Below are 60,948 nucleotides of genomic sequence, written 5' to 3'. Positions count from 1 at the left end.
ACAGACAAAAATCTTTTTTATGGTCTACAACCATGTTTTTGAGTTTCCAGTTGCAGCCCCTCTGTGGGTCAGGATGGTTAGCTGCATGGCTGCACCCTCGCTTCATGGAAGGAGGGCAGAGGTGCATGGAAGGGAGCAAGCAGCTGTGCCCCCGGGGCTCACACTACCACAGGAGCCAGCGAGCATGACGGTGTGATGCTTGCATTCCTGGAAGACACGCACAGGTTGAGCCAGGTGATTGCTCACTGTGGGCGTGTCCTGCTTGTTCTGACTCAGGCCCTCCTCACAGCTTCCACAGCTCCCACTCATCTCCCACATCTGCTGCTCTCAGTTTCAGCATCCTGCAGAGCCTCCAGCGTGCTGGCAGTTCCCCACCCCCGGCCCTTGCCTCCACATGGCTCGCCCTTCCCTGGATCTTCTCAAGACAGCTCCTTCTCAGCTCCAGCAGGACCTCTGCAGAGAGGCCCTCCCTGGGCAGCCCATCTGAAGCAGATTCCCTGTGCCTCCCTGCTTGTCTGGTTGGAATGTTCACAAAGACAAAGGCCGTGCTGTGCTCCCTGCTCTTGGGCCGGGCCCAGGCTGGGCTGGCATGCCGTGGGCCTCCACAAAGAGCTGTCCTAGCACTTAGCACCACTGGGACTTCTCCAGTCTCTGCATGGAGCCCCTGTATATCCCACACTGGAATACAAGCTCCCAGAAGGTAGGTCCCGCCTCTGTGTGAACGCTGTGTCCCCAGAACAGTACCAGGCACACGGTAGGTACTCAATGAATGCCTGTTGGGTGAATAAGTGTATGAACTGCATCTGTAGCCAGGAACAGGGGGATGTCAGGGAAGAGCACTCCCAGGAAGGTGCGTGCTCTCAGCTCTGGGCTGGGGGCTGGAATCCAGGAGCAGGTATGGATGGGGACAGCTGAGGGTCCCTGGGTCTCAGGCTTGCAGGCTCCTTGCCAGCCCTCTGCTCTGGTGTGCCTGGCCCGGCTCCTCAGTCTCCCCAGGCAGCCCTGACAGCTTTCAGGGTCCACCAAGGCCTCACCTGACAACTGTGGCTCGGCTGCCCCCGAAGCAGAAAGTATAGACGCTGTGAGAGCCTGGCCCTGCCTCTACACCCCTGTGGCTATGTCACTGAAGTCCCTCTGTGCTCTTGGCTTCTCTCAGCTTCTTCCCTAGAACTCAAGCAGCAAAGCCTCCTGTGAGGACTGAAGGAGACAGTGGCTTTGATATCACGGATAATGAATTGTCTCCAGGTATGGGGAGAGCAGGTACTGACCTGGCTCTTGGGGAGGCATACAGCCCCTCATCCCGTGGTGGCTCCTCCATTACTAGCGACAACAGTGGTGCCTGGAATCCCAGCCATAGGACCTCCGCACCTGGTATGTTCTCCTGGGTCCTCCTGTAAACAGCAAAGGTCTCCAAGCAGGCCTGTGCAGAGAGGCTCAGCCTTGGGCAGCGGATGGTCTTTCTCTTCTTGCAGGTGGGGACAGTGTAAAGGTCTCACACATTGTGGGGAAGGTACTGAGGGAGGACGGGCAACTGGGGCTGGCCTGATCATGGCTTTAGACACATCTGAGATCTGACCTCGGCACAGGCCCATCAAAATAAATTAAAGCTGCATGAAAGAGGCTGATGATAGCATTAAACCGTGACAGTCCCAGAAGTCATGTGAACATGACTGTGTGACATAAGTGAAAATATGACTAGATACACAATCTTGAAGCAGACAGGTGTTCTAAATAGAACATCAAAGGCAGAATCCGTAACTATATTTGGAAATACAACAAATTCTGCAACTCCAAAACAATGGCTGGCTACAGATCCAGGCAGAGTGTGAGGGTCCTTCCCATGCAAGCAGATTGTGCACCTCAGCAAGGAAATGGGCAAGACTCCTCTAGGAAGCACAGGCCTGAACAAGCCCTGTAAAAGGAAAGCCCGTCAGCCTGTCCAATATTTCAATAGTATGAACTAACCTTCAACTTCATCAGTTATCAAAGAGATGCAAATGAATCAATGACACATTTTTACCTGTCATACTGACAAAAATTGACAGAAAAATGTGTCAGTTTTTACAAAGCGAGGCCACGCAGTGGTGACAATGACCATGAGGACAGGGAACTACTGATGCAGGGGTCTGCATGAATGTAAGGTTTAAAGGGCAACAGGGTCACAAATATCACCCCTAGAACATGTGATGCTCAAATCCCACTTTCAAATTATCTTTAAGAGATAGTAGGATCAATACACAAAGACATATGCCCTGGGCCAATTGTTGCAGCTTTGCATATGAGAGTAAAAAATTGGAAATAATATACATATTCTTCAAGCACAGATTGGCTAAATCAATTATGAAGCATCTACCTCTAAGGATCACTAGGCAACCTTTGAAAGTGATTGATATTAATGTATCATTATTGCCACAGAAAAAGTATAGAAATGATATAACAATATTTTGTTCTGTTTTTTTAAGGTCCTGGAAGCAACCCAAGTGTCCTTCAATGAGTGACTGGATAAACAAAATGTGGTCTGTCCATACAGAGGCATATGATTCAGCTTTAACAAGGAAAGAAATTCTGACACATGCTACAACATGAGTGAACCTTGTGAACATTACGCTAAGTGAAATTAACCAGATACAAAAGGACAAATACTACATGATTCCCCTTATATGAGGTATCTAGAGCAGTCAAATTCATAGAGACAGAAAGTACAATGGTAGTTGCCAGTGGCTGGGGGAGGGGGAATGGGGACTGGTTTAATGGGGACAGAGTTTCAGTTTTGCAAGATGAAAAGGTTCTGGAGATTGGTTGTGCAACAATGTGAATATAATTAGCCCTACTGTACACTTAGAAATGGTTAAGATGGTAAATTTTTTAATGTATCTTTAACCATAATCTTTTTTTTTTTTGAGATGGAGTCTCGCTCTGTCGCCCAGGCTGGAGTGCAGTGGTGCGATCTCGGCTCACCACAAGTTCCGCCTCCCAGGTTCGCGCCATTCTCCTGCCTCAGCCTCCCCAGTAGCTGGGACTACAGGCCCCCATCACCATGCCTGGCTAATTTTTTGTATTTTTTTTTTAGTAGAGATGGGGTTTCACTGTGTTAGCCAGGATGGTCTCAATCTCCCGACCTTGTGATCCTCCCGCCTCAGCCTCCCAAAGTGCTGGGATTACAGGTGTGAGCCACCACACCAGGCCTTTAACTATAATTTTTTTAAAAGCCTCCAAAGCAGTATGTATAATGTGTTCCCATTTTTGTAATATAGCAAGAAAATATTAATAATAATGTGGTTATCAATAATTGTTTCCTTCTTATACTTCTCTATATATTCTGATAGTTTGGTCAGTGAGAAAAGTTATAGAAAAACTACTGCAAAATAATATACTAATTTGCACAATCAAAACAAACATAAAGCAAACCGTATTTTTTTCTGGTTATAAAAGTAATACATGTTCATTGTAAAAAATCTGAAAAAGTAAAATATGTAATGCTAAAAAGAAAGAGCACTTGTCATACCTCTATTCAACATAAATATTTGAAAAATCATTAACTTAAATATTTCTATATTGATTTCTTTCTAATTTTTTCTATGAATACATTTTCCTTGCATAATCATATTTAGAATAATTCCTATACAGAGTTTTAACTTTAATCAAGTAGTCTTAAAAACCTGATTTAAATAGATAAATGATGTTCCACTGCATGCATGGGAGATAGTTTATGACCAGTTTTCCTTTTGTTGGTCACTAACCAGTTTCCATTTTTTCTCAACGGCAAGTCATGTTGGAAAGGACAGGTTTGTGCATAAATCTGACTGCAAATCTGAATTTCTTTGAATCAGTTTCTGAACATAGACTTATTGGCTCAGGGTTCTAGTGCAAGGTTGTTTTCTGGAAATGTACCTATTTCTTTCCAACAGTGTTATAACTCTAGAATATCCCTATCAATTGGATGAAAATAATATCTTGTTTGCATTTGTGTTTCTTTGATCAATAGTGAGGTTGAACATTTCCCAGTGCAAGGCCTGGCTGTTGGCACGCTCTGTCTTCACTCTACTCAGGCTGGTGTTGTCCTGACTATGTGGAAGTGCCTGGAATCGGGCTGGGTGTGTGGTGCCATCTTATTGCCCTCTGAGGCCCCTCCTTGTGTGTGAAGCTTCCCCTTTATGTGCTGAGCCATGACCCCTTGGTTCCTTTTGGGCAGCTTGGAGCAGAGTGACAGCCGGTGACCCCAGTCTGCTGGGCTTATGGGACAGGCACCTTGGGGAAAAGGGATGGGAACTTCAAGCCCAAGGTTGGCCTGAAAAACATGTGTTAAACTTTGAGGACTTTAACCAGGCAGGAGTGACTCATTAACTCCCTGTCACCCATCAATGCCCGCCAGCCAGATTCAGCTGGGGAGGGCAGGCTGGGGCTGGGAAGGGGATTTGGACCTGTCTTCCCTTCTGAATGGGAACTCAATTCCTTCCCAGTGGACACTGAGGCTTTGGCTGTGGAATATTCTCTTATGATTTCCATCTGTCGTTTTTATTGGGCTCCTTGGGTGTGTCCATTCTGCTCTTCAGTCTTTGGATTGAGTTTGCATGGATACCATCAAGCATTACATTTCCAGGAATCATCTCTCGTTTCTGAGCGCTCCTTTTTCATGGCGGCTGGTTCTTGTTTTACGGGTTCACTATGCCCCTGGCAATAGCAATAGGCCTACCTCGCGGGAGATTATGTGTTAGGTGAGGTGGAATTTGTAGAGCACTCAGAACAGTGCCCGGCATTCAGCAGTTGCTCAAATGTTAGCTCTGAGCCACATGCCTGGGATACAGGAAGCACTCAGTAAAGTTACCTATTGTATTATCTGGTGGTCCACAGATGTTTTTCCAAGAAAACTTGGAAGTTCCAGGGCTATGTCAATGGCCTGCCCCCTTCCTCATGCCACAGCCCAGGAAGCCCTTGCAGCCCAGACCATCTGTCCTTCCCCCAGGCATTGTCCCATCTGCCCCCAAAGAGTTGTAAGTAATAGTCCTCCACTCAAGACCCCCAGGGGCTGTTTTGGCTGAACTCTTGGTGCAGAGGAGAAAGCAGAGACCAGTGGAGGGTGGTGACTTGCTCAGATCTCTGCAGCCAGTTAGAGAAGGGCTTCACCTGCCAGTCTCCAGGCTCCCAATCTGCTGGCAGAGAGATCACACCCTGGGCTGATGATGACTCCTTCTGCCAGATTCCCTTATAGAGCAGATCTGTGCCTTCCCGCCCTCCTTCCTCTCCCCAGGGGCTGGAACCCGTGTGTGTGTGTGTGTGTGTGTGTGTGTGTGTGCGCGCGCGCGCGCGCGTGGTTGAGTCATCTTGGGCCACGCAAGTGAGGACTGTGACTGAGCAATGGCAGAGTCACAAGGTGGGAGAAGTCTGGGCCCCCACACTGGGTCACCATCCCCATTCCTGACACTCAGCAGGTGGGAGGCCAGAGGCAGAGAGACAGTCTCCTGTTGAAGACACTGCTCTTTTGTGTGTCTGTGCCAGCGTGGGGACTGTGTCCTGGCTCCTGGCAGTGGCTGGCTTATACCCACCTAGCCACTGGTCACTGTTGGGACCTCCAGGACCCTGACCCTACATTCCTCACTCCCAAGGCAGGGGGCAGCAGGCTCCTACAGTCATGCAGGTACAAGGACAGTAAGGACCGTGTGGCAGCCAACGTGGGTACAGGTGAGTGCCAGGCAACACTGCCCTCCGTGTGCCTCAGCTGTGTCCTACCCCGGCTCTTCCTGCAGGCTCCCACTTCCCACCTTGTAAGGGGTCCCTCTCTACATCCTCCCCCTTCTTGGGGTCTCAAAGCCTTCTCTATAGAGGAGGTAGCAGATTCTCCCAAATTCCCACTACCTCATCGTTTTCCGGATTGGGAGTAGTTTTTGCTACAACAAACAACAGGGCCAGGCTGGTCAGCACTAACAGTGCCGGCGGAGCTTTAGGCCGCCCTGCAAAGCCCAGCACCTCATTCACACCAGCCTGCGTGGGGGTGTCCTGGACCCTGCCATGGGCTCAGTCACAGCTCAGGGAAACTGGGACACGGCCTACACGGTTCTGAGAGGCAAGTGTTTGGCGAACCCTGGGACTTTGCTGGTCTCTGAGCAGCATGTCCTCATCTACAGAGCAGGGAGCAGACCACAGCCTCTTATCGCATCCTGATGGCTCAGGAGGCCTCTGCAAAGGTCTTTGTTAGCTGTGAAGTGCACTGTGCATGCTGCCACTAACCAAAGAGCTGGAGGAGCCTCCAAGGAAGGTTGCCCCAGACAGGGTGATTTGCGGTGAGGATGGGACAATTAAAGGTAGAGGTAAAGACGTGAGGCCAAGGCTTTGGGAAGCTCTGCCAGACCGAAGCCCCTCCCCAGGCCGAGGGTGTCAGTGGTGGAAGGAATTCCTAGGCCACTTACCACCATCTCCATCCTAAGCTGGCTCCACCAGAGTGGTCTGGACGCTGCCTCTTTCCCAAATCTCTGCCTCTTTTGGAAGACCAGCCTGAATCACAGCCCCAGACTTTGAGTCCCTCCCACAGGGACCCACTCCTCCACTGCCTGGGATCCTCCTCAGAGGCCCGTCCCTGAACCAGCGTGGTTGCAAGTGAGGAAACCTGGGTGTGAATTCTGTTCTGCTGAGGACCCAGCATTGCTTTGGGTGAGCTGCTTCGCCTTCTGCTTCCTCCTCTGCAGGCAGAGAGGTGGGGTGGGCTGCATGCTCACCAGTTTCCCCCTGCGCCCATCGGGTAACAATGACAACACTCTGGTTTTGTGCTGGGAACTTCCCTTCCTACTCTCTGTTCATGAGATTTGGCAAGGTCAACTCTTCTTCCTTTCCAGGGGTGGCCCAGGCCTGGCTGTCAGTGGCCCACCTGCCCCTGGCTACAGCAAGTGGGTCAGAGATGGGCATGTGACACCAGCAGGACCAACCAGCAGCTGGCCAGGGCCCCTGCTGGGCCCATCAGCATCAAGCAGTGCAGCCTGGAGCTGCTGAGACAGGCCCATGTGGAGGGAAGTGAGACCAAGAAGCCGAGGAGCAGGGTCCCCCTGGCGTCAGCTAGGCCTGGAGCCCACAGAGGCTCTACTTATTCCAGCCTACCAACTCCATTTCCCCTTGGACAAATGTGGGTTGGACTGGTTTCAGCTGAAGTGTGCTTAAGCTCGGGATGGTTGTCTCTGAGCCTTGGAATAGGAGCTGCAGCGAACAGAATTCTTGAAGGAGCAGGAGGGAGACTCAGGCCAGAATGAGGGAGGCTGGCCAGCAGCTAGGAGGTGCCCAAGAGCGGCACGCCCAAACACACATCTGCTGTGCACTTGCTCTGGACTGGACACTCAGACAGCGTGTCTGTGCTGGGGGCCTGGCCTTGTGCTGGTGGCATGGGGTCTGCAGATGATGCAGGCCTGGTTCCCACTGCCGTGGTGCTCATAGTCTAGGGGAGGGAGAAGCATGTGCCCAGCACACTTCCTGGCTCACTCAGAGCTCAGTGGAGTCCTGGGAATGGAGGGCCCTGCAGCAGGGCGCTGCTTGGGAGGCCCACTAGAACTTACAGGTGGCCAAGGTGCGGAGCAACTGGGCCACAGGACTCTGAGGAAGCTCCACTGGACCTGTGGACAACAGCGATCGAGTGGATGAAGCGCCAGTGAGGTGGCCTCAGAACACGGGGGACTGGGAAATGAGAATGGAAGAAAAAAGAACAACAACAAAAAAAGTAATAGAAAAAATTTTCAGAGCTAAATAAAAGCATGAAGTCTTCTTCACATGCTGAGCAAATAGAAGAAGAATGAATAAATGAAGGCAATGCCAGGTAAGTCACCATAAAATTTCAGATAATCAAGGATAAAGACAAGATCCCAAAAGCTTCTTAGAGAAAAAAACCAGGTAGCCTCTGTCTTAGTCCACTGAGGCTGCGATAACAAAAATACCGTAAACTGGATAGTTTATAAACAACAGACATGTATTTCTGTCAGTTCTGGAATCCAGGAAGTCCAAGTTCAAGAAGCAGGCAGATTCAGCCTAGTGAGGGCCCACCCTTGAGCTCATAGATGATGCCTGCCATAGATGGATGTGTGACCCTCCCAAGCTCATGTGGAAATGGGGAGGTGGGGCCTGGTGGGACGTGTCTGGGTCAAGGAGGTAGATTCCTCATGAATAGATTAGTGCCCTCCTGAGAGAAAGGGGGTGAATCCTCACACTGTGAGCTCCCTAGAGACCTGGTTGCTAAAAAGAGCCTGGCACCTCCTGCCAACCTCACTTTCTCGCTCACTGTGTGACCTCTGCACATACTGATTCCCCTTCACCTCCACCATAAGTGGAAGCTTTCTGAGCCCTCACCAGGAGCAAATGCTGGTGCCATGTTTCCTATATAGTCTGTAGAACTGTGGGCCAAATACACCTCTTTTCTTTATCATTTACCGAGTCTCCTTCCGGTATTCCTTTATAGCAATGCAAATGGACTAAGACAGCGTCTTCTTGCTGCGTCCTCACATGGTGGAAGGGAGGAGGGGTTCTCTGGGGCCTCCTTTATCAGGGCATGAATCTGCTCAGGAGGGCTCTACCATGTGACCTCATCACCTCCTAAAGGTCCTACCTTCTAATACCATCACCTTGGGAGTTAGGATTTCAACATGTGAGTTTTGGGGGGACAGAAATATTCAGACCATAGCACCTACAAAGGAATAAAATTCCAGTTGGTATCAAACATCTCATAGCAACACTGGATGCCAGATGACAGTGAAGCAATACCTTTAAGTTCTGAGCAGAAATCATTTTGAATCTAGAATTCCATAGCTATCAATAAAGTGTGACAGCAAATTAAAGATGTTTTTAGACATGGAAAGTCTCAGAAAGGTTATCTTCCAAGCACCTTTACTGAAAAAAATTACCTGATGATGTACCCCAAATAAAATAGGAAACAAACCCAATCATAATCATAATCAATTATAACCATAAAAATAGTGGTATTGTGAAAAGAAATCTGAGGGTTGCTTTTCAAAGGGTTTAGAAAACACCAGTCCAAATTAGAAAAGAAATGTGATTTGCATCTTGAAGTATGACAAAGAGACTGAATAGCAACAATGCTAATGCATGCTGGTCCAGCCCCAGCAGGGCACATGGACACTGCCACAGGGTGATCAAGGGGCCTTGAATGCAGGAGAGATTTACAGACACATGGGCAGAGTGAGGGGCTAAGGGACTTAAGGGTTTGGGGAAGGGTTACCTAAACCTGAAGAGATCTCTAGGAAAGGCTGCCTGATAGAGCCATGGCCATGAGTAGAGGGACACAGCCAGTAATGGTGACACATGGGGAGCCAGCCAGGGGAACCTCACATCCTGCCCATACTCCAGTAGCTTGCCAGTGCCTCCCACGGGACAAACTCATTCAGACACCAAAGGCACCTGTTCACAGTCTATGCAGCTGTGCCTCTGGGGGCACAGACACTATTTGGCATGCAAGGTAGGGCCATACACTTCTTGTACAGATACAAAAGACACAGACTTATTGATTGATTGATTGATTGATTGAGACAGGGTCTTGCTCTGTTGCCTAGGCCAGAGTGCAGTGGTGCAATCTTGGCTCACTGCAGCCTCTACCTCCTGGACTCAAGAGATTTTTCCCACCTCAGCCTCCCAAGTAGCTGGGACTACAGGCACACACCACCATGCCTGGCTAATTTTTGTATATTTGTAGAGACAGGCAAAACTGCCGTGTTGCCTAGGCTGGTCTGGAACTCCTGGACTCAAGCAATCCGCCTCCCAAAGTGCTGGGATTATAGGCGTGAGTCACTGCACCCGGCCCAGGAACATTATTTAGAACAACAACAACAACAAACAGAAATGGTAGGTGGCACTGGGGCTGGGTAGAATTTTACTTTTCATTTCATGCCTTTCTGTAGCGCTTGAACTTTAAAAACGTGTACAGGAGTTATTTTTAAAAGAATTACTCAAATGAATGGCCTGAACACCAGTCTGGGAGACTTGAAATTGAACCACAGGGGACAGAGAATCCCATGGCTTTCATCCTATTGACAAGGTGGCCACTGTTTCCCTGGCTTCTAGCCTTTCCCGGGCTTGGTACACCCTTCCATGAGAGAACCTGGAGTGGCGGCCACTCCCACTCCCTAGAGCTAACCTGCTCTGCTCTGTGGTCTCTTCCCGCTCCTCGGTGCTGATCCTTGCTGCTCCTAGTGCGTCCCCCCAGGGTGGGGTCCATAGCCCCCTTCACACTCGTCCTTATCACCTGCGCCACCGTCATCCTGCTGGGTCCCCTGCACTGCACTGGAGTCTCAGGAGGCCCTGGCAGTGTGAGCGGCATCTCAAGTCCACAGCAATGCTCAGCACTGGCAGGATGGCTGTCCAGGAGCAGTGAATACATATCAGAAGGAATGGTAACAGCCTCTTCTGAATCTCTGTACTTTCCAATGCCTTTTCCCATCTCTTACTTTGGTTATCTTCAAACAATCTTTTGAGGTAAATAGGATAGGGGTCTGAGCACCCATTTTATAGATGAGGAAACTGAGGCTCTGAGAGACAAACTGATTTGCCCAAGGCCACTCAGCAGTGAGGGACTCTGCAGAAGAACCAGATTCCAGGCTGCCACGCACGTACAGCCCCACTAGGCTGGAGTTCAGGCTGCCTGCCTGCCTGGAAATCTGTCAGGTGTCAGAGAGACCACAGCCCATGGCAGAGACAGGGATGAAGGGAAGCTGTGGAGCCCTTTGACCCCAGCACCACACTGATGTGTTCATGGACCAGGGGAAGCTGGAGCTTTCACCCCATCTCAGCCCCTGCTGCTCCTGGATCCTCTGGGCAGGGGTATCCCTGGGACTTTGCCAATGCTCAGAGCTGGGGGCAGAGGCTCTCAGGACTCAGCCCTTCTCTGTGTCCTCTTGGACTGCCAGGTCCCCAGGTCCCTGGGCTGATGTTCCTCAGAGCTAGGTGTGCTCAGGGCTAGGGGGTTGGGGGTGGGGACAACACTGGTCATGAGACAGGGGTGGTCCCTCATCAGAGTTGCCTGGTGTCAGGACAGACCTCACCTCTTGTCTACATAGCAGCAGGGGTCTGCTTGGTAGGGAAAGGGTCCAGCCCAGCCTGAGGAACCTCCTGCAGCATGTTTTTCCTGGCCCCTGGGTACCAGCAGCCCTTCTGCCTGCCTATTCCCTAGTCTCCAGCTCGAAACCACTTCCTGAGCCCAGAATGGATAGGGTCTCTTCGGCACCCCAGCCCTTAGAGGAAGAGGTGGTGAGAAGGTAAGGGGCTCTGGCCAGAGACCCTTGAAACATGGCTGGGGACAGGGGAGCTGAGAGTAGGAGGAATTGTTGCTTCCCACCTGAGAAGGGTGAGGAGAAGTCAGTTACTGTGGGAGGTCACAGGGCTTGATGGCCACAGTGGGCCCTTTGTGCACAGACCATTGAGTCACTGAATGGAGCCCTCAAAATGCTTCCTGGCAGAGGGCAGGCTGGGCCCAGACCCCCGGGCAGGCATGAGCTAGTGGGGAGGCTGGAGGTCTCAGGTATGTGTGTGGGACAGGGAATGAGGACAAGATTGACCCCATATCCACTGGCAGCTTTACTGGGGCAAGAAGAAAATCTCATTTCCTCAACATGTTTTGTAAGTGTCCTAGGTTCTGGAGATACAGGATTGAATAAAAAAAAAAAGTCCATGCTCTTAAGGAGCTTGTCAGCTGGTGGGAGAGACAGGCAAGAAGCCAATCAATAAATAATATAAAAATCAGGATCATGAAACAAAATAAACAGAGGCCAGGAAACTGAGGGCAGAAGATGAGCTGTTTTACATGGGATGGGTGAGGAAGGTGTCTGGGGTAAGGTGGCATCTGAGCAGAGACCTGAGTACACGATGGAGCAATCCATGCAGCTGTTTAGGGGGAAACAAGATATAATAGAAGAACATTTCCCTGAACTGTAGATAGACTTGAGTTTCCAGATTAAAAGGATACACCAAGCATAGAGTAGTAATAATGAAAACAGAAGGAGGCCAGAGTCAGACATATCCTGGTAAAATGTGTGAAATTCAAGCATGGAGCAAAGATCACACCAAAAAGGCACCAGGCCCAGATGGTTTTATAGGCAAGGTCATACAATATTTAACCAATATAATTTATATCCTTCCAAGGCCCTTTTGTATACTTGATTATGTAGAAGTAGGGAAGGAATTGCTTCGGAGGAAAAGAAACTTAGAGGTTTTCACTGCTATAAAGAGAAATCTTTACTTTTTTTGTCATCTGTTTTAAAGAGCACCACCTGGTTTTGTTCTCTCCTTTCTGCCAAGGAATCTCAATGATAGATTCTCCCCACTATATCGAGGGAGCTTTTCTCCTTAGATATGGTTTGGGGTAAATGCTGTATCTAGCTGTAGGGCATTAAAAATTGTGGTGAAAACTTGGGCTTTACTTACTCTGAGTGAGTTGGGAGCTGCTGGAAGCTTCTGAACCCAGAAGGTACCTGATCTGACTCAGGTTTTAACAGGACCATCTTGGCTGTTCTCCAGTTTCTAGCCAGTGGGGCCTCCTCCCTGTGTGCTGAAGCTGCTAAGGATGTGTCTTTGCTTCCAAGCTTTTTCTGACCTTTCACTGCAGCTTTCACCAAAGAGACAGGAGGCACTAGGCTGAAAGTATGTGAGGAGTGAAGACCGAGGGCGGGCAGGGCAGATGGAGAAGTGCTGTGGCCATGCCTGATCCCAACCTGCACTGAGACAAAATGAGGAATACAGGTCTCTATCTCTTCTCTTATGAAAATGGGCAAATTCCACTGTTCTGCCCAGGCTAGCCAGGGCTGCTGTAATGCCAGAGTGGTCATTCCAACTTGTGTGTACTAGAAAGCCTCTCACCATCCTCAACACAAATGTCCTTAAAGCCCTCGGGCCGCGCATTGGTTTGGCTCCTAGTGGCAGCAGCAGCTGAATCCCTGTCACTGACCTGGTGCACAGAGTGTCCCCAGATCCCTAGTCAAGCAAGCCCAGACCCATAGCATTTCAGAGAGCCTGGAAAGGGTCTGGTTAAAAATTCCTGTTCTAGCAATGTCTTCCAGAAGAAGCAGGAGAAAATGCTCCCCACCTCCCAGTGCCAGGAGGGGAGAGGAAGGAAGCTCAGAAGGACAGCTCTGCACAGGTGGCCTGGGGGTGTCTGCAAGATGACCTGACTCTACCTCTCTACCTGCTCCTTCCCAGCTGTGTGGCTGGGGAGGGCTGGTGTCTTCTCTGAGTCGGTTTCTTCATCTGTAAAGTGCTTGGCTGAGGATCCAGCTGGAGTGTGGATTAAAGGGCACAGCAGGGTGTCTAGCACCGTCAGCCCACATGTTTCTCTTGGGCAAGCCACTCCGAGCCTTACTCTTCCTATCTGTAAGCGGGAACCCAAATGCGAGCCAGGATTGCTGCGGACTAAAGCAGTCTGTGAACGCTTTTGTAGACTAGGAAGCATTATTTGATCTTCAGAAAGGTGCCCCAGAGACAAGGTGTCATTGGCTTCAGGTGGGGGTCAGCAAACCTCAGTTAGTCCTGGAGGGCAGGGTGGCAGCGCAGAGAGCGCGCACTTTCCTGAGGGTAACTGATTGCCCTGCTAAAAGCCCAATACCGTATTTCTCCAAAAATACGTTCTTCTAGGCAAGTCTCCTACTTCATCTGACACTCAGCGGGGGACAGAGCTGCTTGTACCTCGCTGCGGATGAAGGTGGGGGCGTGGGGCAGACCAGGTCAGACAGGCTCCCCAGTGCTTCCCCTCAATCGCGCAGACTGCACTTTGGGGCGATCTCAGAGCTTTTCTTAAATCGTGGGGCCCGTCTCAGGTTCTCACCTGGGGACCGAGCTTTAGAAATCGACCCTCGTGGACGCCGCGAGACAGCGGCGAGGGATGGGAAGCAAGGAGGTGGCTGCCGGCCGGGGACCAGGCAGCGTGTTTGGGGGCGTGCGCGTCTGGCAGCTCTGGGAGCCTGGAGCATCCGCCTCGCAAGTCCGGGCGCCGCGAGGGCGGGGAGGGGCGGGGCCATGGCGGGGCGGGGAGGGGCGGGGCCATGGCGGGGCGGGGCGTGTGACGCACGGCGCGGGCCAATGGGGCGCGCGCCCAGGGCCGAGCCTCCTGCGAGCCTTCGCGGCGCCCGCTGCGTCACGTGAGCGGCTGGGAGTGAGCGCCCAGTGAGCTGCGGGCGGGCTAGTGCTCCGCCGCAGCAACCCGCGGGCCGGCGGGCGAGCGAGCCAGCGCAGGACCCGCGGCTCGGCCCCCGGCCGCGGTCGGACGGAGAGCCGAGCCGCCGCCCCCAGCCCAGCCCGCCCGGCCGCAGGACCGCCGGGGCCTGGCCGCCGGTCGGGCGTGCGCCAAGTTCAGGTGGGAGAGGCGCGGCGGGGCCGGCCGGCCGCGTGGACGCGGCCCCGGGTGATCTGAGGGCTGGCCGGCCTCGGGGCGCGTGGCCGTGCGCCCGCGCAGCTCTCGGAGGCACGGCGCGAGTGCCAGAGGAATGTCGGAGGAGCGGGTGGGCCCCCGCGGAGGTGGGCAGGGGTTGGACTAGCCTGAGGGAGGTGACCCCCCCCCCGCCCCAGTCGCCCACCAGCACTTTGCTGAGGCCCGCGCCGCCGCCTCGGTGCCTGGCCGGGCGATTCCATGGCGCGCCTTGCGGGCCGGCCCTCCCATATGGTGGGCACCGGCGCGGCCTGGTGAGAGGAGGGGACGAGCGGACGCGCTGGCCAGCCCACGGTTGGGGGGCGGAGGGGCTGGAGACCGAGGGGTTACTGTCGGTCACCGCAGCAGTGTCGGGGGCAAGGGGGGGCGCGGGACGAAGGCATGGTGCCCAGCGGGCAGCGGTCCAGGATTCTAGAAGGGGTCTGAGCCGGCTCTCTTCATTTCCCACGCACGTTTTCCCGCACCCGCCGGCACCCACGGCGGCTCCACGCGCGAGCACTTCGCGGACAGCCTCCCGTACAGCCACAGCGGCTGCCGCGCACCACGCCCCGCACACGCAGTCACACGACAGGAACTCACACCCCTTCACGCACACCCGCACCGTTCACGCGTCTCACTCCACGCTGAGTGCCCGTCGCCTCAGACCGAACATTGCCAAAGCCATGGCCTGGCTGAGGGATGGCGGTGGCGGGGCAGAGAGGCCGTCCTCGTCCCATATGGTGGTCCGGTTCACTCTTCCCTCCCTGCCTTGGTGTTACTCATGGAGCCCCCTCTCACGGAGGGCACAGAGGGGCTGTTTTCTCCCACGGCCCTCGGAGGTGACAAAATCACCAAATGTCTGAGCGCCTCAAATCTCCTTCCCCCTCCCCCCCCAGGACCAGGTGGCCCTTGGGGAGACCCTGCCGCCCTACAGGTGTGAGGACGCCCGGACTCTGCGACTTTGGGGCCTGCGGGCGGCTCAGGGACCGGGACTCTTATTTTGAAGGACAGCCCCCTTCGCCACCCCCGTGATTTGCACGCTGACCCAATGGCAAGCCCTTGGCCGGCTCTGGGCTTGTTATCAATTACATGTTGTTCCTGCAGCCGCTGTGTCCCCGGGAGGATAAACAGCAGGCCTGGCCCGGCCAGGGGAGGGGGCGGAGTCCGGCGGCCAGCCGGGGACTGTGCCCGGAACAGCGTGTCCCCTCCCCCTGCACGCAGCCCGCGCCTCTGGCCGCCCCACGTGCTGCTGTGTTTTAGGGGCCGAGCCAGCTCCAGCCCTAGAGTGTCCTCTCTTTAATGCCGGTGCCCTGGGCCATCCCAGAGCCCTTTCTGGGTTCTCAGTGCCTGTGTACCTCCCCCTTGAGACGTTCAGCCCAGCATTAAGACTCTTGCCTGACCTGGGCCACCCACTCCTAGTCTCCGCCCCCACTTCCCCCGCACCTTACATTCACTCATTCAGCAAATTTTGCTGGGTCCTATTTTAGACTCTGGGATGCAGCATTGGAGTGAACAGTCAGGACAGCTGATATTCTGATGGGAAGGTAGACAGAGAGCAAAGTTCACAAACACATTACCAAGATAGTTTCCCACAGTGGAACCTGCAGGGAAGAGCATAATATAGGGTGATGTAACAGGGTGGGCCTGGAGGCCTCCACAGGGGTGACTTCTGAGCCGAGATCTAACTAAGCAGCTCCCACCTGCAGTGGTGGGGGAAGAGCCAGGGCAGTGGCCCCCGGCTGAGGCTGAAGTGAGGTGAGCATACCTGGACTAGGAGAGAGGCAGTTGGTGGTGAGGTCTGCAGAGAGTCCCAAGGGCCCAGGTACTGGGCTGCTGCGAGGAGATAGGGCCACCTGTCCTTGGGAAGCCATTGGAGCGTGTTTCCTTCCAGCCCCCCTACTGTACTTTTTAGATCACTTTATCTGTCAATATCTGTTTATATCTTTAAAAAGCAAGGCCTCCTTTAACCACAATATGATCATCACAGTTAAAAATATTAACAGTAATTAATATCATGGGATGGCCAGGTAGTGATCACGTTTCAGGGGAGGGCTCTAAGGCCTGCTCTGGGTCCCAGGGGGGCCGCTGATTCCTTAACATCGCAGTAGAAGGGCAGAGGCCGCACATTTGCCATGCCTGCAGGCTGACACCAATGGCTGGCACTGGCTGAGTGCTGCCAGTGTGCCAGACTGTGAGGGGAGTTCTCACAACACCTGAGGAACCAGGCACTGTTGGAAGCACCTCCATCTCACAGACTGAGACAGACACAGAAAGCCTGTGCACCTGCCCGAGGTCACCCGGCAGACAAGTTGCAGACTCAGGAATGGAGCCCATGCTTGGAGGGTGGGAAAGGGTTGGGGGAGGCCCAGGGTGGAGTGTGGGCTCTGCTCAGCCTTGTGCCCTTCACAGTGTCTGGCACTTTCATTCCTTCCCAGCACCTGATTTAGTGAATAGGTGCATTTTAAAACACATTCCAGGTTTAAATCCTTAGCTGAGTGTTTAAACCAAAAAGCCAAATGTCTTCCTAGTAAAACTGGCCTGAGGTACAGACCTTGCCTTAGTTTCCTGGAGTTCCATGAAGCTTCCTGGATAAGTTGGGAACTGAGGTCAAAGGTTCTGGGGTCCCTGAGCGGGAAGAGACTTAGAGATCTTTGAAGCATGGAACAGATGAGGAAACTGAGGTTTGGGAGGGGAAGCAAGGACTTGCTCAAGGTCGTAGCTGATGATGGTATTGGCCATTGGGCAGTGCGGAGTGCCAGGTCCTGAAGGGGTCCTGGAGACAGAGGGGCTGGGTGTAGAGGTGATGCTGGGCAGCAGAGAACCTCTGACTTTGGTGCAGAGCGTTCCCCTTCCCCAAGCTTGATAAACACCCAGCCCACCCTGGTCACTGAGCAGGGACAAAGGTTCACAGAGGTGGCCCTGTCACAGCTGGACACTGTTGACTCTCCTTGGACACCAGACCTAGCATATTCTTTGGCTTCAGAGAATGCAGCTTTCCCTTCTCTCTGTCAAGGTTCTCTGAGCCCCTCCTGGGCACCAGGGGCCAGTCCAGGCATTGGGGACACAGCAGAGACATGGAGTGCACTGTCTCAGGGGAAGACAGGCATTAGCTGAGCTTCCCAAGGTGGTGAGTGTCCCAGATGGAGAGAGCAGTGGCAGACAGTGCAGGGGACTCCACTTCCTTATTGGCCAGGATGGGCTGGGGGGCGGTGGTTATCTCCTTTCCCACTAGATGGGTGTGAAGTCCAAGGCAGTTATGCACATGCAGGTGCTCTGGGACCCCAGTGGTTGGCTTCCACGCCATGGATTATCACCATAGGGGCAGGGCCTTGGCCACCAGGATGCTAAAGTGTCAGGGTGCAGGTGAGAGGGTTGTGTTCAAGCCTGTGCCACTCACAGGGCAGTCAAGGCTCAGCGGGGTTTGAGGACTGGAGAGTGGAGGAGGTTTTCCCCTTTAGATGGGGAAACAGCTGTGCGGGCAGGCACTTCTTGGTCTTTGACTGTTTTGCCTGTGTGCTACACTTGCCCAGTTAAAATGCAGGCGGCCTAGTTAAATTTGAATCTCAGGTGAAATTATTTTTAAATATAAGTGTGTCCTATCCAATATTGGGAACATACTTAAAAGTAGTTTATTTTTTAAATCTGAAATTCGAATTTAACTGTTGGCTTGTATTTTTATTTGCGTAATCTGGCAACCCTCTGGAAGCCTCAGCAACATGAGGGTCAGAGGGCAAATGGCTGTTCTACCCCCATTCTGTGACTCAACTGGCGTGACGCTGAGGTCAGGAGTCCTCAGATGTCCAGTGACTCCTATGATGTTGACGGTAGGCTGATTCGGGGTTTTGGCCCTCCCGGGGTCCAGAGAGCCTCCTTGCGTATGCCCTTCTGTCATACTCACCCATACTCAGTTGTTCACAGACACATGTGCTATTTTCCAGGATTATTCTGGAAAATCTGTTTGAAACCAGAAGTGCCCCTGGTTGTGCAATGGGCTTGGAGAGGTCTCTTTTGCAAACAGGTGGTGCAATTTCAGAAAACACTCTTGCAGGCACAGCTCTCCTGGGGGATGGAAGCAGGATCCAGGCATTTGGCAATGGGAGACTGTGGGCAGGCAGCTGAGGGTGGGGTCAGAGGCCCGAGAGGTGGCAGGTGAGCACTGTCCTTCTGACCAGGCCTCCTGTGTTCCTTCCCTGCAGCTGCCACCGGCACGGCCAGGCCAGCATGGTGGACCACTTACTTCCAGTGGACGAGAACTTCTCGTCACCAAAATGCCCAGTTGGGTATCTGGGTGATAGGCTGGTTGGCCGGCGGGCATACCACATGCTGCCCTCACCCGTCTCTGAAGATGACAGCGATGCCTCCAGCCCCTGCTCCTGTTCCAGTCCCGACTCTCAAGCCCTCTGCTCCTGCTATGGTGGAGGCCCGGGCACCGAGAGCCAGGACAGCATCTTGGACTTCTTACTGTCCCAGGCCACGCTGGGCAGTGGCGGGAGCAGTGGCAGTAGCATTGGGGCCAGCAGTGGCTCCATGGCCTGGGGGCCCTGGCGAAGGGGAGTGACCCCTGTGAAGGGGGAGCATTTCTGCTTCCCCGAGTTTCCTTTGGGTGACCCTGATGACGTCCCACGGCCCTTCCAGCCTACCCTGGAGGAGATTGAAGAGTTTCTGGAGGAGAACATGGAGCCGGGAGTCAAGGAGGTCCCCGAGGGCAACAGCAAGGACTTGGATGCCTGCAGCCAGCTCTCAGCTGGGCCACACAAGAGCCACCTCCATCCTGGGTCCAGCGGGAGAGAGCGCTGTTCTCCTCCACCAGGTGGTGCCAGTGCAGGAGGTGTCCAGGGCCCAGGTGGGGGCCCCACGCCCGATGGCCCCATCCCAGTGCTGCTGCAGATCCAGCCCGTGCCTGTGAAGCAGGAATCGGGCACGGGGCCTGCCTCCCCTGGGCAAGCCCCGGAGAATGTCAAGGTTGCCCAGCTCCTGGTCAACATCCAGGGGCAGACCTTCGCGCTCGTGCCCCAGGTGGTGCCCTCCTCCAACTTGAACCTGCCCTCCAAGTTTGTGCGCATTGCCCCAGTGCCCATCGCCGCCAAACCTGTTGGATCAGGACCCCTGGGGCCTGGCTCTGCTGGTCTCCTCATGGGCCAGAAGTTCCCCAAGAACCCAGCCGCAGAACTCATCAAAATGCACAAATGTACTTTCCCTGGCTGCAGCAAGATGTACACCAAAAGCAGCCACCTCAAGGCCCACCTGCGCCGGCACACGGGTGAGAAGCCCTTCGCCTGCACCTGGCCAGGCTGCGGCTGGAGGTCAGTATAGTGGGTGACAGGCCTGGGCGGTGAGCACCGACACTCATGTCTGCTTACTTGGGTGTGCAGCAGGGCAATTTTCCACCATTAACAGAAGGCGGATGAGGAAGGGGAGGGAGGGGCAGGCGAGTGCAGGCCCAGAGCTGGCACAGTTGCCTGGAGGCTTCCTTGGTCCTTCTGGTTCCTGAAGCCAGAAGCCAACTGGTCTCTAGTGTCCTGATGGCCAGGTAAGGCTTTGCTGGCCTGTGCTGCCTGCTGGGTCTCCCCATCCAGTCTCACAAGGGTGGGGATTGAGGGGCTGGCGAGGAAGGATGAGTGTGGTCTAGGGGCCAGGCAGCAGCTCCCTTTGGGCCCACAGCCCCACAGGGTAAGTACCACCATCCCAACTTACATTATAGGACACCAGGGCTCCGACTGGCCAGGTGCTTGCCCAAGGTCACTCTGCTTTGTGAATGGAATTTGAACCCGGGGGTCGGATTTGAGAGGTCACATCCTGAAAATGCTGCTTCCTCAACCAGTGGGACTAGCTTCATTCACCGACGTCTCTAGACATGTGGGCTGGGCCTAGCCTGTGCTTCCTCTCTGGGGACATGAAAGCGTGTTTGGGAGGCTGCAAAGGCCAACCGAGAGGGAGGCTAGGCCAGCTGGCAGTGCTGTCACAGGTGGCAGAACCCAGGCTGTCTGATCTGCATGGCAGTGGGGAAATCAGGCCTCAAATGATAACTGGCAGTGTCCCAACCATGGTTACCCAGCACCCTTCCCTGAGCACTGGGTGCTGCTCAACCTCCTTGGGAGGGGTGTCCACCTTTTCCTGAAATGTAGGCTGCTTGCCAAGAGCTCATGTGCTCCGAGGTGCCAGAGCCAGCCCTCTGCATTTCCAGATGCTCATCCCAAAGGAATCTCTGTCCTGCCTTGGGGGCGCTGTATGCTGTTGGCATATTCCCCATCTTTGCTGCTGTGGCTGCTGCTGTGTGTGTGTGATGGGGCATGCTCATCTCTGTACGTGGGGATGTATACAGGCCTGGGCCTCGCCAGCGCGTTTGTGGCTGTGTGTATGTATGTCCACATGTGTATGCATCTTGCTTTCTTTGTGTCTGTGCCGTGTGACCATATGTGTTTGCACACATACACGTCTTAGGTGTTTGTGCACCATGTGTGACTGCCTGTGTGTGTGTGTTATGTGTGGGTGCAGCACCCAGGGAACAGTTTGCAGCTTTTGTTTTCTTGACCATACTCTGGTTCTGAGAGCTCTTGAGAGTTATCTGGGGCAGAGGTCCTGGCCAGTGAGGCTGAGGGAGCTGTGAGTGGAATGTATGTTGTGGCACTGGTGCTGCCTTTCCATTGAGTGCCAATCTGGCCAGAGAAGGAACTTTTCCTGAAGAGTGTCTAGGTTTATGGAGTCCCCTCCTGAGTGAGGACCTCACTCTGTCCTGTCTCCCACCCCATTCAGACAGACTGGAGAGGCTTCTGCGAGAGCCCACCCTGGGGCCTCACAAGGTCTCCAACCTGGAGTCACCACCTCTCTGAGCTTTGTACCTAGGCCTGCCAAGTGGGTGCAGGGCTGACAGGCTACTTGTGAGAGGACACAGCAGCAGTTACACTGTGTGGGAGGTCAGAGGAGCTGAGAGAAGGGCCAGGAGCACTCTTGATTGAAGATTGAAGCAGGAAACTTGTGCAGAGAAGGCGAGGGCATGGGAGTGTGGGGGCAGTGGTCTTGAGCCTACACCTGGGTCAGCACCAACTTGCCATGTGCGTTTGGGGTGGTCCCCCTCCAAACCTCAGTTTCCTGTCTGCAGAGTGGAGGGCTAGCCCTTTGCAGCCCACGGCAGGCATGCAGGGCTCTGCAGCGGCCTTCTTGTTGTCTGTACATCACAAGGATACAAACTCATACGAGGCAGTTTCTGAGGAGGAACCCTGAAGGTATTCTCTCCAGCCCCCAAGAGGGCGGTGCCTATTGTGGAGGTGCCCCCTACTCCCAGGGGCCCTGCATGCACTCTCCTCTTGGTGGGGGCAGGCAGGGGCTGCAGAGAGGCAGGGAAGCCTCCCGCCAAGCACCAGTCCGGACTCCCTAGTCGGGCTCAGCTTTCAGCGCCGTCTCCTGGCCATAGTTGACCATTGGCAAGTGGCTCCTCTAGTGGTGGTGAGGCTGGGTAGGGTCGTGGGGAGGGCAGGTGTGGTCCTCATCTGAGACCAGCCTTCTTCCTGGGTATCTTAGAGCCAGAGAGCTGATAGGCCCCTCAGCCCAGAGTGTATCTTGGTGAGGCAGATCTTAGTTCTCTATACAGTGGCCTCAGGAGGTAATGAGGTACATGAGAGAGTGGGGACTTGTGGAGGGGATTCAGCTCTGACACATCTGAGCCCTGGCACTGGTCGTGCTGCCCAGGACCCACTTGGCAGAAGAAGGCGTGATGGTTGCCTGGCCCAGTGAGATCACAGTGGCACTGCCCCCAGGAGCTGTCCCTGCTGCCAGCCATGCCCTGGGCTTCCTGAGGGTTCCTCCAGCTTCCCCCAGGGTGCCCTGGAGTAGGTCTGGCCTCAGGGGGTAACTCGTGGCAGAGGCGCTGTTCAGCTGGGAGCTGAGGGCACCGGCCTCTAGGGACAGCTGCTTTTCTGAGGATGCGGGGAGTCCTCAGTTGGCTTTTAGGGATCTTGCCTTAGTTTCCTGGAGCTCCATGAAGCTTGGGATCTGCCCTGTCTGCTTGTGTCTCTTAATATGGTGATAGTCTTCAACTGAGAGGGAGCCCCTGCAGCTCCTTGCAGCAGTCAGGAGGAAGGATGGACCCCGCTTTGGGATAGCTGGGTCTGGACAGGACTGGAGGAGTAACGATGATGATGGTGAGATGGCATATTTACTGACCACTCACTGTATGCTGGGCACTAGTCTTAAGTTTCTCAGAGCTGGAATCCCTTCTATCCACTATTGTAACTTGCATACTTCCTGCCATGGGGAGCTCATTACCTTCTGAGGCCTTTAAGTGTACTTTGCTATGCTTCGGTTTCTATTCAAGCTTCTCATTCTGGCCCATAGACCCACACAATGTGCTCGCCTGTCTCTTCCCCTTACTGAGTAGGATCCAGCCACGCTGGCCTCCCCACTGTTGCTCAGGCTCCTGCTCCCACGTGGGCATCAGCCCTCTCTGTGCCCTCTCGAATGACCCCTGCCCTTGAGGCTGTAGCGACAGCTTAAGGTTTTCGCATTATCTCATCAGGTCCTTGTAACTGTCTGGTAAAGTGTAGGTCCCAATCTTCATTTCACAGAGAGGGAAACTGAGGCACAGACTGCTAACATCACATGCCTGCTGGGACATAGCTAGTGAGCGTGAATGTGGGTTGCATGCCTAAGCCCAGGCAGAGCCCTGCTCTGGCCGCCCAGCAGTCCCAGCTGGTATCAGAATCGCCGTGTGTGCCTCCACTCTCGTACCAAGAGGTTGGCCCAAAAGGCATTATGCTTCTGGGCTATGGGAAAAGAGCTAACAACCACAAAACCACAATCTAGATAATAACCAGGGCCTCTAATGCATACCTGGCATTGCTCTGAGCAAAATTCACACATATTAATTTATGTAATTCTCAAAATTAGTAGGCATCAGCATATTGTCCCTGTTTCACAGAGGAGATAATTAAAGCACAGAAGAGTTAGGTAAATTCTCCAGTCAGACAGCCAGTAAGCCACAGAGCCAGGAGTTAACTGAGGCTGTCTGCCCAGACTCAGAGACCTCCCTCTGCACCCCTGTGTTGGGTGCTAACTCTGGTATTGGGGACCTCCACCTCCATCTGCAGCTTAGCCTGGTCTTTGGGGTGGCAGCTCTGCACATTCACCTACTCCCCGTGTGGGAGCTCTCCACTCCCAGGCCTCGTCTCTTCTTCCTAGTGGCCCTGATGAATGGGATGCTCTTCCTGCCCCAGGCTGGCTCTGGCCTAGTACTGTGTCCTGTGCTTGGAGAACAAGCGAGGGCCCCTCAGCCCCCTTGTCCCTCTGTGTAATGGACGGTGCCCTCCCTCCACTGCTGAGGTCGGCACCTGCCCAGGTACTCAGCCTCCACTTCCTTCTGCTTTTGGTCCTGAAAGTATTCCCTGTCCCTTCTCTGGTGACATGATTTTGGCACCCTCAACAGGGCTGAGAGCAGGCTTTCCCTGTTCTGATCCAGCCGTCTGGGAAGTACTGCTTGCCTGCCTTCCTAGAAGTTTCCTTGCCTCACTCTCAGACATAGGCATCCTTTGTTCCTTGCAGCAGAACGTCCTGTTCCAGAATGGCCAAGCCATTCCATCCAGAAAGAATCCCTTCTGCTGCAGTGAATATGAATATGAATAACTGTCATCATCCTGCAGGGTGGGTACCTTTGTCATCCACAGTGGATGTGGGGTGGGGGGACAGAGAAGGGGAGTTGTAGGCTCCTCTTGAGCATCAGAGCCAAGAGGTGGTAGGCACAGGATTCAAACCTAGGGGTCTGGCTCCCAGCCTGCTTTCATGACCCCTGTGTGATGAGGCTTTTTCTGACCTCCTTCCCTCTGTAGGCAGAGGCCCCCAGTATGGTTGGGCAGGTTTTGAACTGCACAACTCTAGGGAGCACCATTCCCATTGCAGTTTCTGAGACTGGACCATTTGTGGTGGTGTCTTTCTGGCAGATGAGGGTTAGTGTCTCAAGGAAGGGAAGCCTTCACATAGAAGTGCTGTATGCACCAGTCCTGACATTATAGCTGCTCTAGAGAGACACTGGACTCCTGTTTACCCTCTGCCCTACAGCTCAGTGCAAATCATGGTGCTGCCCTGTCTGCAACAGGACCTCACCAGAAGCCAGGCCCAATACTCAACTCCATGCAGGTGGTAAGAGCTCGTGGTTCTTGAATAATTGCCACGTGCTAAGCAGGTCTCTAAACTGTTACTGGTTGCCTTGTACAAACCTCACAGTCCTCAGGAATAGGTATTTTGTTCTCTCTGTGTCCGGGTAGAGAAACTGAGGCTCAGGGAGCTTGGTCACTTTGCTAGGTTGCCTGGTTGGTAAGTGGCAGAGCTTACTGCCTACAAGGGCTGCATCTTACCCACCGGGTTCCCATGTCCCCCACTGTAGTCCCCAGGGCTCTCTGTTGGCTTCTGTTTGGGAGAATGTGGCATGCAGGGGTGAGGCAGGGGTCTTCTGAGGACTTGGTTCCCAGGGAAGGTCCTCTCAGGTGCCAGGACCCTGTGGCAGCAGGGAGGGAGTTCAGGTGAGGACAGCATGTTGTCCACTGCCTGTCCTTCCCAGGGTGTCACCATGACCAGAGAGCTGCGTGGCCCCATGTCACCACCTGTGGTCTCTGAGATGAGTCTTGGAAGGTGGGCAGGAATGCCAAAGTCTTCACGGGATGAGTGAAGAAACTGAGGCCCAGAAAGGACCATTCAGGACCCGCAGTGGGGTGGGAACTGTCAAGGCAGGAACCTGAGACTCTGTCCCCTGGGCTGTGTGACTTGGCCTCTTTAAACCCTTGCCATTGTCTTGCCAGTCCAATGGGGCTGGCTCATCCTGGCTCCCTGGCCAGTGAGATGCTGGGTGACCCCAGGGCTGCAGTCTGGGAGGCGTGGCACTCTGTGTCTGCAGCCAGCTTTCTGCCTGCCCCTGCCCTGGGCCAGCTCCTCTGCTCAGAAGCTGTGTGCCCAGCTGCAGCTGGGGGCAGGTGTCCTGCCCAGGAGCACAGGTGTCGACTTTGACTGCCAGGGCACATTTATCCCATTTCCTCACTGGCACAGGTCCTTGTGACACATACCACCCAGCCAGGCCTGTGGAGGAGGCTGGGGGGCTCTGCTGACTGGGAGTTCAGGTCATCTGCCATCGCCAGGGCAGGGGGCTGTGTCAAGACCTTTGCTCCAACCTCAAGGGCTCTGTCTTGTCAGTGACCCTGGATCAGGCCCTCAGCACCCTGAGCTTCAGTTTCCTCCTCTGACAGGCAGGGCAGTTGGGCTTCACCTAGTGTGGAGATGTGCTGAGAGCGCTGCCCTGTGCCTGGTGCCACCACCACTCTGTGATGTGGGTGGGAGTGCCTGTCTCCTCCTGCAGGCCCTCCTGCCACCCCCTGTGCCTTGTCCAGAGCATGTTCTGCTGGGTCCTTCTACTCCTCCACCCGCAGGGTCAGGGCACCAGGGTATTACCAGCCCTTACCAATCACTGGTTGGGAACTGCTGTTTGGGGCATCGCCTCTCGCTGGGTGGCCCTGGTCCACAAAGGGGTGTTGGGCCTGGTGTCCCTGTGTGTGTGTGTGCGTGAGTACATGGGGGCATGAATTTGTGCCTGTGTGTGTGTGTGCGTGAGTGTGTGTGGGCACATATTCATTCGTGTATGTTTGTGTGCCTGTCTTTGTCCGTATGTGTGTGCACGCGTGCGCATGCTTTGGGACTGTTCCTTGACAGTGTCTGCCCCCCTGGGGCTGCTTGCTGTGCCCACTCTTGCATTGAAATGCACCTCCTTAGCACGTACCATATACCAGGCATTGGGCTGGTCACAGGAAGACCACAGGGAACCAGACAGACATATCCTTTGTCATGGAGCTGACGGTCTAGTGGGACAGACTGACAGTCATCAAAAAGTTGAAGATAATTTAAAATCAAAACAACAGCAAGAGTGAGGAGAGAGAGGTGTGTAATGCCATGGGAGCTTAGAATTGGATGCAGTCCTGGAGGGATTTCCTGAGGAAGTGACATTCGAACTGAGCTCTAAGGAATGGGTAGGAGAGAGCACAGAGGGGGAGGGAAGAACATTCTAGAAAGAGGGAATAGTATGTGCGAATGGCCTGTGGCAAGAAGGACCAAGGAAAGGTCAATGCAGGTGGAGCACAGAGCGGGATAGTGTGTCGTGGGAGGGGTAGGTGGGGTGGAAGGGTCCTGCTGCCAAGCCAGGGGTGGAGAGGACCTCAAATCCCTGAGATCGGTGGTAAGCAGTCCAGGCCCTCGATGCAGCCTGAGCACTTGACTGTCACATGAATGCCTGCTCCCACACCAGCGGGGCCAAGAAAGGGAAATGTCGAGAGCAACCTGAACTCCCAGATGCACTTTGCAGGGTCAATCTTTATTTGGACCTGCCTTAGAGGGCCCATTCCCCTCCAGATGGGCTGTCCTATACAGACCTTCACAGATGCCCCTGTGGAGTTCTGGTCCAGCGGGGTAGATGAGGCCAGGGTGGTGAGAGGCAGCCAGCATCAGGGCCTGAGCGACTGAGTACACCTGTGGTCTCAGAGACTCCTGCACACTGGGTTGGCTGTGGGAGGAAAGCCCTGGGCCCTGGGAGCATTGGGGTCCTTTCCTGTTGGGAGCTTTTATCAGCTGCTCTGGCAGTTCCCAACAGAGAATGCCCACTGGGCCGGCATGAGCCTTTACTGTAGTTCTTTCCATCTTGGAGGGGTAGCAGGGGCAGCTTGGGACAGTGGCTCATGCCTTTAATCCCAGCACTTTGGGAAGCTGAAGTAGCCTTATCGCATGAGCCCAGGAGTTTGAGACCAGCCTGGGCAACATAGGGAGGCCTGGTCTCTAAAAAAAGTACAAAAATTATCTGGGTGTGGTGGGCACACCCATAATCCTAGCTACTCTGGAGGCTGAGGAGGATTGATTGAACCCGGGAAGCTGCAGTGAGCCGTGATCGCGCCACTGCACTCCAGCCTGGGTGACTGAGCGAGACCCTATCTCAAAAAAAGAAAAAAATAATTGATATTTTGAGAACTGGTATAGCCTTACCGACGCAGATGGGGGACCCTCTTCTAATTCTGTAGAGGCTGCAGGTCTGTGCAGCCACCCTTTGGGTGAGTGCCAGGTGCGCGCCTCGCATCCCCGCATCTTTGTGGGGTCGGGGCAGGCAGGGCCAGGCCTCGCTGACCGCGCCATGTCCCGCAGGTTCTCGCGCTCTGACGAGCTGTCGCGGCACAGGCGCTCGCACTCGGGTGTGAAGCCGTACCAGTGTCCTGTGTGCGAGAAGAAGTTCGCGCGGAGCGACCACCTCTCCAAGCACATCAAGGTGCACCGCTTCCCGCGGAGCAGCCGCTCCGTGCGCTCCGTGAACTGAAAGTGCCCCGAACCTGTCCTTCACCCCAGATCCCCACCCCAGCCCCATTTTTTTAAGCAATAATTTATTTGCCTCCTCCAGAGGGACATGACAATGTTACCAGCCCACCTTCTAAAGCCTGGGAGGTGTGAACCCAGGGCCAGCCAACCGCTGCCTTTCTCGGGAGTACTTAGAGCCTCAAACCCGCGCCCCTGGGGGCTGGGCCCCCGGCGCCCGGGACTGCAGGCAGGCCTTCGTGCCTTCGTGCCTTCGTGCCTTCCCGCGGTGGCCAGGCCTCTGCTGCAACCGCTGGTTGCAGGCAGAGTTTTGGGGACCTGGCCCTTCTCCCACTGGGCTCCCCCGACCTGGGCCAAGGCCAGAACTTTAGTGCTCGGTGAAGATGAAATGTGCAGTTTTGAAATGTTGGGTTCCCAGAGAGAGTCATGCTGGGGGAGAAGGAAGTAGGCCAGAAGTCCAGGGCTGCACTGTGGTGTGAGGGTGGCTTGGCTTTGTCTAAGATGCCTGCTCAGCATGATCACCAGAGGGTGTGGGCAGCGCCCTGGGGGTGGGGTGGGTGTCAGGACCGGGCCGCTGGGGCCTCATGTGGGAGAGAGGTGAAAAGTGTCCCCCACTGGGGGGCTGGCAGTGCATGTGCTTGAGTTAAATGTGCAGGGCAGAAAGAGCCAGATGCGCCTGTACCCAGGGGCTCATCCCCTCCTCTGGTTTCCCAGACAAATCCAGACACCAGCCTCTAGGGTGGCCTTGAGAGGAGAGGGCCAGGCTGTCCTGGGTGTGAGAGAACTAGATAGAGCCTCCCAACCCTGATTTAGAAATGCATTCCTTATTTTGTCTAGAAATTAATAAATGAACTAGCTTGTTTTGACAGGTTTATTTCACATCCTATGAATGTATGTAAATAAACTGTACATAGGTCCATCCACATAAAATATCTTTTAATAACATATCAACATTTGTGTAAATTTGAAATTTAAAAAAATCTATGAAGCTGGTGTACATATATTACAATTATGTATATTTTCTTTGGTCCTTCATAAAAATATATTTACTTTGCCAATAAAAAGAAAAAGAACTCACCACTTTTGGCATTCACGTGCTGTTTTCCTGTTTTGCCGGGATGTGGAGGTGATTCTGGGGCTGAGAATCACCTATGTCTCCACCTTCGAAGAGTTCAGGGGATGCTGTTTTGTATTTGGAGGGATAGAAAGGCCCCTTGGGGTCCAGCCCTGGTCCAGCGGTGTAGGGTTCCCACACATCTCAGCTCCAGGCCAGTTGCCGAGATTCTGCTCATCTCAGCTCCCTGACCTGGAGCTCCGTAAACCCAAATCCAGCCCACATTCCAGCAGCACCTGTGGGAAGCTGCCACAGGCCTGGCCAGTCCTGCAAGGCTCACCTACTCTGCTATTGGAGATTCTTTCTTGCACTTCCTACCCCCATCCAGTCCACCAAACCTATTACGTACCCCCTATATGCCTGCTGTGCCCTAGCGGAGTATTTACCCTCTTAGGAACGTGGCTGTGCCATTTCCTCCTGGCATGGGTAACTGTGAAAGTGTTAGGGATCCTGAGCAGGCAGAGGTGAGACTCAGAGAGGCTAGTATATGCAGTTATGCCCCATCCTCCATCCTTCCTAACTCCCCAACGTGCCTGGGGTCTTGGCTGTGTGGCTGCACAGTTGAGGTTGGACGCTTCCACATGTCCTATGATGGCCAGAGCGTGGGGGAAGTGGGGACCCAAGCACAAGGAGGGGCTATGAGCCCCACAGGGAAAGGCAAGAAAATGGAGGCTGACCAGGGCCTGCTTCAGTGGCTCAGCTGGTGTGAAGCACACAGCGAGAGGGCTGCCCTGGTTCACCCACCCACATGCAGTGGGAAGCAAGAACTTTCTAGAAGGATCCCTTGCTTTATAAGAGCTGGATGCAAGTCGGGTCAAGTGTTTCTCGGTGAAACCCTTGGAGAGCTGGAGGCTGGGGGTAGGGCACCGGTGGGCTCCCAGCAGAGAGATATCTGAATGTAGGGGTGTGTGTAAAGTCGTGCAGCTCAGAGGGCAGAGGCCGTTGTTCTTACCAGCAGCCTAGCACATAGCACAGCTGATAGGAAGATGGACATCCTATCCTGACTGGCCATGGGCCTGGTGACCTCTGTCCTTTGCCCCTGACCGGATGTACCCTCTGTGGGCAAACACACTCTAGGGAAGCAAGGCATTGATTTCCAGCCTTGTTAATGTGGGCTTTCTTCATCCATAAACAAGCAGTGCAGCCCTAGATAAGAGGGACGTCAGAGGGACAGGGAGGATTGTTGTCTGGTCAGGATGATGACATGGGAGGTGGAATAACCCCGGGAGCATATGCACCTTCTGTGCCAAGGACCGGCCGGACACACTGCTCACCTCCCCTGGGTGTGTGTTCCAACAGCCTGCTGTTGTCTTGCAGCAGGGAGTGTGTGTAAGGGGTGGTCTTAGTGGTCCTCTCAGTCTGGGCGTCCAGGCTTGCACCTGAATTGTGTGTGTGTGCACACTTATGGCGTACCTCCCCGTGGTGAGTGTGCCTCCTGGGGGTCTTGGCTGAGTTGTGGGGAGCACAGCACAATGCAGGAAGCAGGGCTGCTGGGGCCACACTGCCTGTTGATCCTGGGCTCCAGCTCTTTATGTGTGTCCTAGACCTCTCTAGATGTCAGCTCCTTCACCCTGCAGAGTGGTGTGAAAGGCCCCGGGCAGCAGCATGGTGGCACGTGGTAAGTGACTCTGGATACAGAGCCCAGGATGCAGATCCCAGCTGTGTGGCAGCCCCAGGGTTCCTCCTACAGCCCCAATATCAGCATCGCCTTGCCCCTGGTGGGGGTTGAGAGTCTGTTGCAGGCGCCTGGCCTGGCTCCTGCCTCAGAGATCCCCATGCCACCACCTTTCTGACCCTCTGTGATTTCTGTGGCTGGAAGGGGAGTGCTGTGTTGGCCTGAAAGCTGAAAAAGCAGGTGGAGATGGGCCCTGGGCTCACCATGGTTAGGAATAGAGGTGGAAGCTGGAAGACTACAGAGCAGGAACTCCAGCAATTATGGCGCCACCCACCCACCTGCCCCTAAGGCATGCAGAGGGGAAGGAAGTACCATTTACTGATCACTGTACTAGGTAGAGTATGAGTTAGACTACTATAACAAAGAAATCCCCAAACTTTGTGGCTTAAACAAGATAGCAAGTTTACTTTCCTCTGCTTAGATGGTCTCAGAGGGAGCAGCCTGGGCTGGCACAGTGGACTGAGTGCAGGGCACTCAGCCTCTTTTGCTCTTGTTGCTCCTCCAATGCCCACCTTGGCTCCACAGGACTGGGTCAGCTGGGAGAAGCAGGCAAGGGGATGTGATTCTGCCCTGCCCTCCTGGGATTTGCACACTCACTTCCACTCCCATCCTATTGGCCAGAACTCAGTAACTTGGCCTCATCTGCTGCCAGGGAGGCTGGAAAATGCAGTTGTCATCTGGGCAGCATGAGCACAGCTGAAATGTGGGGCATATGTTGCGGGAGAAGGCAAGGAGGTAGGAGCAGAGGGCAGCCAGGAGTTTCCATGGCAAGCTCATTGTTTTGCCCCAGCTGTGCCCACAGTGGGTCCCCTTTCCCATAAGCTGGCAGCATGGCTATGTCTGGTGGTGCCAGGTGAGTTCAACTCTCCATGGCCTCATCCACATTCTCAGAAAGGGCATCACTGATAAGTGTGGGATCAGCAGTCAGACTTCCGGGGCAGCAGATTATTAAGAAGGGAAACTCTGTGGGAACAGAGGAGCCAAGAGGCCCTGCGCAGGAGCCAAGATGCCTTAGTTGGGAAACCAAGGCTGCAAATGACACAATCTTGACTCTTGTGGATAGCAAACCCTTGCAATGCCATCGCTGTCTGTTCCTGAATAGGGTCTAGAGTTTATGTGGGGCCATGGGAGCTGGCAGGTGGAGAGGGGGCATAGGCAGAAAGCCTCAGGACCAGGGCTTCCAGGAAAATTGTCATTTTCCTTGTGCTGTATTGGTTCAGGCTATCCAAGGCCTGGCACGTGAACTTGCGAGGAATTAACGTGTCAACCTGCACAGTGGAGGCATGAGGAGGGGATCTGAACCCATAGGAGAGGGCTGAGAGTGGGGGCCATGTCTGAGCAGGTCCCACTTCATTTGGTGATGAACAGAGACGAAAATGGGGCCGGTTCAAAAGATGCAGAATGAGGCAAAGAGAGCAGCATTCAAACACTCAAGGAAAGTGCACATCTCCATGTGCCCTGCGGGGCTGGGAGGGCACTAGAAACGCCCTGCTATTTTCAATAAGGAAGAAAGAGAGAGCCCAGGCTATAGTGGGAGGGCACCAGGACCAGGTAAAAAGAGAGTTGGAAGGGATGGTGGAGGGGGGACGGGAGGGACTGCAAGAAAACAAAAGATGCAGGGCGGAGTTAAAATCCACATGGGAGAACATCAGGAGTGGGCATGAGGACAGGGAACTCCCCGCACTGCTGCAGAAGACAAATGATGACAGCTCAGGCGCTGGCTCGGCTCTGGTTTTGTGAGGTCCTGCTCTGTGCCACAAACAGCCGGACCTGTCAGGGACGGCAAAGAAGCCCCTCCTGGAGGTCTGGACCCGGAGATGAGTGACCAGTCCCCCACTGTCAGCCTCCCCCGGCCCTGCTGCTCCACTCTGCTCTCCAAGCCATCCTGGCGCACGGACATACCCGCACCCAGCACTGATAGAGATCGCAGCCGGTCCCCAGGCTGTTCTCAGAATCCAGCCGGGACGTTCCCTGCTGTTTCCATCCTCTGGGTTCTGTGAATTTGACCTCAACCCTGAGCTGAGCCGACACTGAAAGACAGCAAGACCAGTGTCTGTAGCAGGCGGCTCCAGCGCGAAAGTAAGGCGCAAGGCTACCACGGACCCAGCTGAGGGGGGCCAGGGAAGGGAGCGGGCAGCAGGTGCTGGGAGCTGGAAATACCTGATGAGAAGAGTGAAAATACATTTCTGCAGAAATAGTTCTAAATCACTGCAAATGTGTTTAAAACCTAAATGCAAATGTCAAATATTGATAGAGAAAGAGAAGACATTTGCGATGTGAAAGTTATAACACATTACTAGTCTGGCTGTAAATCCCCCATGATGTGAACAGCCAGGGAAATTGTGTGAAGGACTGAAGCGTGGTTCTCAGGGTCTCCTCCTTCCCACAGAAGTCTTTGCATTATGCATGAGATGAAGAAATGACATCGATGCCATTTCTGTAGGGTTAATCGGTGAGTTGTTGAACAGCCACCCCCAGAGGGCTCTGTTTAAATGCATGAAAGTCACCTTGACAGAGAAATGAAGGACACCTGTCTGTTTCCACAGCAAAGTGGCAGTGCTCTTCTCTCCCTGAATCCCTGGACAAGGCGTGAACACTCACACTGATGTGGCACTGCTAGGAGGACAGCTGGACCACTGCCCATCAGAGGACACCCTGGTGCCACACAGGAGTCCTGGTTCCCACCTTGGGCTGGGTGGCAAAGGCCCCTCCCTCCCCTCTCCCAGCCTTCCCAAGCTGGTGGCCTTACCACAAATCTGGGCACACAGCTGGGATTCCATCCACATCCTGGCAGAGGATGCCCTGCACAAAGCTGCCAAGGTGCAGTGGGTTCAGTCTTCCTGATGCCTGAGTCTCTTTTCCAATCTCTCACGCTGGCAAAATGCTTTCCAGATGGTCACGGGGAGCCGCAGCAGCCAGAGTGGACTCCACTGGGCATCCTACTCGACCCCTTCCCTGGTGTGAAAGAACCCATCACTCTGGCAGCCACTGTCTCTTCGGCCTTTCCTGAGGGGTTGTGGGGCTTCTCAGCCCCAGGGCTGCACTTGGAAAGCCCCTATTTGATGCTTCAGTTTAAAGAATATGAATTCTTTGAAATAATGAAATAATATGATTACATATTATGGTCTGTTGCAATGATATAATTTATGATATATAAACAATATATTGTACTTGAAGAGGGAGGGTGGGAGGAAGGAGAGGAGCAGAAAAGATAACTATTGGGTACTGAGCTTAATACCTGGGTGATGTAATAATATGTACAACCCCTGTGACACACATTTACCTGTGTAACAAACCTTCACGTGAACCTCCAAACCTAAAATCAAAAAATTTTTAAAATTATAATATATAAACAATGTAATATAACATGTATGTTGATATTTGATAGATATGTTATATACTAGTATATAATATATAACATATAATATAGTATAGTATAGTGTATTATACATATAATACATGTAACAAAATAACATATATACTAATATAATACAATAAATAAATAATACATGTTATTATACCTATATGCATATAGTTACTTTATAGTACATATAGTTACTTTAAATAACACAACTAAATTATATACTGTTACTTACAATTTCAATAATAAAGCTATATTATATGCAACATAACTGAAAATTTTAACTGTATACAACCACCGCCTTCTCTGCAAGGCACCCAGGGACTTGCTTTTTGCATCTTCTCCCGCCTTGAAAGCACTCCATCCTCCTCCTGGAACTTCGAATTCCCCATCCGTTTAAACAAACAGAAGAATTTAGAGCCAGACTCCCCATAAGGGATGATAATAATAGTACCTTCCTCATAGGGTCGTTGTGTGGACTAAATGAGTTAAAATATGCAACACACTTAGAATAGCATCTGGCAGAGAGCAGCAGCTGTAGTTGTCAGTGGCATTTGTGTTATTATCCATTGTTACTTGAGTATACCCTTAATATTCACCCTTCACCCCAGGAAACTTAATAAGACATTTCTTCTCAATGAATACAGCACTCTTCCCACTAGACATTTTATTAAATCAAATGCTTTCTGGCATCTGTGCCTGAACATCTTACTTGCAAACAGGTTTTTGGAGGGTGAACACATTCCCTTACAAAAGGGTTGCAGGGCTCAGTTGAAGTTGCATCTTCTCAGTGTTCATTCACACGTCATTAAATACTCAACAGTGGGAAGAACTGAAAGCTGATGTGTTCAAGCCACTTCTAATTGCATATCAAGCAACAAACGAGATAAACCCAATCTGAAATTGTAGTGGTTTTACAAGGCCGTGCACATTTCCTGGGTTTGGTTTGTATTCCCAGACAGGAAGCTAATCACTGGAGTGCTCTGTTCAATACCAGACTCCTGGGACTTCTACCTAGGTCTCTGTCCTCTTATGCCATCACTCCTAAGACCTCCACAGAGGGGCAGGCCCTGCATCCAGAAGAGGGGCTCATGATGGGGGCTGGTGACTCTCCAGTTTGTGACCAGGGAGTTGAGTGTGAGGGGCATCTTATGTGTCTGATGTTTTCCTTCCCCACTACCCTGCCTCTGTGCTGCCCTCAGACTCCTGAGGATAGGGGCAGATTGCATCCTCAAGTCCCATTCATGTCAGTTCACTTCCAGCTTCTGCTGCATGGGTACCCATGAGGCACCCCCCTCCTCTGCTGTCCTTATGAGAGGGATCTTGGACAAATTTGTCATATCCAGAGAGATGTTCTCATTCTTCCAGAGACACTGGGACACAGACATTCTCAGGCTTCTGGAGACACTGGTTATTCATAAGACAAAAGAGAAAAGATAGAGCTTTTCCTAACATCTTCCAACTGTGCACAGAAAATTCGCTCCAGGTAGGTCAAAGAAGCAACCATAAACACACAATGCTAAAAGTACAAGAAATAATGAGACACAGGGAAGAGCACTGTATTCATCAAGAAGAAATGTCTTGTTAAGTATCTTAAGGCAAAGGATGAATAGGACACACTTAGATTCACAAATAGCAGCATGCACCCAGAACACACACAAAAACAAATACAACTTATTATTTGCAAAGTCCTTGCCAATGTAATATGACAAGAAAAAAAAAAGAGTGACAAGGATAGGAAAAGAAGGGACAAGATGACCTTTACTGCAAATGATGTTATTATCTGACTGGAAGGGCAGAAAATGATCAATTGAAAATCTGCCAGAATTAATAAAACTGTTCAATCAATGGCCAGACACAAGATAAACCTATGGAAATAGATGGACTGATTGCATGTCAATGTATCAGTCAGCAATTGCTGCATAATTGACAGCCCATCTCAAAGCTCAATGCTCTGAAACAGTCCTGATTTAGTACTAGAGCTATGATCCTGTGGGTTGGTTGGGAGTCTGCTGACCTCAGTTAATCTTGCTCCTGTGTCTGTGGGTGACAGGGGGTTCTGGTGTGACTCAGGCTGGGCTGGCTGGGGCTCTGCTCTATGTTGCTCACCTTTCTCCTGGGGACAGCAGGCCAGCTGGGGTGTAGCCTATGGCTGCAAGACAGCAAGGCCCACCTTGCAAGCTCATTTCAGACTTTGGCTTGCATCCTGTCTGCTCTGACCCACTGGGCAGAACAAGTCACATGGCCAAGCCCAGTAAGAACATACAGCAGAAGGTATGGGTGAATGAGGGGCCATCACTGAGGGCACTAATACAATCAAAATCAAGTAAAAACTGCAACAGTAAGTAGCATTCATGACTTTTATGACAGCAAGAAAAATCACAAGCAACATGGCAGGAAATTGGTTTTTTAAAAAGTGTAATAATATGCTGAAACTTTAACGGAAAACATAAGAAGACCAACTAGAGTTGCTTACCTTTTTTTTTTTTTTTTTTTCTGTATGGGGAGACTCAGTATTGTAAAGATCCCAGTTTCTGTCATATTGATCTATAGATCATTGCAATTCCAGTACAAATCCGAAGAGGATTTTAACAAATGGAACTTGATTCGAAAATTTATCTGGAGGAGAAAATGTATAAGATGCAACCCAATATGACAAGACGATGGTGGTAGAGGTGGGGAGATTGCCTGACAAATTACTGAAACATCCTACAGAGATTTAAATTGTTTGGTTTTATTTTACTATTTAATTTATTTTATTAATTCTATTTGTGGCAGGGTCTTGCTCTGTTGCCCAGGCTGGAGTGCAGAGATGCGATCATAGCTCATTGCAGCTTCAAACTCCCAGGCTCAAATGATTCCCTACACCTCAGCTTCCTGAGTAGCTGGGACTACAGGCACACATCACCACACCCAGCTGAGGTTAAACACTTTTTAAATGTGGTGTTATAATAGACAAAGGCAAAGAAGACATGAGGCAACATATAGATTCTAGAAAAGAACTCAAGTACATATGGCAATTTAATATAAGTTATCAATACGAGGTTACTTATAAGAGAGGAAAGACGGAGCTTCTCCTCACACCATACATAGAAAATCCACTCCACGTGGGTAAAAGAGCCAACCACAAACACACAATTATAAAGGTACAAGAAATAACAAGATGCAGGTGCCATTATGGAAAAGATAGACATGCTTGATGCTACCATTTAAACTCCTGCTTAAGAACAGACGCCCTGTGAGTGAAATTAGAAGATAAATACAAGACATGGATAGAAATATATGAGTCACCAACCCAAATATTTCTGGAATGCACAAAACTCTTCTACAAATTAGTGAGTAAAACATAAAAATCCCAATAGAAAAATGGGCAATAGATATAAACTAGTAACTTACAGAAAAAGACATGCAAATGGCAAGTGGGTACATGAGAAGATATCTAACTTTGTAAATATGCAGAAAAATGAAATAAAAAACAATATATCCTGTGGAGGCTGACTACATTGCAAAAATGTAAAAGATTATATCCAAGTGTGGGGGAAAGAGTTACTCTCTTTACTGTTGATTGTAGTACAATTATTTTTGGAGGATAATTTGGCAAACTTCATGAAAACTTAATCATTCTTTTGGCCATAATTAAAAAATCAAAAAACAGTAGATGTTGACTTGAATGTAGTGAACAGGGAAAACTTCTACACTGCTGGTGGGAATGTAAACTAGTACAGTCACTATGGAAAACAGTGTGGAGATTCCTTAAAGAACTAAAAGTGGAACTACCATTTGATCCAGCAATCCCACTACTAGGTATCTACCCAGAGGAACAGAAGTCATTATTTGAAAAAGATACTGGCACGCGCATGTTTATAGCAGCACAATTCACAATTGCAAATTGTAGAACCAACCCAAAAGCCCATCAATCAACGAGTGGATAAAGAAACTGTGGTATACACACACACACACACACACACACACACACATATATATACAAATCACCACTAAAGAACTTACACATGTAACCAAATACCACCTGTACCCCAATAACTTATGGAAAAAAAACTGCAATCTTTCTTTGACCTAGCAAACCCATCATATTAAAAATCCACATATAAAGATATATATACAAGTCTGTTCTTTTAGCATTATGACAGCAAACATTTGTGAATAATCTAAACATTTACTAATGAAGAATCGAGTAGATACATTACAGTACCCAGAAACTAGCTTTCATTTGGCAATGAAATGGTCAAGCCTGCACAAAATTTACATTATGTAAACATGACATGCAGGCTTCAGTTTTTGAAACCATCCTACATGTGAAGTCTGGAATGCAGGTGTCAGCATCCTTGACAACAGTGCCCCAAGCAGCAGGAGCCACAGGAGATGGGGAGGCTGGGGGAAGACCGCAGACCTCAACAGCAGGGCAGGTCAAAATTCTAGGTGTCTTCTGCTTTGTCCTGAAAATGCACCTGGAGTCCAACCCTGCTCCTCACCCACTGTGGCCCACAGTGCCCATGATCTCTTGCCTAGACTACTGCAGAATCATCCACAGACATCCCAGCCTGGCCTCACCCCTTCCAGCTGCCCAAAGGACAGCAGCCAGAAGGGCCCAGTTAAAGTCAGTCTGATCGCTTCCTGCCTCTGCTCAGGAGCTTCCTGTGGGCTCCCTATTTCCCTCGAAGGAAAAGCGAAGACCTCTATGAGGTCCCACAGGAGTCTGCCCCTCACTTCCTGCCCAGATCTCACTGCCTGCTACACTTCTCACTCAGCTCCAGCCCCATTCCATCCCAGAAGTGTCAAGGGCACAAAAGACAAAGAAAGACTAAGGAGCTGTTGCAGAGTGGAGGAGACCACACGATGTGACCACAGAATGCAGAGAAGAATCCTGAACGATGTCCTAGGACCGGCAAGGGACCTCTGTGGGAAAACTGGAGAAAGCTCATTCAAGCCTGGAATTGAGCCAGCAGTCCTGCACCATCTTCATTTCCTAGTCTTGATTAATGCACCCTGGCTATGGGATGTATCAGGGAGGCTGGGGAGGGATATTCAGGAATGGTCTGCACTATCTGCAATGCTTGTAAATCTAAAATTTGAAAATTAAAAATTTATTTATTAATTATAATTAAATCGACTATAAGTTATTCAATTAATATTAATTGATTTAATTAAAATTACTAAAATAATTTAAAATTAAACTCTAATTAATAATTAATTGATTTAAACTAATAATTTAACATTTTTTAGGAAAATATAACAACAATTAAAACCAAACAAAAGTTACCCCTGCCAGCACTCCTCAGCTCTCTCCCCGGCTTTGCTTCTCTCCCCAGCCCTTCCTGCCTCCCAGGCACAGCTTAACTCACAGATTCATTCAGGGTATGCGATCTGTCTTTCTGCACTCCGATGTGCTCCATGAGGGCAGGTTCTGCCTGTTTTACAAACAGTGCTGTAAACCCAGCACCTACAACATGTATCATCATATTAATCTATACATTCTAGTTTCTGGACACCACAATTTGTTTATCCAATTCTCCTTCAATATATTTTTGTTCTTCAACATTTGCTGTTATAAATAATGCCATAAAGAACAGACTTGTACACATATCATTATATATGAATGTTTAACAGTAGGCTTGCAGGGTCAAAGAACAGGCATAATTTAAGTTTTCATAACTTTTGCCAAGTTATCCTCCAAAAAGCAATTGTGCTGAGAATATCATTTATTCATTTATCCTATGTATTGCCTGTCTTTCCCCACTGGAATATAGGCTTTGGGAAAATAAGGCTTTGCCTGGCTTGATCAGTTCTGCAAACCTAGCTCCCCGAACAAATATTTATCAAGCAATTGGCATGGGCAGGCAAGAGCTACACTGAAATTGATGGGATAAGATACAGAGGTTTAAACCTATGATTTGAAGTTACGAAGGTACTGTGATGGACCTTCACAATTGAGTGGCTCCTCAAAGCTGTCCACATATGGATTCCCAGAACCTGGGAAGGTGTTACTTTACAGGGAAGCAGGGACTTCCTTTGTGGATGTGATGAAGTTAAGGGTCTGGAGATGGGGAGAGGATCCTGGGTTATCTGGTGGATCCAGCGTAATCACGAGGGTCCTTATGTGAGGGGCAGTAGGAGGAACAAGGACCAAGGAAGAGGTCAGAGAGAGACTGGAGGATGCCGAGCTGTGGTTCTGAGGATGGAAGAGGGGACAAGGAGCTGGGGAATGCAGGTCGCCTCTGGAAGCTGGAGAAGCACAGGAGATGGAGTTTCCCTTAGAGGCTCTAGGAGGAACCAGCGCCACTGATGGCACCTTGATTCTGGGACTTCTGATTTCCAGAACTGTAAGAAAATAACCAAGTGTGGTTTTCAGCTCCCAAGTTTGTGGTCATTGTTACAGCTGCAGCAGGAAATTAATCCAGGTAGAAGAATTAAAACAAACATGTAAATCGCATACACAGAGGTGGGCAGGAGACGGAAGAACGCCAAGTCCCCGAAGCCTCAGCTTTTGTAACTGGGAAGCAAGAGATACAGTCTAAAATCAGCGACCAGGGACACAGGTTCTTTCACATTTCAGCTACAGTGATGGACAGAATGCAAGGATGAAAATCAAAACAGCTCCAAGCAGCTGCCTGAACCTGGAGGCGGAGGGGCTGTCACTTGCCTGCATTTGCTCTTCGGTGTAGATGAATTTGTCATCATGTGTGCATCTGACTTCCATAAAACAGTATGTTAAAACCTGCCTGGGTGCTCTGGTGAGGTGCAAGGACCGCCTGCAGTAGTGCCACCTCGGAGCCCACACATGGCACACCCAGGGTCCAGCAACCCACAACCGCTCACCCAGACATCCAGCGGGGACACCCAGCAATTGCAGGAATAGGATGTCCAGTCAAAGAAGGAAGGCATCAAGTCCGTGGCCCAACTGTGGACTGTGGACATGTCCGCTAGTGGACACTGCACCCCCACCATCCCACCATGCACAGGCGGCTTCCAGGGTTCTGTTCATCTTCACAGAGGTCATGAGGGGCATGGGGCAGTGAATGACCACTGACCTGGCTGCGGGCCGCAGTGTGTCCTGCTGGTGCTTGGGACTGCATGCGTGTGTGGTCCCTATACCTCTTGTAGCACTGCTGCTGATGGAACCAGGCACTCAGTGGTGCTGGGCAAAGCTCTGCCCAGAGCAGGAGGCCACAGCCTTTGCAGGGGCTCAGCCCCACCTCCTCCCCACAGCAGGCGTGGCAACCAGAGCATGGCTCTGGCCCTGGGGCCTCAGTTTCCTCATTTGTCAATGGCATATTTGACAAGGGCTCTTACCTATTGAAGCTTTAGGATTCTGAGAGTTCAGGGGCCATTCTTCCTCTGTGGCCCTGGCCCGTTGCTGGGAATGGGTGTGGAGGGACTCGGTTCTGCCGTCTCCAGGGTTAAGAGCGCCCTGCTGAAGACATCAAACTGGAGATCACATGTGTAGTACACATGCTACACCTGTGCAAGTGTAGCCAGATGTGAAGACAGAGACAGAGCCTGAGCCACCAGCTGATACCCTTCCTGGCTGTGTCACCTGGGTGGGTCAAGCCCCCCCAGCCCCAGCTTCCTCACTTTCCTCGCTATGAAGCTCACCATGCCCTCCTGCCACCTTTCCGGGACTGAGGATCAAATGGAGGAATTCCAGAGGGTCCTGACACTGTAGTTGAGGGTGTGGTGAAGCCAGGGAAGCTCGGGGCCACCCTTCCCCTGCTAAATCAGGCAGCTGGCTAGAGACAGCTTGAAGTATAGTTTGATCAGCATCCTAGATTTTACTAGTGATCCTCCTGCTCTGAACTCTGCTTCCAGCTGAGTTGGGAAAGGCCAAGCAAAGTGGCCCCAGAGGGCAGCTCTGGCTTCCCCCACGACTGCTGAGAGAGAGGGGCCCAGCATCCACAGGGCAGTTTGGGGACTCCAGGGAACCTCTCCTTAGGCTACTGCTGGAGGGTTCCCATACAATGCTGCACACATGTGCGTGCAATACCAGTGTGCTTCTGTGTGCATCTATATGTGCAATACTTGTGTGCATGTGTAGCCAGGTGAACTCAAACATGCGTGCACAGGAAAGCACTCTCATCTCTGTATGTGTGTATGTGTGTGCCTTCAGGGCTGTACTGCATGTGCATTTATACAGATATGCATGAGTTTGCACAGGCACTTGTGCGGGTGCACTGGCATTCACATATATGTACATGAGAAGCATATGACAGCCTTGCTGTCAATTTCATTTCATAGTTACATTTTGTTTGGCTGGCATGTTGTGTTAAAAGAGTTAGACCCGGCATTTAAAGCCAGAAGATTTTACAAATCCACATGTTCAGCTTTTTTTGAAAAACTGAGGCCCTGTTCCTGGAGGGCAGCCACCAATCATAGCAGATATGTTCACCCTGTCCTGCCCCCCTAAAGTGGTCATGTGATCTCCAGTTTGATCACCTATCACAGCACTCCCTATCACCTCACACTTTACCTGCTTCACCCATTTATATTACCTCCTTGACCCCTCTAGGAAGGTGCGATCCTTGGATAAAGCCCAACAATTTAGTAGTATGCTTAAGCCTGGTCTACACTGTTTCCCTGCTCCAGCCTGGACAGCTTCCCCACCCACCACCTCCACTCATCTTGAACCACTTTGCCTGCCAGATCATTCTGTGCCTCCCCAGGCTTCTCCTGATCCATGTCCCTGGTCTGCTGTCGCTCCTCACTCCCTCTCATATGGAGTCCTACTCTTCCTCCAGTTCCCCCTCCCCTGCACCCCACTCCAAGCCAGTGGGCTTCACTGTTGATCATGCCTCTGGCAGGCCATGGGAAAAGATTATTCTCTTGTAAGCTGGGACAAGAAATGCTCCCAAGGAGAGAAATATCTTTGGAAAAAAGTCTTGATATGCCTGTAGTGTAAAAGGTGAGGGTTTAATTGTGATCAGATAAATCACTAAAAACACAATGAAATAACTCTTAAAATGCAACAATAAGAAAATGAACACCTTGATTCAAAAATGGTCAAAAGACCTGAACATTTTGCCAAAGAAGATTTAGAGATGGCAAATATGCGTATGAAAATATCCTCAACATCATATGTCATCTGGGAAAATAGCAATGAGCTACCACCACAAGTCTGTTAGAATAGCCAAACCCAAAACCCTGACAATATCAAATGCTGGCGATGATGTGGAGCAACTCTCAGTCATTGCTGGTGGGAAGGTCAAATGGCACAGCCACCTTGGAAGACAACTCGTCAATTTCTTACAAAACTAAACATATTCTTATATGATCCAGCAATTTTGCTACTTGGCATTTACCCAAATGAATTGAAAACTTATGTCCACGCAAAAGACTGCATGCAGATATTGATAGCACCTTTACTCATAATGCCAAAACTTGGAAGCAACCAACATGTCCTTCAGTAGGTGAATGAATAAACTGTGGTGCATCCAGATGATGGAATATCATTCAGCACTAAAAAGAAATGAGCTATCAAGCATGAAAAGACATGGAGGAAATTTAAATGCTTGTTACTAAGTGAATCTGAAAAGACTGCATACTGGACGATTCCAATTGTGTGACAAGCTGGAAAAAGCAAAACTATGGAGACAGGAAACAGATCAGTGGTTTCCAGGGGTTATGGGAGAGGGAGGGATGAACAGGCAGAACACAGAGGATTTTTAGGGCAGTGATGCTATTCTGTGTCATACTACAAAGGTGGATACATTTGTCAAAACCCACAGAATGTACACCACTAGGAGTGAACCCTAATTTAAACTGTGGACTCCAGGTGATAATGATATCAGTGTCTGTTCATCAGCTAAAACAGGCGCCACTCTGATGGGAAATCTCTACTTTCTACTTGATTTTGCTGTGAACCTAAAACTGCTCAAAAAATAAAGTCTACTAAATTAAAAATTAAGTAAGTACAGCCATGTCTTAAAAGAGAGTTAAATTCTAAAACCAACTCAGAAGGTGAAATCCCAGTTAACTAAAATTACTTTTGAAGATTTTCTTAAATCATCCCTAGAGCACAGTATGCCACGTGTTGGCCAACACTGACGTTTTATCCCTCTGCACGTCCATCACAGATATATCGCTCTCCCACTTAGGTCAGATGAGTAGCTGACTTGCATTCAGAGGCAGCTAACTTTGTATCACAAATACCTACCCATCAACACTAGGATCAACGTAAAGGAAGCTAGAAACTCCTGCTGCTATAACAGGAGTCAAGAAATGAAGTAGCAAATTTTAATCTCCTACCCCCAGGCTAATCCCTGGGCATATGGAAGGGAGTGAGGGGAAGAATTATCCCACACAATTTAATACATATTTTCCTCCCTCATATTTTGGAAATTACTATAGTTCAACTCATGTAGATTAAAGGTATGTATGAGGTGAGTCCTCAGAGTTAGGTTGTCGCAAAGGTGCATAGCGTGAAAACATGGGAGGAGTTGGGGGGAAGGACCAAGTGCAAGAAGAGACTGGGCAGGGCAAGAGTGGACAGGCAGCTGGGTGGAGGCGTCCAGGGAGAGGAGATGGTTTCCCATGGGTCCAAGTTGGTGTTGTGTAGAACAGAGAGAGCCAACCAGGAATCAGGAGCTCAGAGAATAAGGTGACCAGAAAGATATTATTGTTAGCAGCGGAATGTATCTGAGTCACCAATGTATGTTAGTGGCAGCAAATCTGTACAGGTTTGCAGCAATCCCAGTTCTTGCCTCCTCGGAAGAATCTGACCAAGGGACAGAAGACAGAGTGAGAGACACTCAGGCAAGTTTTCAAGCAGGAGTGAAAGTTTATTAAGAAAGTTTTAGGCTGGGCGCGGTGGCTCAAGCCTGTAATCCCAGCACTTTGGGAGGCCGAGACGGGCGGATCACGAGGTCAGGAGATCGAGTCCATCCTGGCTGACACGGTGAAACCTCGTCTCTACTAAAAAAATACAAAAACTAGCCGGGCGAGGTGGCGGGCGCCTGTAGTCCCAGCTACTCGGGAGGCTGAGGCAGGAGAATGGCGTAAATCCGGGAGGCAGAGCTTGCAGTGAGCTGAGATCCGGCCACTGCACTCCAGCCCGGGCGACAGAGCGAGACTCTGCCTCAAACAAAACAAAACAAAACAAAACAAAACAAAACAAAACAAAAACAAAAAAAGAGAGAAAGTTTTAGAGCAGGAATGAAAGGAGGTAAAGTACACTTGGAAGAGGGCCAAGTGGGCGACTTGAGAGATCAAGTATCTGGTTTGACCATTGACTTGAAATTTATACGTTGGCAGGCTTCCAGGGGGTTGTGTCTCTTCTCCCCTGATTCTTCCCTTGGGGTGGGCTGTCTGCATGCACAGTGACCTGCCCTCACTCAGGAGTGAGCAATGTGTTTACTGAAACTGTGCGCATGCTCACTTGAGGCATTCTTCCCTTTCCAGTCACATCTCCCTAGAAGGTCATAAAGTAGCTCAACTCTGCCATTTTGCCTCTTAGTGTGTATGCTTGAGCCCATTCACCCAGCTCCTGAGATCTTATCACAAAGCTGCTGATCATCAGCTTCAGGTTCTTTCTATCTATTGGGAGACTGCCTTTCCCTGGTGCTGGCTGCAACCAATTACTATTTTAGAAAGACAGTGTAACAACCACCTGATCATCACCTGATGGTGGCCTGACATTCTGGGGTGTGAGGCCCTCTCCTGCCCTGCTCATGTCTGACTAACGACCTATTGCTTCTTGGGAAATGTATAGACATCTTTGGAGGGGCGTGAACACCACAAGGCATAGACGGAGGGATGTAGAAGTAATGCTGCCCAGCCCCCAGAGCACAGGTAGGCCCTGTTCACCCTCCCTTATATTTGGAGCTTGTGGAGCTACTTGCAGTGTTTGACTTAATGGGTTTGCTGCTACCCAGAGAAGGAGAATGGATGGAACCCAGAAGATTCACAGGGGGGCTCCCGGGACTTCCACATCTGGTAAAATACACCTCCATTGTCCTCAAGGTCAAAGTGACCTGGCCTGCTTAGCTTGCAAATGTCTCCATCTCGTGGATGTTTCTGTGGCTTCCAGGAGCATGTGTTCTCAGGCCTTCTTGAGGGCTCCCTGGTCCTCCTGAGGGGGCACTCAGCCCCTGCTTCCAGAGGCTGGAAGTTGGAGGTCAATGCCTCAGCAGGGTTGGATTCTCCTGTGCCATCTCGGTTGGATCCTCCTGCGGCCTGTCTCTCCCTGCCGTGTAGCTGGCTGCCTCTTCGCTGTGTCCCCACATGGTCATTCCTCTGTGTGCTTGCATCCCTGGGGTCTCTTTGTGTGTCCCAACCCCCTCTTCTTACAAGCACCCCAGTCAGGTTGGATTAAGGGCTACTTTAATGGCCTCATTTTCACTTTACAGCCTGTTTAAAGGCCTAATTCCAAATTCGGTTCCATTCTGAGGTTCTGGGGGTTAGGACTTAGAGGTATGAATTTTGGGAGGCAGAACTCAACCCATAACATCCCTGAATCCCATGTGATGAGGATCCTCACAAAAGGGGAGCTGGGAGCTGCCATGCACAAGGAGAATGCCACGTGAACATGAGTGGGAGGTCAGTAATGCTGAAGGGCTCCAACCACCAGCAGAAGCTAAGCAAGGGGCCAGGACAGACTGAACCTTAGGGCCTTAGAGGGAACCTGCCCGTCCACACACACCTTGATTGAGGACTTGCAGCCTCCAGAACTGTGAGAAAGCAAATGGCTGTTGTTGAAGCCCTCGGGCTGTTATACTTTGTTACAGCAGCTGTGGAAAACTCATAGATGCTATAATTTAAATTTTAATTAGAGAGATGATACAGTATTTGGTGTCCTGAATGGATGAAGCAGGAGGATTCTTGTGCTAGATGGGAAAAGCACTTAGTGCATTGCTGGGTGCCAGGCAGGCCCCCTAAGGGAGAGCCAGAAATAAGAAAAAGGAAGGAATCTTACCAGTGAAATCCGTTTATGGAAACATTGAACATTCAGGTTCTGGCTGGGTGCGGTGGCTCATGCCTGTAGTCCCAGTGCTTTGGGAGGCTGAGGTGGGAGGATCACTTGAGTCCAGGAGTTTGAGACCAGCTTGGGCAACACAGTGAAGCACCATGTCTACAAAAAAAAACAAAAAAATTAACTGGGCATGGTGGTGTGCACCTATAGTCCCAACTACTCAGGAACCTGATGTGGGAGGATCCCTTGAGCCTGGCAGGTTGAGGTTGCAGTGAGCCTTGCACCACTGCACTCCAGCGTGGGTGACAAAGCAAGACCCTGACTCTAAAAAAAACCAAAAGACTCAGGTAGCCACAGCATCTGCTGCACACTGGAGTCTGATGCCAGATTTTGCAAGAAGGGTGTTCAGGGAGCTGTAGGACTGCAACCTGCCTGGTCGGCCAAATCAGCCAAGGATTGGAGAGTAACTTCCCATCCTACCAGGAAGGGCTGGAGCAGAGTGTGCATAAATGTGGATCCAACAAGGAAGCTCAACCTAGTGATTTACGACTGATAGCCAACTGGTCAGACCAGTGGCGTCCCCACCTCTGAGCCAGCTGATAGCAGCAGGGCTGGGGCAGGGCCCCTTCCTGGCCCGCTCCCGATCTCTTAGGAAGCAGGAAGGAAGCTTGACCAACAGTGGGCAGAGGACGGCTTGGGGAGTGAGGGGAGCTATACAGTCGTGTCATTCTTGCCTTGTCCAGTGCCCTTGAACCTGGTTGACCTCCCCAGAAGTTAGTGAAGGTTGGAGGATGTAAGTCCTGAGCCTGGGAAGGAAAGTGCCAGAGTAGAGAGGGTGTTTTCCATCTGAGGGGTAGCTTGTGAGTGAGCTGGCTCTGGAGGAACTGGGAGGAATTCACTCTGTAGCCAGGTGCCTAGCCTAGGGCAGAGAAGCCCAGGCTGTCCCAGCTCAAGCCCAAACCCCTTTTCTACCTCCAGGTTTGACTGATGGGAGAGGATAGAAACCTGGAAGGGCTGCCATGACCCTATGTGCAGAGGGTTCACCTGAGGTGAACACCTCCAGCCCCTTCCAGGATTGAACTTCTACCCGCTTCCAGACAGCAAAAGCTTTGCCTCCCTCCTGAAGGAGAGTAGGAGCTTGATTTGGGAAGAGGATAGAGGAGGAGAGAGTGCCCTGGGACTTCTCGGCCCAAAAATTCTTAGCCTGGGCTCTAGCTTCTGGAGTTTAGGGAGTTTCTTTTTGCCTATCTCTGGATGAGGATAAGATTCCAGAGCAGCTGTGATGGCTGGAAGTGGCCAACATGCCTTGAAAGGACCTTGGAAGATGTTGGGCAGATGAGCTGCAGGGGCCCAGTGGTGTAGGGAGAGTTGGGGTTTCAGGGAGACCCTCCCCAGGCCCAACCTGGGACCCCACACCGCCCTCACCCTGAGGATGCTGATGAAGGACGTGGATGTGCCTGGCAGAAATCAGCCTCCAGGATGGGCTGCAGTGGCAATGGATGAGTGGGAAGCCGAGCAGGTGAGAGAGAGCAGGGTGGAGATCATTCAGGGACTAACCCACAGTGGGGCTTGAGAGTGTGTGGAAGCCCCCTGTTATGGGCTACATTTGTCCCCCAAAATTCATGAGTTGAAGTCCTAAACTCCAATGCCCAAGAAAAGGACTGTATTTGGAGACAGGGTCTTGCAGAGATGATTAGGGTAAAATGAGGTCATTGGGGTGAGTCCTAATCCATTAAGACTTCTTAAAAAAGGGGATTAGGATACAGACATGCACAGATGGAAGACCACGTGAGGATACAAGGAGAAGGTGGCATCTACAAACCAGGGAGAGAGGCTACAGGAGAAACCAACCCTGCGGCACCTTGCTTTTGGACTTCCAGCCTCAAGAGCAATGAGGAAATAAGGTTCTGTTGTTTATACCCCTATCTCTGATTTTGCTACAGTAGCCCAAGCAAACTAAGACTTTCTGCTCTGAGGACACTGTGAACTTAGTAGGGGCTCTTTGTAGGGGCGGTGGTGTCGCCATATTGTGCACGGGCCATCTGTGCTATCCAGTGCTGGGGTCACGCTCCTTCAGTAGTGGGAGTGAAACCTCCCTGAGTTTCTAGCTGGAGCTGTAGCCTGCAGCCAGGCCTGGGCAAAAGGGCTGCCTGGAGCTTGGGCCCCAGGTCTCAGGGACGTGTATTTTACACTTTGGGTTTGCTATGATTTAAACGTGAGCCTTCAAAATCCAAGTGTTGCCAATGTCCAGTATTAAGAGGTGAGGCCTTTACGAGGTGATTAGGCCAGGAGGGCTCCTGCTGGGAGGCGATCAGTGCCCCCATAAACGGGCTTGATGCAGGAGATGGTGGCAGGCTTGCCCCTCTGCCTTCTGTAGTGTGAGGGCACAGCATGAAGCCCTCACCAGGCCAAATGCTGGTGCTTTGGCCTTGGCCTTCCAACCTGGGAGAAATGCATTTCTGTTCTTGATGAACTGCCCAGTCTGTGGTGTTCCATTTTAGCAGGACAGACAGGCTCAGGGTTATCGTCCCATACTATGTTATTTACTCTGTTGCTCAAATTGCTCCTGCCTTGGCCATTGGGCACTCTCTCCATTGGCTCCTGGGCACCCTTATCACTGGAGTTTTGTTTTCTGAGCACTTCCTGACATTCTGGCACTACAAGAGGCACCAGGATCATCTCACACATTATCTGCCCAGCCCCAGAACCAGCCATTTCCCTAAGGAGCCCATCTCCTTTTATTTGGGGAATGGTGTTAGACACCAAGGTCAGGATGTGCAGTGCTCCTTGCTAGGGAGTGTCGTTTCTTCTAGGCCCTCTCAACTAATAAGGCACAGAAACACACATTAATAAACGCTGATTAATAAACAGCTCTGGGGACATTTCTGCATGTGACCGTCTGCACCTATGGTAAGCTGAAACATGGGTTCCCACTGACACCTCCAACTCAAATCCATCACCACACGGGTCATCCTGGGCTCTGCCCCTTGCTTATCTGTGACTCTCACTGCAGCAGGGAGAAGCTTGCTCCCACTGGCTGCCACCCATTTCCTTAATCACTCAGCTCCCGGATGCATGCATTGTGGTGTGAGCAGCGCTGACCTGGAGAAGTGGTTTCACTGGCCAGAGCACAGGGCTGTGTACAGTCCTTCCACTCTCCTCTCAGAGGCTCCATTCATGTCCAGAGTTACTCAGCTAACCCCATTTCCCCGTCCCTTCAGAGAGGTTCTTTCATGAATTGTTTTGTTCTAGATTCCTTATGTAAGCAGTTCATTGACTCCTGATGTCATGGTGTCCCTCAGGCCTACGTCTTGCCTAGGCCAGTCAGTGGCACCCGTTACTGGCGTTGTCTCACCTCGATGCCTGCTCTCCACACATCTGAGGAGGATGTGAGTCTTATGGCGCCACATCCTTTCTCTCTCTCCCCTTTCCACACGCCCCACCTGCCACCGCCCTCACCCTGGACCAGCGATCCCCTCTCCCTGATCACAACCTTGGCTTGGCTTCCTTCTGGCCTCTTCCCTGGAACCCAGCCTCCCTGCCAAGCTGTCCTGCCGTGAGGCCAGCACTGTCCCTCTCTGTCTGCACACTTCTCAGCATGTGAACGAAGTCCTCCTTCCGCTTGGAGAACCCATGGAGACAGCGCAGCTGCCGTTTTGGGGGAAATGGTCCCAGAGCTTCCTCACCATGGGGCAGAAAGACTTCTTTCCACATAGGAGTGTCACTGCACTCCCCAGGAGAGAATCCTTAAACTGCTGCCCCAAAAATGCCCCTGTGAGGCCTTCGCGCTGAGCCCTAATACCAGCCACACCAAGCCATGACTTACACAGAGAACCAGGGCAGGCAGAACCGCCGAATGCCAAGGTCACACCTGAGGATTTCCCCTAGGCCCTGTGTCAGCCCCTCCGCTGGAATGAGGTGCTCGTCCCCCTGGCAGCCGGCTGGGCAGGGGGCAGCCTTTGGGGAATTTCTTTGGCTGAAAAGAACTGGCTCACACAAGGCCACACGTCCTTCCAGTGACTGATGGACATCAGGGAGTAAGGCCAGCCCTGTCTCCCTATCTTGGGTCAATTCTGTAAGGCTGCCAGCTTTCCAGCTCCCTGGGGGGTGGCTGAGGCCTGCGTCAGGGTTGTGCTGGACTGAACGAGTCCCTCCACCAATATTCACTTCCTGCCTGCCCCCCACCTGTGTGGGTCGCCAAGGCAGCATGCTTCCTGCATGTCCCTGTCCATCTCAGAGTCTGCTTCAGGGAGACCAATACCCTGCTTAGAGCAACGAGCTGGCCAGGTAGGTGCCCCCATCCCAGCCAGACCACGGCGCTCCTCCCCGCATGGTAAGGACCCAGCTTGGTAGCTGGGATGCTGGCTCTCTGCCCAGCCCCCACCCAGACCCAGCCTGTGCTCAACACGGGGCTGCCGCGCCTGGAGACATGGAGTCCAGACAAGAGGGGCTAAGGAGGTTTTCACCAGAGTCTAGAATTCAGGTGGCCTCGGGGGAACTAAGTGAGGAGAGCTGGTAGCAGGAAAGGAAATCACTAGGCCTGGGGGCTCTGGCCAGCTGGGGACGCAAGCCCAGGCCAAGGGGATGGCTCCCCATTAGCCAGCAGATAGTCACCATGCAGCAGAGGCCCCACATGACCTGTTCTGGTTCTTAAAGACCAGCTAGAAATCCTGACCTTTATGTGAAATATCCTGGTCTTTAATGCTGGTTCCACTTCTCAAACACAAGCAAAGATACAAATAAAACCCAAGTATGGCTGAGTCTCCCACACAGCAGTGAGAGGAGAGGGGAGGTGCTGTAGCCCGAGCTGCGTCCGGGGTCACTGGCACCCTCTTTTAGACCACTATCTAGCAATTCCCCTTAGGACCTTGCCCATGGCCACCATCCCACTCATTTCTCTCCTTTGTTCATGAACACATGTCCTGTTGCACTGTCTTTGTCCTCTCCTGTGGTCCAGCTCTTCTTTGATCCCCTGAGCCCCCAGTCTGCCTCCTAGAGAGAGTCCCTGTGAGCCCGCTGGATGGTGGCCCATGTTCAGGCCCTGTGCTGGAGGCTGGGCAGGGCTGATGGTGCCACGCTGGGCATGGAAGAGCCCCGTGACCTGGGAAGGGTGCTGGGTGGTCAAGTCCTTTCGGGGTGGGGGAGTGGGAGGAGTGTCTGCCCCAGCTGCTCAGGCAGTGTATGGTGGGGCCTGAAGGCCGATGGGTACGGCGGGGGTGCTGGATCTGTGCTGCTCAGAAGGGCCTGTCTCCCTTGGATATGTAAGGGAGGTGACATCACCAGAAGTGCTCTGTGAGAGGAAGCAGCATTTGCTGGGAAGATAGTTGGTTAAGGGCAGCCCGGAGTATGGGGGGCCTGAAGATGTGGTACCAGCAGAACTCAAGGACGTGGCAATTGGCAGAGGAGAAACTTGCCTGAAACAAGGCAAGGAGACAGCTTGGGTGCAGTGGATGGAGAGTGGAGAAAGGGATGCCATTGCCAGAGATGGCGGCTGCAGCTGGGGTCACAAGCCCAAGGCCTACCAAGAAGTCATGGAGGAAGAGACCAAAGGGCTGCTTTTTAACCAGCTGAGCAGAAGACCAGGGAAACTCACTGTCATTCTGCAGTGCAGACAACCTCCCAGTGGGCCTCTTGCTCCCAAAGCTTCAGCATATAGGACTTCATGTGAACAGGCCATGCACACGTGAACATGTGTTTGTGCACTTGTGCGTATTTGTGCACGTGCATGTGTATATGTATAACATGTGTACACGTGTGTATGTATTCACGTGTGCATGTGTATGTTAAAGAAAACAGCCATTTCATGCCAAAGTCAGAGGCCAAGGTTGCCCTGAGACCACAGACCCACGGATAGCTCACAGAGGCCTTTGGACTTCTTCAAGGCGTGGAGTGAGGTTCAACCAGCCAACATCTGGGTTACACATTTATTTTCTCGGAGTAAATAATCTTAGGGGTGGGGAACAGCTGACATAGTGTGGTTTTTTTCTCCATGTGATTTTGAAGTGATATCCACCAGGACTTCTGCCCTTAGGCTTCTTTTCTTTTCCCCAGTTGTCAAGGGGAGTAAAGACTCCAGAACTGTGCTTAGTCCTTCAAAGGAAAGTCCATTCCTGGGCAGAGAGAGAAGTGCTCTGTGAGAGGTGCTCAGAGCACCTCTGAGTGCTTCTGATACCAAAATAACCAGCTTCCGAGGCCTTTTTGACTCCTCAGTACAATCCATGAGATGAAAGTTTCTTCTGAAAACTGAGCATGTGAGACCCCATGGGGATGAAGTTCCATGGAGAAGAAGTAGTGCTGCCTCTGCCTCAGGGGTTAGCCTCCAAGTCAGTGAGTGAAGGACAGAAGCTTGTGTGGTCAAAGTGATTTGCGGGAGCCTCTTCAGCCACTTGCCAAGCACAATTCGCCCGGACTTCTCCACACAACTCTGTTCAGTAAATCTCCTGCACACTTAAAGCTTGAGAATCACAAAGACAGTCTAAAGAAAACATTCCTCTCTTCTTCTCTCCCTTCCAGACCCCACCCTGAAAAGGGTCTATGGTCAGACATCCAGTTTTTCTTTTTTTTTTTTTTTTTTTTGAGATGGAGTCTTGCTCTGCTGCCCAGGCTGGAGTGCAGTGGCCGGATCTCAGCTCACTGCAAGCTCCGCCTCCCGGGTTCACGCCATTCTCCTGTCTCAGCCTCCTGAGTAGCTGGGACTACAGGCGCCCGCCTCGTCGCCTGGCTAGTTTTTTGTATTTTTTAGTAGAGACGGGGTTTCACCGTATTAGCCAGGATGGTCTCGATCTCCTGACCTCGTGATCCGCCCGTCTCGGCCTCCCAAAGTGCTGGGATTACAGGCTTGAGCCACCGTGCCCGGCCTCAGTTTTTCAAATATTCCACCTTTAAGATGGTTGTAATCCCTACTGTGTGGGGCAGATGTTGGCTGCCCAATCCAGCAGCTACTTCCAAAAACTTCCTCTCTTGCCTTCCTCCCACACCAGAGGCCAGAAAAGCAGCTCATTCCTTTCCCAGCCTCCCTTACAGTAAGTGTGACCAGATAGCCCAGTTCTGAGTAATGAAATGTGAAAGGAACTTCTGGGAAGGCATTTGTTTCATTTTGTTTCGTTTTTCCTTGATAAAAGAGACAGATACCAGATGAGAATGGAGAGGGCTGCTCTTTTCCTCCTATTTTGCTTTGAATATGGATGTGATGCTTGGATTTGTGGCAGCCATTTGAAACCCTGAGGTGTCAAGCATGAGAACAAAATGTGAACAGGCTAAGGAAGTCAGAACATAATCATGAAAGGAGCTGAGTTCTTCACAGCACCCCTACATTATGGGCCAACTGGGAGGCTCATCTGCCTCTGTGATTCTTGTTTATTTGTTAGAATAGGTTCAGACATGAGTGACAGAAAGCCTAAACTGATGATGTTAAACAAAATGTAAGTTTATTTCTTATAGAAATCCAGGCCATAGATGAAAACATGGCTCCACAAATTTCAGGGACCAGGTTCAACATGTAGCTTTCCTCATGTGGCCTAAGATGCTGCTCTAGCCCCAGCCATCACACGTGGATTCAGCCACCAAGATGGAGAAAAGGAGAGTTGATGAGCAGGACTTCTGTCTGTAACACACCCCGGAAGTTGCAAGCACCACTTCCTTCTACCAGAACTTAGTCACTTGACCACATCTACTACTTGGGAGACTGAGAAAGGTAGACTCTACTTGGACATCCATGTGCCCAACCAACATCTGACATGTTAAGGAATGACTAGTGGTGACTGCTGCATGAGTAAACATTAAAAGGTTTACATATAGTTAGTCACATTGTCTGTTACTTGCAGTCAATAGCATTCCTAGCTCATATTCAGTGAATCTCAAAAGCATCTCTCAGATTTCCATTTCCAACCAACATGGGAAAGTGGGGACTTAATTTTTCTTCCTGCATGAAGCAGTAACAAACCTGGGCAAAATACAAGAAACAATTACATTCAAAACTTTGGATGTCAAGCGGTGAAGGACAGTGATTCCTGAATGATGAAAATCGAATGAGGAAAAGCCAACTTATTGGCTTGAGAGCATTTCCAGGTAGAGGTGCTGGGAGGAGAAACTCGGAGAAATACACAGAAGAGAACCCTGAATATCTTCGGAGAGTTTCCCTCAAGTCATCAGCAGTAAACATGTCAGTGCTTGTATGTGAGGAAACGAACTGAGATTAGGAGAAGAACCATTAGAAAAGATGAGAGGGAACAGTGCCTGGGGCTGATACAGCTCATATAGGTCCATACAGTGGCTGTTTCCACCAGCCAGTCTAGAAAACCTCTTAATTCACACAGCATTAGATATCGTACTCAGGTCTTGTCTTTCAGATCTGTTAGAGCAGCATTTATCTAGCAATGGTCTTGCATTGATAACAAATCCGAAAGACAATACTTGAAATGATCAAACTGCTTCCCAATAACTTAACTGAGTACCAGAACAAAATTTAAGAATATTTATGGAAATACAAAGCCAGCACACACAGTAACATTCACAATGTCTGGTACCCAATAAAATATCTTCAGGCATACAAAGAAGCAGAAAAATATGACCCTTACTAAAAAAAAATCAAACAATCAAAAGCAAATCAGAACTGATACAGATGTTAGAATTATCAGACTAAGGCATTAAAACATTTATAGTTGTATTCTATATGTATAAAAGCTCAAGAGACCTAATTCAAACTTCTGCAGATAAAAACTACATGTCTGAGATGAGAAATTCATGGCAAATTAACACATTGCAGAAAAAGAGATGAATGAAATTGAAGACACAGCAAAAGAAATAATATAAGGTGATACACAGAGATAAAAAAGATAAAATAAATACAGTACATCAGAGAAAACTTCAAGAAACCTAATAAATGTTTAATTAGGATTCCCAAACAGGGGAGAGTTGAGTTCAAAAAAAAGATATATAAATAAAAAATGGCCAAAAAATTACAAACTATGATATAAACTATTAATCCACAGATGCAAGAATATCAACAAACCCCAAGCACAAGAAACATAAAGAAAAAGACACCAAGGTATATCATGATCAAATTGTTTAAAACCAGTAATTTAAAAAACCTTGAAAGGAGCCATATAAAAAGGCATATTACAGGCTGTGTGTGGTGGCTCACATCTGTAATCCCAGCACTTTGGGAGGCCGAGGTGGGTGGATCACCTGAGGTCAGGAGTTCAAGACCAACCTGACCAACATGAAGAAACCCCATCTCTATTAAAAAATACAAAAATTAGCTGGGTGTGGTAGTGCATGCCTATAATCCCAGCTACTCGGGAGGCTGAGGCAGGAGAATCACTTGAACCCAGGAAGTGGAGGTTGCAGTGAGCTAAGATCATGCCATTGCACTCCAGCCTGGACAATAAGAGTGAAACTCCATCTCAAAAAAAAAAAAAAAAAAAAAAAAGGGCATATTACACACACAGGGACAAAGATAAGGATAACAGCATACTTCTTGTTGGAAACAATGCAAATGAGAAAGCAGTGGAATATCATCTAAATGCTGAAGGAGTGGAGGATGGGGAAGGATTGTTAACTTAGAACTCTATACTCAGCAAAAAACAAAGCCAAAGTAAAGAAACTTTCAACAATGGCTGAAAGAATTACCAACAGAACCACTTCAAAAAAAAAATAATAATAATACTACCAGAAGTCCTTCAGGCAGAAGGAAAATTATACTAGTTGAAAATATGAGTTTATACAAAAGGATGAAGAGCACTGAAAATGGTAACCATGTGGGAAATGTATAATACTTCTTTCTTATTATCTGAATCTTTTCAAAAGCTAATTGATGGACCAAAAGTAATAACTGTATTTTGGCTAATGTAAAGGCTACTGTAAATGAAGGGGCATAATACCACTTGAAGGTGACCTGCGATAAATGATGTTTACTAAAAATCCTAAAGCAACCATTAAAATAACAGTTATAAGCCAACAAAAGAGATAAAGTGAAATAATAAAAAAATGCTCAATTAAACAAACAAACAAAAAAAACAGACAGGACAAATAGAGAACAAGTAGCAAGATGGCAGATTTAAAACTAGCTATATCAATACATACATTCAATGCAAATGGTCATGACACTCCGAATAAAAGAGAGATTTCCATATTGGATAAGAAAGCAAGACTCAAGTGTATGCTACTATAAGAAATCTATTTCAAAAATAAAGTCACAAATAAGTAAGAAGTAGGAGGATGGGAAAAGATATACCATGCTAACACACATCAAAAGAAATGCATAGTAGCTATTATATATGAATATCAGACAAAGCGAATTTCAGAGCAAAGAATATTACCAGAAATAAAAGGTAATTTCATATTATTATTATTAATGGAGCCAACTCCTCAGGAAAAATAACAATCTAAAACATTTGTGCACCTAATAACAGAACTTCAAAATACACTAGCCAGCAAGTGACAGAACTTCAAGGACAAATAGATAAATCCACAGTCATAATCTAATATTTAAATACCCTGACCTCAATAATTGTTAACTGATAAAAGAAATAAACAGAAAATCAGCCACAATATAGAAGCCTTAAATCAAACACTATGAACAAACTTGCCCTAATTGACATTTATAGAAAACTCAATTCAGCATATTCTTCTGTAGTGCACGGAGAACATTTACCAAGACTTACCACATTCCGGGCCACAAAACAGTCCCAATAAATATTAAAGGATCCAAGGTTACATAAAGTCTATTTTCAGATTGCAACAGAATTAAATTAGAAATCAATAACTAAAAGATAACCTGGAAATCCCCAAGTATTTGAGAAGTAAGTGACACACTTTTAAATAACCCATGAGCAAAGGAAGAATATTTTTTAAATTGTAAAGATTTTTGAACTGAATAAAATCAAAACATAATATATTAACACTTGCAGATGTTATTAAAGCAGTACTTAGAGAAATTTTATAGCACGACGCTTATATTGGAAAAGAGGAATGATCTCAAATCAATGTCCTTAGTTTTCACCTTAAGAAACTAGGGGGAAAAAAAAGCAAATTACGTTTAAAGAAAGCAGGGCTGGGCATGGTGGCTCACGCCTGTAATCCCAGCACTTTGGGAGGCCAAGGCTGGCAGATCACCTGAGGTCAGGAGTTCGACACCAGCCTGGTCAACATGGTGAAACCCCATCTCTACTAAAAAGACAAATATTAGCTGGGCATGGTGGCGGTCACCTGTAATCCCAGCTACTCGGGAGGCTGAGGCAGAATTGCTTGAACCTGGGAGGCAGAAGTTGCAGTGAACCAAGACTGCACCATCACACTCCAGCCTGGGTGGCAACAGTGAAACTCTGTCGAAAAGAAAGAAAGAAAGAAAGAAAGAAAGAAAGAGAGAGAGAGAGAGAGAGAGAGAGAGGAAGGAAGGAAGGAAGGAAGGAAGGAAGGAAGGAAGGAAGGAAGGAAGGAAGGAAGGAAGGAAGGAAGGAAGGAAGGAAGGAAGGCAGGCAGAAGTAGTAAAGATTAGACTGGAAATAAGTGAAATAGAAAACAGAGAGGGTGAGAGAGTGTGTGTGGCGGCGTGTGAGTCCCGTTTTATTATTCCTACAGTGCTCTGTAAGCTCATCTTTCTGCAGCTCTTGTGTGTTTTCTTGTTTTATTTCTTCAATGTCTGCCTCTCTGCTCTCTCCTAGGTCTGCCAGCTAGAAGAGCAGATTTGATTTGAGGGCAGTTGGGAAGCCATCCAACCTGGAGAGTCTTTACAATTAGCAAAACAAGGTCTGGAATTCCTGGACTTCACTCCTTGTTAGCGAGAAAGTGAAACACGTGATGCTCTGCTTTGCTCTCAGTGTCAAAACCTTGTGCTCATGGGCCCTGGCGACAGCACAGAGAGCCCTGAGTACTGAAACCCTGCATGGGTACATTTTGATGGGGCAGGAAGAAAAGTTCCGGAGTGTGGAGAGCGGAGGTCCAGAGCATTCACTGATTTATCCACAGTACAGATGCGGAAACCAGGGCACAGCAGGAGAAGTGAAACTTTCAGCAAAGCCCAGTTCATAGTGTGAGGCTTTGTGAGGTTCATGTGTGCGACCTTCACCCCCTCACCTGGACCCTCTCTTTGTCCTCCTTTTGTACCCAGTGATGTTTGGCCTGGATCCTTTCCCTGCCCTCAAGTCTTGCCCTGGCCTGACGTTCAGCCGGGCCTTCGTGCATTAAGGATGGAGGATGGTTCTTTGTGCTTTCTCTACCAGGTGAACTTATATCTGCTTGGAATTCTGGAGAGCAAAGACCCACTGGCCCCACTAATCCATCTATTGATCCTGCCCCAGTCACCAGGCTGGGTCTAACCTCCACACTGCCGCTGCTCAGGGTCTGGGGAGGAAGTCGCTGCAGCCATTCAGCCAGGCGGGGCTTACATAGGGGTGGGGGTAGCACAGAGCTCAGAACCTGGGGCTCTGGTTACAGGAGGACTGCAAGTGATAAGCCCACAGAGCATGGGGCAGGGGAAGGGGAAGCCGGAAAGACGCACGTTGTGAGCAAGGGGTCAGAGAGGAGATGGGGAGCCATGGGAGGATGCCTGTCCAGCTGTCACTGCCCATACCTACCGTGCAGTGGAGGAAGACGCGCGATGCTCTGGGCCTACCTTGGGGGCACCCGGTAGTCCCCAGGCAAGGACTGACCTGTCCTCGCTGGGAGGATGCGCTACACAGGGCAGATGGAAGTGCCTGCGAGGGCCAGTCTAAGCTGTGAGGTGGTGGGGTCCAATTGTTATAGGCACAGGACGCCACAGCAAGGGAAGGGAGGGCAGAGGCCAGGAAAGGGAGCTGCTCAGGGGTCGGTTGGCCTCGTTCTTGCCCACCACAGCAATTGCTGCTGAAACTGGGGCCACCCTGCTCTAATGTCCCCTGGTTGGGGAGGGGGCAACCTGACTCACTGTAGCTTGAAGTCCCCGGGTCCCCAGAGCCCCTGTTGCTGATACACAGCAGGATGATTCACCCCTCTGTGGGGCTCCTGGAACCTCCCCTCATGGCAGCCAGCTTCTGAGGCCTGTGCTACCAGGTATGTCACCACACATGGGGGCATGTACACCCCATATGAGTTTGCCTGGGTTGACACAACAAACTCTCAAAGGCTGGGGGCTCAAACAACAGAATTCTATTGTCTCTCAGTCACGGAGCCTGGAAGTCAAAGATCAGGGTGTCTGCAGGGTGGGCTTCTCCTGTGGCCAATCTCTTTGGCTTGTGGATGGCCGCCTTCTCCCTGTAACCACTCATGATCATCCCTCTGTGCATGTCAGGGTGGTCATCTCCTCTTTTTATGAGTACAGAAGTCATACCAGATTAGGGCTAACCAATGAGCTCATTTTAACTAAAAACTCCTAGATCTGATAAATGAATTTAGTAAACTTTCAGGATACAAAATCAATGTACATAAATCAGTAGCACTGCTCTACACCAACAACAGCCAAGCTGAGTATCAAATCAAGAACTCAACTCCTTTTACAACAGCTGCAAAATAAACAAACAAACAAACAAATAAATATATATATATATACACACATACATACTTAGGAATATACTTAACCAAGGAAGTGAAGGAAAACTACAAAACACTGCTGAAAGAAATCATAGATGACACAGACAAATAGAAACACATCCCATGCTCATGGACGGGTAGAATCAATATTGTGAAAATGACTATACTGCCAAAAGCAATCTGCAGATTTAATGCAATTCCCATCAAAATACCATCATAATTCCTCACAGAAGTAGAAAAAACAATCCTAAAATTTATATAGAACCAAAAAAGAGCCCGCATAGCCAAAGCAATACCAAGCAGAAAGAACAAATCTGGAGACATCACATTACCTGACTTCAAACTATATCACAAGACTATAGTTACCAAAACAGCATGGTACTGGTATAAAAATAGTCACATAGACCAATGGAACAGAATAGAGAACCCAGAAATAAAGCCAAATATTTACAGCCAACTGATCTTCAACAATGCATGCAAAAACATAAAGTGAGGAAAGGGCACCCTATTCAACAAATAGTGCTGGGACAATTGGCAAGCCACATGTAGAATGAAACTGGATCCTCATCTCTCACCTTATACAAAAATCAACTCAAGATGGATCAAAGACTTAAATCTAAGAACTGAAACCATAAAAATTCTAGAAGATAACATCGGAAAAACTCTTCTAGACATTGGC

General features: G+C 50.4%; 1 protein-coding gene across 1 annotated transcript; it reads left to right on the top strand.

Annotated features, from left to right (window-relative positions):
• Positions 1-14,109: 14,109 nt before the first annotated feature.
• Positions 14,110-28,772, top strand: KLF15 (Kruppel like factor 15). The gene is made up of 3 exons (XM_030942460.1): positions 14,110-14,320; positions 18,568-19,674; positions 27,530-28,772. Exons 2-3 carry the CDS (start codon positions 18,593-18,595, stop codon positions 27,696-27,698), a joined length of 1,251 nt encoding a protein of 416 aa, XP_030798320.1. The 5' UTR covers positions 14,110-14,320; positions 18,568-18,592; the 3' UTR covers positions 27,699-28,772.
• Positions 28,773-60,948: the final 32,176 nt, after the last annotated feature.

This window comes from Rhinopithecus roxellana, chromosome 1 (assembly GCF_007565055.1).
Source record: "Rhinopithecus roxellana isolate Shanxi Qingling chromosome 1, ASM756505v1, whole genome shotgun sequence".
In the NCBI taxonomy this organism is placed as follows: domain Eukaryota; kingdom Metazoa; phylum Chordata; class Mammalia; order Primates; family Cercopithecidae; genus Rhinopithecus; species Rhinopithecus roxellana.
Note: the sequence above shows the minus strand (reverse complement) of the source record. Positions and strands in the feature narration are given on the sequence as shown.

What these genes read in the sequence shown, in the direction of transcription:
- KLF15 (XM_030942460.1), top strand. Translation starts at nt 18,593, where the DNA reads ATGGTGGACCACTTACTTCCAGTGGACGAGAACTTCTCGTCACCAAAA. An exon ending in TGGCCAGGCTGCGGCTGGAG is followed by an intron (nt 19,675 to 27,529) that starts GTCAGTATAGTG and finishes CATGTCCCGCAG; the next exon opens with GTTCTCGCGCTCTGACGAGC.